General features: G+C 34.2%; 1 long non-coding RNA gene across 1 annotated transcript; it reads right to left on the bottom strand.

Annotated features, from left to right (window-relative positions):
- Nucleotides 1–23,589: 23,589 nt before the first annotated feature.
- Nucleotides 23,590–51,179, bottom strand: LOC128126439 (uncharacterized). Its single transcript, XR_008224401.1, has 2 exons — nucleotides 50,827–51,179; nucleotides 23,590–23,830 (listed from the first exon to the last, which is right to left on the bottom strand). It is a non-coding gene; the product is annotated as an uncharacterized LOC128126439 (long non-coding RNA).
- Nucleotides 51,180–72,089: the final 20,910 nt, after the last annotated feature.

Below are 72,089 nucleotides of genomic sequence, written 5' to 3'. Positions count from 1 at the left end.
CATAGAACAGACTTCTAGGCCGTAAACTCCTAAAAATGTGTTAAATGGTGACCTAAATTCATAACAAGGCTTCGAAAATTAACTAGAATCACATGTGATTGTTCTTTGTACCTCAAATGATTTATTCTTGCCCATAGTAGAGTTTACGGCCGTAAACTCCATGTTTAAGGCCATAAACTCCCTTTTTAATGTTATAAATCCAAACAAATTAAACCAAGGCATTTTAGTAAGTCATTCCAACAATCCCCATGTCCATTCAAGCCATTAAACCCTCAAAATCACACCAACATGAGTTAATGGCTGTAAAATCATGTGTGTGTGTGTGTGTTTTATGGCTGTAAACTCCCTAATATGTTTACTTTTGGAGAGTAAACTCAAGTCCCAAGTCCCTAGTTCCATATTATGTCCGAAGATGTCACCCGGGTCGCTCCAAACACTCGTTTTGAGGTGTTTAACCTCGTTGGAGTGTAATGTTCCATATAATTAGTGAGTATAAATCTAATTAGTTATATATGGACATTATTACATTTTACGTAGGGACATCGCGAGTAAACAATCCCCGAACCAACGTCTAGTATCCAAAACCGACGCATTTCCGAGTCCGGTGAGTTCATACCCCTACCCTTTTTCACTGTTTTCAGGGGGAACACAAGCAAAGTACAAGGGTTTTCTTGTACTCAAAACTTATTTTCGTGTGTGTGTTTCACATTTCATATGCTTTTAATACTGATATACACAACTGATAACCAGTAGAACATGCAGATCACGTAAACATTTATTTGTGAAATGGGTTTTATAAACTGTCATGTTTTATATATTTCACAAATGGTTTTCCACATTTTATCAGTTAAAAGCATGACATTAGAACATATGAACAATATAATTTTTACACTATCTTGTCCTCGATAATATTCCACATAGATACGCGAAAGGAGGATTATCATATTATTACTAGTAAATTTGTTATTCATGTATGATTAGAGACACGTCCTCGGCGAACACTCCATAGAGATACGCGAGTGGAGGACTACACCCGTAACCAGAATCTCTGGGATTTAGAGAGCGTGACTTGAGTGTATAGATCTATACGGGGCTGACTACCCCACACCTGGCTGCTAGCTACAGCCGAACCGAAATGGTTCAAGGGTGACGAAAGTCATAAGGTTGTGGACTACTTATTGCCACAGGTTCAGTCTTTAGTATGGTTATGGAACTCGCAACTAGGATAACAGAGCTTTACTTATAGTAATAATGAATAACTTTATACATCTTTTACATTGATAACCAACATTCTGGAAGGTATGGATCTTCCTGGGAAACCTTGTACATAACCAGGTCTAACAGAATACATCTTTACAATGAAAACCAACATTCAGGAAAGCATGGGGCCTTCTTGGGGAACATATACATAACTAGAAAAGTGTAACAAACTGGATAATCAAACTATACATTTTTCACATGAGTAAATGTGTTTTTAGTGTACAAACTTATTATACTTTACATATTGTGAAACAACAACCAACTTTTAAGAAAATGTGGGATTTTCTTGGCGTGTGTCACATTTTCAGAATCAGAAAGGAAACATGTACATTTTCACAAAACAAAACTACTTATAAACTCACCAGTGTTATGCTGATTTTCAAAACCGCTTGTGTTCTCAGGTCGACGTTAGAACAGGTACCGAAGATCCTTTTTGCTTGAAGTTGGAATGCTCAGAAGACCCGTTTCATTTTGTTCATATATATATACTATGTATCACAATTGTACAACTTTACTTTTGAAAACATTTGTAAAACTTTTATATGTAATGTAATGGTTGTTCTACTTACTTACTATGTACATTGGATTTGATACTCAACATGGAGTCAACCCCGGAAATGTTTCCGCCTTCGGTTTTCGGGGTGTGACATATATATATATATATATATATATATATATATATATATATATATAGGATCCGACATGTAATAGGATGTGTGCTCTCCGCTTTATTTAATGTTCCTTGTTTGGTTGTGGGCTTAGAGCAGATTCACCCAACATATTATTTATTTGATCTTAGTTATATATATGTTTCGTATACATTAAGTCATCATAAGGGGTACCAGGTATGGGTCAAGTCATAGGACACTAATTCAATGCACAATTTTCAAGTACAAAGCATACTTTTCAAACAGAACTTTTGGTACTCAAAGCTAGAAACTCAACAGTAAAGGGTTTAATCCATTTTATTAAACCAATGTAAACTTAAAGGACTATAGGTGATTGACTCTATAATACCTTAGTTTATACATCATGGTTATTTATCATTAATACCCAACACGTAGTTGGATGTTTGCTTTCCGCCTTATTTCTTGTTCCTTGTTTGGTTGTGGGCTTAGGGCAGATTCATCCAATCAACTATTTATTCGATATTAGATTATATACAGCCAGTATAAACTAAGTGATTATAGAAGTAATCACTGTGGTCACTATTTTATTATAAGAAATAAGGGTTTTCTTAAGGGATATTTTCATTAAATATTAAGGAAATATTACAATTAACTCCATTAGTAACGAGTGAATACACCAGGGATATTTTCATTAAATATTAAGGAAATATTACATCCGCCTTATCTCCTGTTCCTTGTTTGGTTGTGGACTTAGGGCAAATGTGCACAATCATTTGTCTGTTTACTCTGAGTTTTATACAACTTGTATCCATTTAGTACTCATAGAAAGGACTGTAGAATCATTCTTATGTATCTTTCATCAAATTAGGAAATATAGGATTTTCTAGAGGAACAGGCGAAATTTTCTAAAAACATAACTTATAACTTACTACTATTCAACTACATTTTTCAACAACTTTCTACAACTTACATACATCACTAAAATCTTATGAACTCGCCAGCTTAATTGTTGATCAACTCTTTCAAATAACTTGTATTCTCAGGAAACTAGCAGACAGGTACACGCTATGGGAATTCAGAAGATGGAACCGTATAGATTTGAGTCTTGTTTTGTTATTTTCTTATGAATTCTATGTTTTGTGAACACACACATTGTAAACACTTTCTTTATACATGAAATGATTTTTCATTACTTGCTTACTGTATACATATCTTGTGATACTAAACATGACGTCCTCCACCCGAACGATTCCGCCGTTCCGGTTTTAAGGTGTGACAGATTGGTATCAGAGCATTGTTTATAGCGAACTAAGTATATCAACCGGTAAAAGATATACAACTATAAATGCAACGGGGCTTAAGTGCTCTGGATAATGATATATTTTAAGAGTATAATGAAAAGCTATAAAAATATACCTACTTGCTTATACATGTAGATACTAGAACGAGTATCATGAGCAGTACAGAACTAAAGTATTTAAAGGTTGAACACTGTCATCAAACCTGAACCGTTATGTAATCATAGCTAGGATCAATATAGCCTGATCAACTGTATTCATTCGAGGTATGACCGACATGTGCTTTGGAGTGATGTGGTGTTGCAATGGTGTTAAAACTTACCTAACCCTATACAAAGGATCTCTAGATCAGAACATCAAAATTAGAATACTATAGGAGTATTTTAGGCTCTATATAAGTAACTTATGTGATAACTTAAAAGATCCTTACGGATAGGTCTATAATTTTGCAATGTATACTCCCAAGGTTATATATAATTGGGGTTTTATAGACTTAGAAATTGTGATCTACGCTTCATTACCTGTTCCTTGTTTGGTTGTGGTTTTGGAGTAGGATCATTTATTCGAAGGTCTATTTAATCTTGAGTTATATATAACTTGTATACATTGTGCAATTATAGAATGACTCCGTAAGGATCACCCCATAAAGTTACCTTAAATCTCAGAAAATTCTTTTGTCACTTCCATTCTCGCACGACAAGCCCAGATAGTAACCACTTCCTCTTATGGGACCACAGAAGAGTCAAGAAGGAACAAGGGCATGGTCATGAGAAGTATTCAAAGAAGGATCAACCGGAGTAACCAAAACATCATATACGTCACACTAATAAATAATAATCTTGGTTAACTTAATGAGCTAGTGGAAACACTATTGGATTAATGTCTAAGTCCATAACTATAATTGGTAAGACTTGACCCGACCCAACATGGTCCATTTGGGTTGCATGACATCATGCACTTGGATAGACTATAATGAGAGAAATAAGACACTTATGGTTATTAATATATTATAAGTTCTAGTATATTAATAATAAGAATAATAAGATTATTTAATTAGTATTGATCAAGAATTAATCTAGGATTAATTAAGTGATCAAAAGAAGACTAATTAAATATATGGGTTGATTGTGTAAATCATCCATACTTGTATAGTGGGCTAATGCTCCAAGGATAATTAAGTTGGACTAAAACCTATTGGATGGTCCATGGATGCTCCATGGTGTATTTGAACCCATGGATCCAAGGAAATGGAAAGTCATGACAATTAGGGTTTACCATAATTGTAACACTATATAAAGATCTTATTCTTGACACAATTGGCCACTAGTATCATTCTAGAGAGGGCTTGCCGATTTTCATGAAGTGTAGAATTCTCTCAAGTTATTCCAATTGTATTTGGTGTTGTGTGAACCATTTGAGGTGTCACACTTGGGGCACTAAGCACTCAAGCTTCATGAAGACCTTCTATATCAAAGACATATGTATTCTATCTTGTTATATTTATTGTTTTGTATGCTAGATTAGGATAATACCTTGGAAAGTTCTTATTTGCATGTATAATAGAGAAAACATAGATCCAACGTATTTAGGGTTGCATGTACACTTAGGAGTGTTAGAATGCTCATAACCCAACAGTGGTATCAGAGCCTAGGCTTGTTTTCTTTTTATACTTGCAAAAGAAGCTGGAAAAATCGAGTTTTGATGATGTCTGCCCAGCAGACTCGCCGAGTCCATGAATGGACTCGTCGAGTCCAAGGCAAAAAGCATCCAACTCGCCGAGTTGGTTCGTGCACTCGACGAGTTGGACCCCCAGACAGCATAAATTCGACCTTTTTGGCTGGAATTGGACTAGGAACATTACCCTAAGATGTTTTTGGACTTATAAACTTGTTTTTGATGTGGTAATGTTCATGCTAATCCAATTTCAAAGATAATTGTCAATAGATTCATGTTTTGTATTAGTTTAAGGTTTAGACTAATTACATGAAAAAGTTTGATTTGAATTATCTTGTTCTTATGAGTTGCTTAGATTAATAGAAAAGTTGAGTGAAATAGTTGTTTTCAGTCCAAATTAATCTAAGAGTTGATTCTAAAATGTGTTTTTGTAACTTGTCCTCAAGTTATATGAAAAGTCACATTTAAGCTTCATAAAACTCATAAAATTGGCAAAGGTTACAAAATGAAGAGTCTAGTTCTAATTAAATGGTGTTATGACTCCATAATTTGTCCTCAAGTTATGGAGGACCAAGAGTCTCTTCATTAAATAATAATAATAAAAAAAGAGTGTAACCTTAATTAATTCCATAAGTTAGAAAATAAAGAAAAGTTAATTCTTTTATTAGTTTAAAGTCTTCCATAACTTGTCCTCAAGTTATGGAACTTGAAGAGTTTTTGGATTAAAACTACTTTAAACACATAAGTTATGGAATTAATTAGTTTTGAATAGTTTCAAAACATGCCCTCATGTTTTGGAATTTGAAAAAGTTTTCACTTATGAATACTTTAATTCCAAGTTAGCCCTTAGAATTTTAAAGAGTTAAAATTCAACCCTTATACTTTATAATATTATAAGTTAATAATATATATATGTATAAGAGTAAATTCAGTCTTACCGCTAGTACGCCTCATTCACGAAGCCGGTCTATAAGGTGGGTATAAGGTTGTTGCCTATAAAATGGCAACTTAATGGGTGTCCACTCTCACCCACCGCTTGCTTGACTGGTGGAGGGTCGTTAGGTGAATGGGTTTGACAGGACTATAATTCTCCCTTCATTAAAAGTATTAATGATAAATACTAAGTAACTAAACTCTTAATAATACCCAATCTTAGTTACTTAGGAAAATGTGAATAAGGTGCTAATCCATGAAATTACACTTTGCACTTTGTTTAAGTCGGTTAGTGGAGCGTGTGTGGTTAACCGGCACACTAACTCGTATTTAACAAGGTAGGAAAAGGGTAACTTAATGTTTATCATAGTATCGATGGAGCGTGTGTGGTTAATCGGCACATCGACTGAGGGGTAAACACTTAAGGGTACCAAGAAATTTTCATGGTTACTTAACACCTTGTTTTGTGATCCTCGGCATCCCAGTCACAAAACCTGAAGGGCATACTCGAGATTGAAACATGCCATTGAACAGTTCAATGAATCTCAAAGATCTAGGAGTTTCAAAAACCAATTAAAACCTAATAATACATTTCGTTTATCTTGGTGGAAATTGTTGAATCGTCATTCACCTACCTTCAAATATTTTATAGCTTGGATTACAGCATACCTCTTCTAAGTTATAAAATAGTTTGTTGGGTCCTAGCCTTAATATTTCATATTGGGTGTCATATTAAGGACTTAAGATCAACTATCTTGAATATCTCCCAAAAGATGTATGGTTTAGATATTTATGATCTTCCCAAATCTCTTGAAACAAGCTTTCCTAAATGAAGATGATGTCCCTTGCAAATCATACTTCATTCACCTCCTCCAATTATTCTCCCTAAACCACAAGTTCAAGGTCACTCAAGCCCTATTAGCAAGGCAAGGTCTAGGTGTGATCACATCTTAGAGATGTAGTCAAATATTGACAAGCTGGGAGAGTTGGGTGTCAAAGTCTTGAGAAAGTTGGTGGTTCAACTACTTTCTAAGTCACATAGTAAGTTCTTTTGGAACACCTATGAAACATTCTATGACAAGACCCTTAATGATCTTATCTATTTGATAAGATCAACTTCCTAAAACTTTATGGACATTGACAATGATGACATTGGATATTTAGTAAAGCTCTCTCTTCCCAATGGAAAGGGATCAGCCATAATCAACTCGGTTGACCAAATGGTAAAGAGAAAAGCTGAGTCTGTGATAGTACCGTGTACCATTATCAAAGTGTCCATATGTTTATATTGCCATAGGAAGGGACATTGGTCACGAATCTGCCAAATTTACCTAAGGATGTTGAAGTCAATAAGTTTGACTCTACTTCAGGTAAAGTCCACTATCTAACTCTGCTAAGTTTCTAATATGAGATTCTTGATACATGATGTGACTGGGTCACATGTTGATGTTTTAAGAATCAAAGAAAAGTAAAGAAACTTAAAGAAAGAATATGTTGAATCTGATCGCGTAGATGGATTTCTATCGCGTAGCTTGAAGATCGGATTCTTGAGCTACTTCTTAGGAGTTATGAGATATTGCTTACGAATAGATAACAACAAGTTTTCATATGGATTGTAACGATAAGTTTTTCCGCAAAGTTTTAAAATAAAAGAAAATTTTATATTTTATTTATTTTAAAATATCCTTAGAATGGCATTTGAGGTAAAATTGTTGCTTATATGATTCCATTAATAGCAAGAGTGGAAATATGAAATTGATTCTTTCATTTGTGGTAATGTCTAAATTTACCAAATAAGGAAAGATTCTCATCACCCAAGTTGCAATTGGACCAGAACTTGGAATCATGCAAGTTGTATAGCATGATGAGTGAGAACTTTCAAGTATTGGAAAAATTAAGACTAATTACTCGGTCACATAGATGTCTGAGTCAAGTAAAGGACTACGGGATCGAGTACACATTCTTGTGCACTGATTATGTCCACCACAAAAGATCGATAAGACTATTCGTCATGGTTTACTAAAGCTCAGTAATATGGTTATACTTACAAGTTTAAGTATAATTCTGAAACATTGGAAGATGTTCAATGTAAAGCAGAACGAATTAGAAGATTCAAATTAGGCAGAAGGATAAAAGTTTCTCAAATCTAAAAAGATGGGAGAGTGCTTTAGTATTAGTTTTTATGATCATCTTAATGATTAAGAAACCATTTCAAAATGAGTTTTCTAAGGAAATCAACTAAGAAGAGGAACTTGAATTGTTGAAATGGTTAAATCAAGAAGATGAGTCATACTTCGTTCCAATATAAGTCTTGGAGTCATACTCCAAGACTGTAACTTGAGTGACATGTCTTCAAGAAGGTTTAAAACACTTATCAAATGTAAGAGTAAAAGATTTCTACTCTTGTACATTTGAAATTGGTATGTGGTGATGTTTTGGATAAAACAAAGATCAGTTAAGGCCAATTGTGTGAAGTGTTTGTCTTGATTAGAACCCACACTATCTCTTGAATATTTGACAAGAAAGTCCTATATGTCAAGAGGCTAGTGGGAGTCTTAAAAGTCTTGAAAGTCTCAAGAACTAATCAAGAATAGAACCTGGAGTTCTTCACTAGCACACGACTTGAGGTTTATAACCTATCGTGTTGACATATTCTGTGCCCATTCTAGTTAAAGTTGGCTTTGCATATGAGTTCTTAGAGTTCTCAATGTGTTGCACAACAACTTGGAAGCAATGGCAGGCCCTTGAGCTGCCAGGTGGCAAGAAGTTAAGATTGAGTTTAATCCATATGACTTTGGATTTGTCATTCTCCTTGTCTTGTGACAATGGTTTTGACAATTCACATGGATAAGAACAGATACACCATTAAATCTAAGTGTCATAAGGTTTCTCTCTGATTCATGAAAATGATTGTGAGGAAACACTTTCACTAAGTAGATTTTAGCTAGATAGCAATTTTGATATTTGCATTCTCAAAGTCGTTAGTGGAGCGTGTGTGGGTTACCGGCACACTAACCTGGACTTGTGAGAAGTGGCAAAAAGGTCTAACCATTATGATTACGGCATCCCTCTTCATAATTGTTTAGACACACGAGTGTGCTATCTAAGGGAAGGTGTATGATTTTGATAAAGTTTTATCAAAACAATCTAGTGTCGGAAATCTGAACTTTGGTAAGAAAGTCAGCTGATTTCTGAGTACATGTCAACGCTAGTGGGAGCATAAGTGTTATGCTAATAATCATCATGTTAGTGGGAGCATGATAATTATGATAAGTATTGCAAGTTAGCAATGTTAATTATAGAAAACAATAGGTTTCAATTGGGAAAAGTTGTTTTGCTATAATTAAGGGAGAGGAAATTATACTTCATCTCAAATCTATAAGCTTAAATCGTGAGGTTTTAATCATTTAGTCAAGGATATATATATATATGAATTTCATGTTGGAATGGTTCAACATAAGGAAATTCTGTATATGGGTCCATTATTTGCGTTCTAAAATTCTATTATGATTACGACATCCCTTTTCATAATCTGAATTATGAGAACTTGGCAAATTGAAATGGAAATGTTATAGCAAAAGACTGGTTTAGTCTTTATGTGAGACATCAGGAATCATGTCCCATGTGCTTCGGATATAGGATCGATTACATGTGCTATATTCATTCGTTCTAAGTTTTTCAAAATGCCTGGGCATTAAGAAGGGAAAAGCTCTAGAATTGGATGTGACTAAAAAGGATTAAAAAGTTGTTGAGGACAATCTAAGGTTTAACAACGATTTGGTGCTCAATGACAGTTGGAAGTATAGTGATAATTCTAGAAGGACCATATTGACATAGTCTGTAAGGAGGCAACTCTTGCTTAGAATTGATAGTCAAAATGGAATCTGGAAATGTTTCAAAGTTAGAATTTTCAATATGTTTAAGATTAGGAAACTTAATGCAAGAAGGATGTTTCCAAGGAGCTGATCTCCTTTGGAATACTCTGTTATGATTGTTGTCAAGTCTTTCTGACTTTGTGCATAATCATTACAAGAGGATCAATGCATATAAGTTTAGAATCTAACAGATTTCAGTAAATTACTTGAATTTGGAATTCTAGTATTTGCAGTAAGGATTTTGGAGTGTGAAAAGAGAATCATTGAAGTTATGTTCAATGGATCTAGTCCACAAAGTAAGTATCATAGACAAACATAGTATGCATACTTGGTGTATGGCATGACTAGTGTTTAGAAAACATAGTGTACATGCTTGGAGCATGGGACAACTATTGTTTTAAATTCAAGAATAAAGTTGATAGCTGAAACAGTATATAATGAATAATGTGTAATCATATGGTGATAAATAAAAGGTGTTTTATTTACGTTCATAGGTTTTGATACCATATTGGATTCAATTATTATTGTTTTTCACTTTGCATGTTTTGACTTCCCGAATAAACTAGGTTATTCTTCCGGAATGACTAAGTTATTCAAACCATCCACAGTCGGTCATATGTTGGAAGTAGATATGAATTAAGACTGTCATGGGTTGGCTTGTAGAGGTCTAAGGTGTTCCACAAAGGGCTACAACACTCATGAGTGCTCATAAGTTCTGAGTATAGGATTCAACCCGCGCTCATTGGAATCACTTCATGGATTTTATCACGAGTGATCATGAGACGATAATATCTTATATTCTTCAAACCTAGAAATATGAGTTGTTACTATGAGTTGATAGTACATTGATTGCACAAAAACGGATTTGGTAACTCACTACTCTAAAACGTGTCTTTGTGTATGATTCCACATGTAGTAGAACAAGCCATATGACTTGAAGTTTATCCATTCCTTTTACCTTCGGGTTAAAAGCGATATCTGTGGGCCCCTCGATGATTTAATGATGACAAATGGAAGTGCTCGGCCGGGCCAGGACTAATTTGATTTGTTCAATTAGTCAGTCGTCATAAATCGGAAATCAGCAAACAAAAAATGGACAGAGAGAGCTATTATAATCCATGTCTCAGTCCATATGATATCTAGAATGGAGGAATATATGATCCCTTATCTAATGGACAAGTCACTGACAATGGTCAGAGTTCATCTACCAGGTCAGAGTTCGACAGAAGCTTTTGAGAGCTACGATTGCCAGTCGGTTCCTAAAGTCATACGCAATATTAGTTTTAGACTTATCCAAGTGGGAGACTGTTGGATTAATGTCTAAGTCCACAACTATAATTGGTAACACTTGACCCGACCCGGCATGGTCCATTTGGGTTGCATGACATCATGCACTTGGATAGACTATAATGAGAGAAATAAGACACTTATGGTTATTAATATATTATAAGTTCTAATATATTAATAATAAGAATAATAATATTATTTAATTAGTATTGATCAAGAATTAATCTAGGATTAATTATGTGATCAAAAGAAGACTAATTAAATATATGGGTTGATTGTGTAAATCATCTATACTTGTATAGTGGGCTAATGCTCCATGGATAATCAAGTTGGGCTAAAACCCATAGGATGGTACATGGATGCTCCATGGTGTATTTGAACCCATGGATCCAAGGAAATGGAAAGTCATGACAATTAGGGTTTACCCTAATTGTAACACTATATAAAGATCTAATTCTTGACAAAATCGGCCACTAGTATCATTCTAGAGAGGGCTAGCCGATTTTCATGAAGTGTAGAATTCTCTCAAGTTATTCCAAGTGTATTTGGTGTTGTGTGAACTATTTGAGGTGTTACACTTGGGGCACTAGGCACTAAAGCTTCATGAAGACTTACTATATCAAAGAGATATGTATTCTATCTTGTTATATTTATTGTTTTGTATGCTAGATTAGGATAATACCTTGGAAAGTTCTTATTTGCATGTATAATAGAGAAAACATAGATCCAACGTATTTAGGGTTGCATGTACACTTAGGAGTGTTAGAATGCTCATAACCCAACAAACACAACTCACCCTATGTGTTAGGATTATTTCCTTTACATGCAGCTGGTAACAATTATTCAGGTAACAGATATTCATTCGAGGGTAGCCATTTCTAATTCATAAAGTTCATTTGGTATAGACTTTTTAAGAATTGTTTCTAGAACCCTGTGGAAGTCAGGACCAGATACACTCAGAACTAGGATAACCTTGTCTTTTAACATTTGGCTTGTGTCCATTGCTCTAGATTTATTCCGTATCATCTTTGTATTCTTTTAGCAAAGATGCCTCCTCGCAAATCAAACAGACGCACTACTTCGTTAACTCCAACGCCTTCCCCACAAATCGACACGGGAACTTTAAATTTTGCAGTAGCTGCGGCTGTGGCATCAGCCATGGTTCAATATCATCCTACCAGTTCCAGCGAAGGTGGAACACCTGTTTATGCTACTCAAAGTGAGGTCCCTGTGTGCTCGAGAGAGTGCTCCTACAAGGACTTCATCAACTGCAAACCCCTTTCCTTTAACAAAAATGGTGGAGTCATCACTATGATGCGATGGTTCGAGCGATGGTTCGAGAAAACATATTTGGTCTTCAAATTTTGTTCGTCCCCAGAAGGGAGCAAATTGAAGTTTGCTGCCTGCACCTTCTCCAACAGAGCCCTGACATGGTGGAACAGCCATGTTAAGTCACTGACCCTATCAGTGGCTAACTCAATTGGTTGGGAAAACCTGTAAGAGTTAATGTTGGAAGAGTACTGCCCAAGGAGCAAAGTACAAAAGCTGGAACAAGAACTATTGGAACTTCAGATGGTCGGCTCAGACATAGCGACCTACACTGACAGGTTTTGGGACTTGGCATTAAGATAGAAAGATACATCTGGGATCTTGCTGCCCCGATCCAAGGAGATGTATTGTCTTCTAACCCAGCCACATTTAGTAGTGCCAAACGTCTGGCCCAGTGACTCATAGACCATGGAGTCCGCCATGGTGTAGAAGTCCTCATTCCTAAAGCATCAAAGGGAAACGACTATAATCAGAAGTCGGGGAACAATAAGAAAAAGAAGCGAACAACCCAAGAAACCCCGCAAGAGCAACACTCGAGTATATGTATGGTGCTACCATGCCTGCTACTCCAGCACCTACCAGTCGACATGCTGGAACCCTACCGAAGTGTGGAAAGTGCAACTACCACCACACCGGAGTATGTTAGGAAATGCAGTGTCTGAACTGCCACTAAAATGGGCACACGGTCCGTTTTTCTAGGGCATCGGCTCAATCGATCTCCCAATTCCTTGGTGCTGAACAAAACCAAGCCTGATATGGCTGTGGTAAGGCTGGGCACAACCAGAGGGACTGTCCGATAACAAAGAACTCAGGTGCAAACGGACGAATCCTGATGATCATCGCTGGAGAATCAACCCCAAAGTCGTCAACGAGCAGCAGTATGTCTTCGATCTAGTAATTACTTTAAAAATTAATTTACATTTATATAAGATTAAAACTAAGGGGAATACACTTAAAAGTAATCTTAATCACTCACATATTGAAATAGGTCACGGTATTCAAGAGAACTAAAAGATCCGTTTAGAGAAGCTACGATGGTTTAGCATATACATCATGATTGTGCATAACTAAGATGTTGCAGACTTAGAGTGAGTGATTCTGCCTTAATTCCTATTCCTTGTTTGGTTGTGGATTTGAGGCAGAGTTACTCAGTCGAATGTCCTATTCATCTTAAATATTCGTAACTTGTATATGACAGGCGATCGTAGGGGTACCAAGGAGGATCATGATATTAAGTATCATCACCAGTTATCAAAGCACTTACATTTGTATGTATGCGCACATAGCGGTACGATACATAGGAGTGTTAATATCAAAGGGAAAATAGAAAGTCCAAGAACATTTACAAAGAGTACATTGTTGAACACACTAGGAGTACATTATCGAACACACTAAGGATACATCATCGTATAATAGACGATTCTTTCAATTGGCCAAAACTTTGTTCAATAAAGATTTTGTTACTATCATTCGTCATGAGTTGGCGTGGTCCTCAACATACTGACTTCATATGTTTCTATCACCTCGATCAGCAAGTTCTCAAAACCTTCGTCATTCGTATCAACATTCCAACCTAAACCACAGTTTTATCTATCGTATTCTAAATCCCGAAGTACTTGTGCGAAGAGTACTTTGTCCTCCAAAGCCTTATCATCAGATGTCCGCAGACCGTCATGAAATGCCACTCGTCCAGCAGACCAAGTTCGAGCACAGAGGCTACGAATGAATACAACCCACCTATCACTATACTGTGTATACGCGAGACAGTACATGATTATGAATACACAGATCTAGTATGTTTGTTTCCGCCCTATCTCCTGTTCCTTGTTTGGTTGTGGACCTGGGGCAGGGTCGCACATCCGACCGTGTTACAAATCCTAGTTATATACGACTTGTATACACGAGCTAATGATAGATGGATCAAGTACGAATCCTATCATGAATAGAAGGGCAAAGTTTCCGAGTCTTAGACTGGGTATTCTGCCAATCAGAGGAGCGCAACCCCAGTAGTACAGCTAAGAAAGCTAATTTCGAGAAGAAATTCCATCTAACGGGGGGATGATGTGACAACCGAGAAAATTTTTGCTTTTAGAGCTCAGTCAATCAACTCAAATGAGTGTCAAACTCACTTGTAATAAGTTTTACCCTGGGTAAACGTCATTCTAAGGAGTTTTAAGCCTAATACACTTAAGGAATAAGTGTTAGAAAGTACCTGCTAGAACCACAGTGTATCAAATCAAACCATAACCTCATCAAAATGAGTTCACGGTCACAAGGCAATGAGTTTACGGCCGTAAACTCATGTGGTTGTCACCTCAATAGTATATATATATATATATATATATATATATATATACATATATATATATATATATATATATATATATGTATGTATGTATATATATATATATATATATGGTCCTTAGCCATTTTTCTCATTCATTCCTTTCCTTGGCCGATTTTCTTCAAATCCTCTCAACTATCATCAACATTTCCTTCCAAGATCTTCATATAAGTTAGTATTCTTCCTAGATTTGTTAATACGTCTCTTAATCTAATATCCTTCCATGATTTCATCCATAGAAATCATTCTTTTCTTAGATCCTCAAGTTTCACCAAGTACACCAAGAACACATACTAGTGTTCTTGGCCAAAACCGACCGTTTCAAGCTTTTATATCGTAAGTACTCTTCCCTATACTTCATATCTAGTTAGGACTCATGCTTAGAGACTTGAAAACATCAAGAACACAAGGACAAAAGGAGTTTACGGCCAAGCCATCTCCCATGGTCGTAAACCCCTTAAAGGGTGCCATTTTGGCCATCAACCCTCCTAGATGCAAGGCTTGTCACCCAGCACCCTTCCTTGATGACTGTAGGATCTTAATCTACTCTCATAAACATATATGGTCATGATTTTATGACTGCAAACTCCTTTGGGTCGTAAGCTCATCAAAAGCCTCATTAGAAGTGGTACCTCTCATACTAGTGTAGAGCAAAAGTCCCTAAAGCTTCGCTAGCCTTCAAGCTTACACTTATACATAAGTAACCATGATTTTACAGCTGTAAACTCCCTTTGGCCATAAACAAATGGCCATAAACTCAATTTGGTGTCATTCTACTCTCCTTTTATGAATCACATGTGATTCCAACACTTGGTCAAAGTGTTTCCTTGTCCCAGAAGGTGTTTTCTTTCATATAGTTGCTTATAAGCACTATATTCATGCCAATATGTGTAATTATATGTCATTTAGGACTTGTTGTTTCTCGGGACTTCATTCGTGGAACTTCTCATCCTTACACGCATTCCTGTTTGAATCACCCATATCAGGTGAGTTCATACCCCCAAAATGAATCTTTTAACCGTTTTAAATGTTTTTAAAGGGGGGGATACAAGTTGAACACAATGATAATTGTGTAATTATTTGTTATAAACATCTTTCAAAATGTTATTTTTGTCTTTTATAAGTGGTCAAAACATTTCAAAAACTATTTTACAGTTATGTTGCTTCCGGAGTTATTCGCGGCATGAGTTTACGAGGGCGAAGTCTGGTTCTAGTAGGGGAGAATTGTAACAGTCTGAAATTCAGGTGCATCTCCTAAACCTTTCTTGTTTATCAAGTTTTTAAGTTTAGCCCCTAAAGGAAAATGTATGGCAATTTAGTACGTTGGCCGTACTGAAGAGTACGTTGCGTGTACTCAGGCACTTATTTTGGACGTGGACTCGCCTAGGTATGCTGGGCATACCCAGGGTTACGCTGGGCATAGCTGGCGAAGATGCAAAACCCTAATTGTGGCTTGAGGGCTATAAAAGTAATGATATGATCTTGTCCTCAACCACCATCCCATAGAGAGAAACCCTAGGAGAGCAATATCATCGTTTTAAAGCTTGTGTGTGAGTGTTCTAGAGCTAGAAAGTGCCTTTGTGTGATAGTGAAGAAGAAGAGGAGGTTCTTGTGGAGGCTAGAAGTTGGAGGACAAGCTTGGATCTGAGTTCTACAGAGGGTGGCGCTTCCCTTGGAGTTAAAAAGCTCAAAGCTTTCTGTATCATTTTTGATTTGTGCTTCACGGACAAATTTGGTATGTACTTTTCCAAGTGGGAGACTGTTGGATTAGTGTCGAAGTCCATAACTACTTTGGTAGGTACTTGACCAGATTGTGAGCATGGTCCTTTTGGGTTGCCTTCACCATAGAAATATGTAGGATGAATTATGGAGAGAAAGGATTAATTATGATTTGTTAATATACTATGAGAATAATATATTAAAGGGGAAGTCATATTGTTTAATTAATATTAGTCAATATTAATTAAAAATTAATTTTTTTGGCTAAAAGAGATTAATTAAACTTGGTGGACTGGAATTGTAATTATAAGATAATTGAAATTGGGCTATGGATCACCTTGGAATAATAGGGTGGACGACTTCTATGGGGAAGCCCATTAGAAATCGTCCAAGGCAAGTTCCAAAAGGGGTCCATGGGCTGCTTAGGGCTTAAGCAGTCAAATTAGGGTTTCCTTGTTTGATAACCCTAATAGCTTAAGTATATAAAGAACCCTTGGGCACCAAAAATGAGGCTAACACTTGGATTAGAGTTGCAGCCATTTTTTGTGCCTCCCCTCTCTTCTCTCCTTCATCCAATTGCTTAGTGGTGTTTGTGACTCCATTAGAGGTGCAACACTTAAGGCACTAAGCTTTCTGAAGCCAAGGATTGATTGTTATTGCTTTATAACAATCAAAGGTAAGATCTAAACCCTAATTTCAGTTATAGTTTGTTAGATCTAGGGTCTATGGCTTTGGATTATCAATTGCATGTTTATTAGACAAACTAGATCCAAAGCTATTAGGGTTTGCATGTACACCATAGGAACGATGTATTGCTTGAAACCCATCAGTGGTATAAGAGCCAAGGGTTGTTTGTTAGTGAATTTGACGCTTATTCGATCGAATTTTGGCTAAAAATCGATTTTTAGAGGTTTTTTTCTCTTGACTCACCGAGTCAACTGGGTGACTCGCCGAGTCCATTGTCACACCCCCGAACCAGACGGCAGAAACGTCCGGGGGCTGTCATGACTTCATTCAATAGCATAACATTGAATATATATGAAACATAACATCATTCGTCACCATGCATTAATATAGTACAACTGATAAAGTTTACACTGAGTACATTGTCTTAGCATTACATTCCCAAAAAAAATAAATTGTTCGGTTCATAGATAAACTAATTGCAAGCCATCACTGAGTACATTTTTCCTTCGGTTTACTTGTTACCTGAGAATACATGTATTTTGAAAAACTTCAACATATGAAATGTTGGTGAGTTCATAAGCGGTATTTGAAAAACAACGTTTTGTATTGCTTTGAAAAACTACCAGAAAATCTGATATTTTCTGAAAAGAGTTTATGAAAAGTTTGTGAAGATCCATAAGTATGCTTGTTTGTTTCTATAGTTGTAAAAAAAATTGTTTATTAAACTTGTATACATTTCGAAACCGCATGTATTGAAAAACCCTAGGAAAACCCGATGTTTTCCTAACACTTTGAATTCCATGTAGTTGTTGTACCATCGCGGCGTGTGAAGTCATTGATTCCAGGCGACGTCGAATTATTACGCATGGTGAATTGCTATAAACACGCGTTACGCAAACGACCAGTTTACAACTATACTAACGATCCCGTAGGCGTCGTCCGTACTATTCACGTAATCCAACCGCCCTGACTTCTTGAGGGCACGAAGACCTCGATAACTCCGTTAGTCGGTTGGGGATAAAAAAAGAGTGCGAAGGGCCCTTGACCCGACTCGCATTAGAATAACCGACTTTACTAGCAGTACCAGAGGACCCTTGGGGACCAATAGTATAAAAGCCATTGAAAGTCCTTTTACGCTGTGTTGGATCATGTAAGACCCAACAACTCGTAAGGTTGAAGTCTTCGGGCCTAAAGATCAGGTCATTGGGCTAGCTAGGTCCAACAAACAAGATTTTACACTTTGGGGCCCAAAGATTGTGCGTCGACGTCTGTGCACTCTCACGTGTGTATTGAATTCCTAAATGTTACTTGTATGAATCGAGTTATCGTCGTGTTAGTAGTTTCGGATTGTTATTGATTCGAGACCGAATCAATTCGTTTAACAACGATTTTTGGTATTGTTATGTATTGTATTTCGGCGGTAGTCGCGGTGCCAATATTTGATCACGATGGGTGTATTGAATTAGCCTTGAAAATTTTCTGTTTTCAGCCCCTCTTTATTTTGTAAATTTACTTTTTCAACCCTTTGCATAAATAAATTTCCGGTTTAGTCCTTAAACTATTTTTCTTGGCATTTTAACATCAAAACTTATTGGAATTGATATTTTTCAGCACATTTTTAGTTGAAAACAGTTTTAGTCCCTGAAAATACAGTTTTCTCGGTTGTAACCCCTCTTTTTCGCAGTTTTTACAATTTTGGCCCAAATTGGAAAATTTTTGCAACTTTGGTCCTTTTTAATTTTGAAAAGCATTTTAAACCTTAGAAAAGGACTTGGAACACTAGTAGTCCACTGTTTTACAGAAAAACACAGTTTTGGCCCTTCAAAACAGAAAATTTCGCATATTGGGCCCTATTGGGCCAAAAATGCCATTTTTTAGCCCATTAAGCTTCAAATTTATATTTTTAATCCTCCAAAAGAATGTATTTCCAGAAAACACTTTATTGAAACTGTTTTGACTCATCTCACCCATCAGAATTCATAATATGTCATTTTGGGACCTTTAACTTTATATTTTTAAAATTTTGTGTCCAAAAATTGAGTTTTTAGCCCAAGGAAGATGTTATTAAGCCACTTAGCTATTTTTCTTGAAATACTTTGTATGTAGAAATATAATTGATGCTAGTATCATTTAACATAAAGTATATCTCGATTTTTATGGGCTTATGACTAGATCCAACATCATAATCACACAAAACACACATATAAGCATAGAAATCATACAAGGCATACAAAATACATATAGATCTACACTTTCACTTGTATTCCCCCCCCCCCCCATAGAACTTATAAAACAGAAAAATAGGGAGTATGAAGCTCACCTTAGGGTGTAGTTTCGGTTTTTGAAGAAAAGATGGAAGAAAACTTGGTGATTTTTGGCCCTAGCTCCCCTTGATGAAGATCTCGAGTTTATGGAGTTTTCTAGGATGTAAGATCACGATTTTTGCATGGATTAGGAAGAGATTTTTGATAAAACAAAGAATCTAAGTCATGGATCCAAGCATAACCTTACCTTAGATGAAGAGTTTGTGGAAATATCCTCTTGAAAACCTCCTAATTTTTGAGATTTTTGAATGGAGAGGAAGGATGGTTTCTTGAGTAATCTAGAGAGAGTTTGTGAGGTGTGTGTGTGTGGGTTATTCTCGGCCGAAACAAGAAGGGAGAGGGAGAGAGAGAAGAATAGACCTTGAGGTGATGTTTGCATGGAAGAATGAGAATACATGGATGTTTGAAAGGTAATACTTAGATATACACCATGCAAAGATGATGTGTCATGCAAGAAGTCAACTCATCCCTTTTGTTTGGGCTTGGGCCGAGAATGGTGGGGGGAAAGAGAATGTTTGGGCCTTAAATGCTTAAGCCAAATTGTCATGGTTATGTTGAGTGATTTTTGGTCCAAATAAATATAAAGGTGATTTTTATGACTTGTTAGGGATAAATTAGGTTAATTATGGTTCATAGTTATTAATTTATTTCATTCTAGGCCCAATGTGGCCCAAAATATTGAAATAAATGGATTTGGGTCCAATTAGAGCCCATTTAAGGGTTCTATGCCCATGATAGTCAAATTGGAAGCTTATTGGGCGATTGAGTCCAATAAGGAAGTCCTAGCCCAAAATGGACCTAAACAAGAATTTCTAGGGTTTCCAATTGCTTAATGACTATTTGTAGTATTTGTATGATGTATTGATTGAAGTTTTTGATGCCATAATAATAGGTATCACACATGTTCTTAAGTTTTTGATTCAACATTTTACTTAAGTATTGTGATTACAAGACACAAAATTTCTAGTTGTGACATCCATAGTGGACTCGACGAGTCGAAGCCTGACTCGGCGAGTCAAAGAGTCAGATGGAGCTGATTTCCGGATTTTGACCTGTTTTGGCTGTGGATAATTGCCTAAAACGAATTTTATTCTAAAAAACGATTTTTTTATCAATATTTGGAGATTATCTTTGCCAAAATTGAAGATAATTATCAAAATTTAGATAATCTTTTGTTTTATTAAATAAAGATTGATTATTTATAATTTTAGATTTGAATTATCTTGTGAAAAATTTCAATTTCCCCCTTTCGGTTTTATAATTTAAATTTGAACTTAGAAGTTTTGTTTTTGAAATTTAAATAGTAAAACCCTAATGTTTTGAAAAGTTTCAAAAGTTGTCCTCAAGTTTTGGAATTTAAATTTTTTTGATTAAAAGTTTAATTTTGAAATATTTAAATTCTAAACCCTGATGTTTTGAAATGTTTCAAAACTTACCCTCAAGTTTTTAAATTGAAAATTTTGGTTAATAGTTTAATTATGTAATATTTAAATTATAAAACTTTAGTATTTTGAAAAGTTCAAATTACACCCTCATGGTTTTGTTAAATTAGTTAGAATTTAATTAAATGAGAAAGTTAATAGAATCACCTAGTATTTTAAAAGCGTAAAATACACGCTATACTAGATATATGGAAAATTAAAAGTCTAATATTATATATATATATATATATATATATATATATATATATATATATATATATATATAAGTAAAGAGTCAGTCTTACGATTAGTGGGCCTCATTCACGAAGCTTGTCTATAAAGGGTGTTTAAGGAAATTGCCTATAAAATGACGATTAAATGGGTATCCACTCTTACCTACTGCACCATTGACTAGTGGATGGTCGTTATCCGAACGGGTAAGATAGGACATAAGCCTTCCATTATAAGTATAATGAAGTATAAAGTAACTAAATGTTTTTTCAAATTCCCAAATCATAGTTACTTTAGGTAAAATGTGAAATTGTATACTAATCGATGGACTGCCACTTTGCACCCATGCCGAGACGTTAATGGTGCGTGTGTGGTTAACCGGCACACTAATTTTGGTTTTGCATTGGTAGTGAAGGGTGACTTGATGTTTATCATAGATCAATGGAACATGTGTGGCTAACTGGCACATTGATTAGGTGTAGTAGCATTGAGTGCACCACGTGATTCACAAGGTTATTTACACCTTGTTTCTGATCCTCGACACCCCAGTCGCAAACTTGAAGGGCATAATCGAGATTAAACATGCCATTGAAAAGTTCAATGAATATCAAAAGATCTAGGAGTTTCAGTTCATTTACAACTTAAATTTCTATTTCGACATCCCTACCTTCAAATATTCTGCAACTAGATTACGACATCCCTCTTCTAGGTTGTAGAGTATTGTGTTGGATCCTAGCCTTGATGTTTCACTTGGGTGTTACATCAAGGACTCTTATCAACTACATTTTCCAGTTTTCATTAGTTTTCAGGGGGGAATACAAGTTAAATCATCAAAACATATACAAAACTTAACTTGACAGCTTACAACAAAAACATTGTGAACTGTTCACGAACTGTTTTACCCAACTTAAACTTAATATTTTTCAAAACTGTACAATATAAAAGTAGTTCAGGTTTGTACCTTTATAAGGACTACCCACACGCATTTATATGATTTGTTTACAATTTATAGTGATTTTTACAAAACTGTCGGTCACTGCAGCAACGAATTCGGACCAGTCTATGAAAATGAACGTTTTCACACTGGTTTGCGACCACCAAAAATTCTAAGAAAATTTATGAACATAGTAGACTCTTTTTCCAAACTCTCAGAGTTTACGGATTTAGTTTGCGACTTACGATGATTTTTCTATAAATATTCTAAAACAGGGCTAGTAGAGAGTAGAACTATCAAAAACAAGCTTAAGAGTTATTGACACTTTGTAACATGTCGAGCAAAGTATGTAATACTAGGTCAAGTATAATTAGTATTTTTATGTCATTTTATTTCTCCCAGGAATAAAAATCATATTTATAAAGGTTTTACATCATTACAAAACATTCATGTTACGAAAATAGTGTCTTTGTAAATATGTAGTGGATCCGTTCGATCTAAAAACTTTACTAACATGTACACACCAAGAAATTACACCAGGAACATATTTTGTTCACTAGTCTTTTGAATTTTGAAACATTCTTTAAAAACATGAGAAACACAAATATATTTTGGTCTTAAGACTCAAAGGCTACATTCCATTTTTCCAAAGAATAAAAGGACGTACCCATTTTACAACAAAAATGCTTATGAACTCAGCGACTTTAATGTTGATACTCTTTCAAACTACTTGTATTCTCAAGAAATTAGTAAGTCAAGTATGCATACAGGTTTCAAGAAAACGGAAAATCATAGTACCAAGTCTTAGTTTTGTTGTTTACTTATGGATGTTAAACCTATGTATATCAATTACAATGTAAACTATATGTTATCAATGAAATGGTTGTTTTTGCTTTGATTACTATTGTAAAATTGTTGTGATACTGTGCATGACGTCCTCCGCCCCCGAACGTTTCCGTCGTTCCGGTTTGGGGGTGTGACAGTTTGTGTTAAGATCATTCCATTTACACACTCATTTCGTGTGTATGAAACTTAGAACACTTGAAATTTTCGAGAATCTCTCCAAGCTGAAGGCTAGGCTCAACAACTTCTTTATTCTTCTTACTATCACACGAAATCAAGGTGAGCTTCATACCCCCATCTTTTCATGTTTTTCATAATTTTCGGGGGGGGGGGGGGGGGGGGGGATACAAGTTGAGTCTCGTTTACCCTCTGGATATTTGCATGCACCATCATGTTTATGTAACAATTTATGCTTAAGATATTGAATACCTCAAAATAACACACCATAAACTAGTGATATACAAGCTTCAAGTATGATAGATTGATTTTATCCTTTGGATAATTGCATGCATCGTTTATGTGTTGAAAATGGAACAAATATCTTACCAATTCTGACGCCTGAAGAACGCCGCACAGGCATAACAGTCACATCATGCATGGTTATAATAACTCACTTAGGGATTAACAATACTATCTTAATTTACGGGAAGCTTACACTTCACCGGTTTTATAAAATATAAAATTACATTTATCCTCCCGGTACACTACTGGTTTTCACTACTGGTCTAGGGCTTTATGACCACAGTTTTTCATACAACATAAAATATAGGATTTTCTGGGAACATACAATTACAAACTAAAGAAAACAAAGGACATGCATGGATATATTCACAGTTTTGAAACGAGACTTACAAACCATTTTCATAGAAAATATCGGATTTTGTGGAATCATACAAATCATTTCAAACAAAGATGTTACAAATCTTTTCATACAAATATGCTTATGAACTCACCAACATTCTATGTTGACGCTATTCAAAATGACTTGTATTCTCAGGAACACAATAAGTAGGTACTTGAGCTATGGATGTTGGATATTTTGCTGCATTTTGAAAATTACTTTTCAGTCACTTTTGTGTAATTTGTGAACAAATACAATTTCTAAACAATGTAAGTTTGTTATCTAAATGTATGCCGTTTGTTTGCTATGTTTCATTCATATTCAATTGTTATGATACTATACAATGACGTTATCCGCCCCCGCACGTTTCCGCCGTCCTGGTTCAGGGGTATGACAAATTGGTATCAGAGCATTGTTTATAGTGAAGTGGTATATCTAACCATACAAGATATACAACTATAAATACAATGGGACTATAACACTCCTAATAAAAATTATACCTTAAATATATAAGTATTTTATAAAATTATACATACATGTGTGCATAATATGGACAGTACCATAACAAAGAAACTAGTAAAAAGTATTTAGAGGAGTTGTACATCGCGACTAAACTTAGACAGTTATGTAATCATATCTAGGGTAATTATAGCTCGATCAACTATATTTATTCGAGATATGACCAACATGTGTTTATGAGTGGTCGAGGTGGATGATAAATCTAAAACTTACAGACTTTGAACCAGAAGGGTCTAAGAACAAAACTAAAAGAAATAAAATACTATAGGGGTATTTTGACATTCTATCTATTTTCTCATACTTATATACTTTCATACAGACGTCATGGCATATTTTCACCACCCATGAGATCCATATCCCCCCAACCAGGGGAACGCGGGGTGGATAGTGGAGGATCTCGAAGAGATTCTGGAGGATGAACCAGAGGAGGAAGTATATGAAGAGATAGACGAGGAGGGGGAGGACGATGATTCGGACGCAGAGTACGAAGTCATCGACCCTCCCTACATGGCTAGGCTACCAGCACACCGATGGGGCTATAATGGCCCTACGCTCCCTTGGGCCTATGACCTTGAGAGGTGGAGCTGACATCAAGGGAAACACCCACCTTTCGGGATGGAGCGAGGATTTTACGGCCTTCGCCATGGAGGGCCCGCGGACCAAGCCCTCCCTGTCGTGGTCCGGAGGATTTCAGACATCAGAGACCAGGCCCAGACGAAAGTCCACCGAGTCATGGAGATGAGGGTTGCTATGGAGGTCACGGCTGTACGCACTCGTGATCTCGATAGGGACTTTTACCCTATGGATCGGCTCGTCGAGGACCTTAATACCGCGCGAGCGGAAGTGAGGGAATATAAGGAGAGGCATGTTGCCCTGGAGGAGAGGGTGCGGGTAGCCGAGCACTGTTTGGCCGACTTGTATGGCGCCTCTACATCATCCCAAGCATCTCAGGGGACGACTCGACGTGAGTAGGATCTATCCTACTCACCATATGATAGACTAGATGTTTGCGTATGCTTTAGTGCTACCCCTTTTCTTTTCTTCTATGTATGTAGGACCGACCCTACGTCTGAATGATTACACTACTCGTAGGGTCGTTATACTGTTAGATTCTATCCTTGATGTACTGTTGACCTTTTCATTTTTCTGACATCATGTACTAAAATCTTATAATTAATGAAACAATTATGTGCTTTATTTTTAGATGTTGTTATCTGCTATGTTTTCTATATTCATTTTTATTTTGTAAAACAATGTTTCAATTGTATGCACAAAATAACGTTCGATAATTACTATACCTGACATATCTAAACACGATGTTTCATTACAATAGTATCCGCATCATAACCCTTATCAAAAACTTATCAGATTCCACTTGTGGCAGTATAATGTCGCCTCAGAGACACATTCGACGCAAGAACAACGAGGCAGCACCACCGCTACCGCCGCCTCCACCACAAATGGATTCGGCCGCATTCCAGGAGGCAGTTTCATCTGTAGGCACTGCGGCTATGGCACATATCAACAACAATGGTGCCAATAGAGGTGGAAGTGGGAATGGAACAGGCAGTTCTAACTATGGGGTTAATCAAGGGCCTCAACGAGTATGCTCATATAAAGACTTCACAAACAGAAAGCCAAGACCATTCAACGGAAGCAGGGGTGTCATAGCCCTAGCTCGATGGTTTGAGAAGACGGAATGAATCTTCGAGATTTGCGAATGTCTGGAAGAAAGCAAGGTGAAATTCGCAACATGTAAATTTGCTGGTAGAGCCCTTTCGTGGTGGAATGGCCACATCAAGGCTTTAACAATCGATGGCTTGGGAGGACCTTAAGACCATGATGCTTGAAGAGTATTTTCCTAGTGGGGAGGTACAGAAGTGATGAGATTAAAACTTAATCTTGAAGATCGATTAGATCTTAAACAGGTAAATAAAGATTAAACAGCAAGAACGCAAAAATAAAGAACAACTCAAGAATGAATCAAACGTGTCGAATGATTATAAAATAACCCTCAGAAGAGCTCGATCAAGAACATCAACTGTAGAGGGTTAGAAGGTTTACACGAACGATGAAGAAAATCAAAGCTATCGTAATTCTCTCTATTGTATTCTAGATCGTTCACATAATATGCATGCAAGCATATACTTATATAGTAAACCTAACAGGCTCACGGTTGGACAGGCCCAAACCGGAGTACAAAATAATTGGACAAATAACCGAGCCCAATGACGCAATACTTAAACGAATCTTCAACCCAACAATCTCCCCCTTTGCGTCAATTGGAGCGAGATCTTCACTTGTTACTTGGGCCAGCAGCAGCGGCAGGTACTTTCTTCTTCACAGTCTGAAACAGACGAGAGATAAGAGCAAGTATCGTCTGTCTGAATCTGATGTACCATTGGATCATATCGTTGAAGTATTTAACATCGTCCGCTGCATTCTCTTTACACCGATGGATGATCGACAGCACATGCTCAAGACAAGTAGTGGTATAAAGATGTTTATCCGCTAAAGCAAAGAGACATTTCTATCCTTCTGCACTAGTGAACATGACCGAATTACGCTTCGGGTCAATCTTGCCCATCTTCATTTGATTGAGATCACTAGCCGATCCAACAGGAGATATCTTCGGTTTCTTCTTGAAGATAGTGGCTACCCCCTGATCCATCAAGGCGACCTCCATGATGTAACAGACTAACATCCTTTTGAGATGGTCTATAATTGGACCATATTCAGCTTCATTTGTCAAAAGGATGTTATGCAAAACGATCCAATCATGAGGGTTGAGGTTCGGTAGATCTGCTAAGGATATAAGATGTTTGGTTCTTGCAGACCCTCTGATCACCCTGAACCGAACGTTGATGAATCTCCCTTCGGTATACGGCTTTAAAACTCGAACATTAACGATCTTCTGAGCGCTCCATGTTTGGTACTGCGGTTGAGCGGCCTTCAGATAAAATTCGATTAGCTCCCTATCGACCTCAGGATTAGGATGAGGGACTTCAAAAATGTTGGAGAAGGCGTGGAAGATAAACGCCTTTCGAGTCAAGGGCATATCGAACTGCGAATCGACAGAATTGTAGCAGTCGAAGGAGATCACCGGTTCGAGCCATAGGATGCTAGGAGTATCTATGGCCTCCTTTATCATTCCCTCCCGAGTCCAAGCAGGGAAAAGAGTCTTCCTGCTCTCAAGGAGATCGTGGGCTTCTTTCTTCTTGCGTTCGACTTCTTCAGCTTCTCGCGCCACACGAACATTAACATTTTCAACATTGCGACTGTTTTTGCGTTTAAGCAAGCCAGCAATGGTTTCTTTATCATCTTCATCTTCTTCCTCAGCTATATTCTTTCCTTTATCCTTCACACCCGAACCCGAAGTTTGACCAGTCGGAGGTGGTTCGGTTGTGTGAGCAGCTTTTTAGGAAGGAGGTGGTTTCGATCCGGACTTCACTTCTCCCCCTTGTTTCGGATTGGACACGAAACTAGGTAGCCCTTCAATTTTGCTGAGGAGGTCCATGGCAGGAGCAAGTTTTTCAGCAAGGGTTCGCCTCACCAAATGATTGAGAATCGGATTGTGTGCTTCCAGGATGTTGGATAGGGCAAAGTGTACATCCGAAACACATGTTTTCATAACCTCCCGTTCGGATCGAAGAGCTTCTATCTGTTGCTGAGAGTTTGAAAGTTGAGTGCTCTTGACCTTGAGGGCGGTGGTTTTACTTGCCAGAACGTCCATTAACGAGTTTTCGGCAGCGAGATCCTCTTGAAGTTTAGCGAGGCGCTCGTCAATGGAGGCACGAAGGGCCGAGTTGTCATCGCCGATGGATTGGCGAAGGGAAGCGAACGACTGTAACTCCGTTGCGACGAACGTGGCCAATTGTTGAACGATTGTTTCCAACGTTGTCTTTGTAGCATCAGCGCTCTCCTGTAAGGACTTCAACAGGGAAGAGGCTTCAGAGAATAGTTTATCGACTTTTGCGGTCGCTGCCTCACAAGCTTTTGTAGAGGTGTCAATTGCTGCAGTAGCTGAAGCGAGGGAATCATGCTGAGCCCTGGAGAAGGCATCAACAATCTTCTGAAGAGCTGCTTCAGAGAGAGAGGACTGAGTGTTGGAGGATGAAGCAAGAAGCAAGTCAACCTTCTCGTTTAGCTCCTTAAGATGCTTCTTTGTTACTGGAGCATCGTCCTCGTCGTCGCTTTGAACCTGAAACAGACTAAAGTAGACCGAATCGTAGGCATGATCTGGAGATGTTGGGGGTGGGGAAGCTGGGGGTGTGGTGGTTTGTGTAGGTTGAGGTTGAGTGTTGGTGGGGGTAGTTTCGGGTGGTGGTTGAGTGTTGATAGGTTCGGTTGTATGCTGGGTTTCGGTTGTATGAGATGGTTCGGTTACAGGTGGTGTTTCGGTTGCATCGGTATGAACCCCCGTATCAGATACGTTGGTTGTAACCTTTGCAGTTGTTGTAGTGGTATCTGTGAAAATGGGTGGTGGTATAGGGAAAGAGGTTTTAGGAATGGTGGTAGTGGGGTTTATGGTGGGAATGGAAGTAGGGATTGTTTGAGTAGGAGAGGGAATGGGTGAGACATGAATTTCCATGTCTGGGGTAGGTGATCGGGGTGGGGTGTTGCCTCTTGGAGGGGTTTCGCCTCTTTGAGAGCCGTCCGAAGCCGAACTCTCGCCTTCTGAGTCACTCGAAGAGGAAGCGATGATAAGCTTTCGCTTCGGTTGAGTCTTCCGTCTCTTCAGCTGCGGGGATTGTGCAGGTTTGGTTGGTTTCCTCTTCCTGGGAGAAGGACCTTTAGTAGCTTTGGTCACTTGTTTCCCTTTATCCGCCTTTTTGCCCCTGTTAACAGGTTTGTCAGCATCATGGATGGACTTGAGCATTTCCTGTGTGAGTTCCCTAGGTCCAGTCGCCTTGAACTCCTTAATTGTCCGGATGAGCCTGCTGTCAGATGGAACATCGTCGTACATTGTCTCCGGAATTGAGCCAATGAAAGAAAATTTGGATGCATCTGAGACGATAATCTTCGTGGTATGAAAAGAACCGATCGAAGACATCGATGCACCGGCAGCAGTGGGAACATCAAATTTATCCATCGCCCATTTGGTGATGAGAGTCCAGAACCAGGCATACGACACCTCAGAATGTCGTGATGAGGAAGAGAGGCTCTGGATGAGTTGCTGCCAGAGAACAGACCCGTAGTCAAGATTGACACCGTTGTAGACACCATACATAATCAACAAGAACAGTCGACTAGAACCATCGGATCCTGAGCTCCGTTCAGATAAGCCCTTGAAGAGGACTGTAAACATGTCGTTCCAATGTGGCGGCAAGCAGGATTTTTTAAACTTCGCGACGGAGGTGAGCGCCTCCGTGTACCCCATATTATAAAACATGTTGTAAGGATGCCCAATCGGAATCGTCTCCGGATTAATTCTTGAAGGGTAAGCAGCAAACCCTAGCAATGTGCCAAATCGTTGTCTAGAAATGGAGGTCTTGTGATCAGAAACCTCGAAAAACACCCTATCGACTGCTTTATCGTAATGTGCAGTCGCATACACCTGCGATAGGAGCTCCATGGGCACAGACTCAACCCTAGAAAGTGCAGGAGTGATTTGTGAGTACTTCAGGCACTCGATGATCGGAGACATATAAGAATCGTACGCCAGAGGGTTTAGGTCAATCACCAAACACTGATGAGGGCGAATGGGAAGGATGTGGGAGGTGGCATGGACTGAGGATGATTCTGCCATTGTTGAAGGTACGAAGAAGAAGATGAACAGGAAAGCTTTTGGTAATTTTTGCTCTCTTGGAAATCCGGATGCAGTAAAGAGGTAAATGGGAGTGGAGACTGCCTTTTATAGTGAGTGAAAGGAGAGAGAAAAATCGGTTCAAATCTTCTATGGAAATACGAAAAGGTTTTCCAGAATGACAGATGCGTGACAGTTAAGGCATGCGATGATCACGTAGGAGAGAGAGTGTCAGATTCCTAGGAACATGCCGCCCAACAAGCGCCGTTTCAGAACAAACCGTTTCAAATCCACACGCGCCTTTAAGTGCCAGAGAGGAACCGCTTGAAATTCGCACACGCGTCCATTATGTCAGTAAAAGAATGGGCGTTTCAAATTCGCACGCGTCGCTTTTTAACCGCCGTTTGAAATTTAATCCTTTGATCTCCCGCCTGAGTCAGCAACCCTTAATCTTATCTTTTAAATGGCATCTTTTGAATTAATTTCCCACGTGGATGATTTTTGACCATAACCCGATAATGAACCACCAAAGCAATAATACAGTCTGTAATTATTAGTACCAGAATTTTGGAAAATCAAAGATTTTCGTGCTAAGAGTGTAAAAAAGAAAAGAAATAAAGCAACTCTTTTTAGGAATAAATGTGATGTCAATAATGACACGAAATGACAAGTGTCAAAACTAATGAGAGATTGAAAAGTGGCAAAAAAAACCTTCATTTATTAGAGGAGATTAATATATTAACTTTACATACCTCCATAGCATTTTTGGTCCATGTGCTTTCCCCATATCTGAATTTTAGTCCCTAAGTATCAAAAATTTCAAAGATGGTCCATGTATTTTCAAAAATTTTGATGTTTGGTCCTTTTTGCTAACTCCGTTAGCTTTTAGCCGTTAACTATTATTTGATTATAATATCCGGAGGGCATTTCCGTCATTTCACGACCACAGGGACCATTTATGATGTTTTACCTTATTTAAAAAAAATAAGGAAAAAGAAATATATTGTTTAACTCTCTCTCTCGCTCTCTCTCTCTCTCTCTCTCTCTCTCTCTCTCTCCCTGCTGATTACACATAATCGTTTGTCTTGTTCTTGACAATATAATCAAGTTCTTCAACACATACACACAAAGTTTTGAAAGTACAGAGACAGGGACAATCTGTTAAATATTTAATACTTAGGGACTGGGAAAAATACATGGACCAAAAATGATGTTTTTTCATTAAGTAATTTAGTTATTAAATGAATATATTATATAAAGAGAATTAGTTATGACAAAGTACACAAAACATCATATATATTAATCATTATATTTTGATCAAATTATAAATTAATACATATGACTTAAAACGTATTGATTATAAATATATATACTATATTAGTTATTTCAGTTTACACGGACTATCATATATTTTAGAAATTGTATATTGATTAAATTATAAATTATTACAAAAAATTTAATATTTATCTATTATAAATGATATTATAAATGATAATATGTATATATAATCGATGATTATCTGACCACTTTACCTAATAAAACATATATATATATATATATATATATATATATATATATATATATATATATATATATATATTAGAGTTTTCTTTATCTATAGAGAGTTCATACTTATATAATTAAAATATTTAAAACAATTTTTTAAAATATTATTTTTAGAAAACAAATAGTTTTGTTTTTAGATAACGCATCTGTTTGTAACGAATTTTAATACTAGCTCTTATGAGCCATCTAGCATCATCAATATGATTATTGTTTAAAATCGTACTTAGATTAGTAGGTTTATAAGAATCTTTAAGATTTTGCTCAGAGTTATTTATAGATTCTTGGATTTGGTGTATTCTTAAAAGAATATTTCTATTAGGAATACAATTCATCAATATTTTTTTAGACATAATTAAATAATTTAAGCATGAATTTGATTAACTTGATTATTAAAAACGAGTACTATTTCATCAAAAATTTCAAATCTTGTAGAAATAATAGTTAGAATAACTCGAAATGAAACTATCATGGAGAAATAAATTTAATAACAACAATAAAATATTTAGATAGTACCTTCTTGAATTAAGCTTGAATTACAATCAATACATATATCTGGAGAAAGAATTATTTTAAAATCTAGAGACTTTGAACATCTACTAGTAGAAAGAGAGACTCTTGGAGATTTTTTAGAAATGGGATGAACATTTTTTAGAGAATGAATATTTTCTTGCTTGCCTCTACTCAAATATGATGTCTATTTATATTCTCTTGATGTCTTCAAAGCCTTGAATTCTTGTAGTGAAATTTGCCGTATGATCAAATGGCCAATCAATTACTTGTAAGTGGTTGTCACTCATATTTTGAAGAAATTGTCGTTTGTAATCAATGAATATATTCTTTTGATAATGCATGTCATTATAGAGCATCTTCTAAAGTTTCTTGTCTTCATATTATCATTGATGATAAGAATAAATAATTTTGATAATAAATTTGATAATATTTGTTTATACACCATAAATACATGTATTGTGTATACTCACACAGTTTATACACACTCGTATTTGAAATAATAATTTTGATAATAGAAGAAACGAAATACCTTACATAGAAGGTATTACACCAAATTTAATGATAAGAATTTCTTATTCTTCATAAGGATCATCAAAAGGGTCTTGAGAGTCTTGAAATAAATCATTTTTTATAGATTTTGGAGAATCGTCTTAAACTAATGGAGTTTGGCGAATTTCTTGAAGTAGCTTTTGAAGTTCTTCATGAGAAGAGGTAGCAGCATCTTTAATTCTTGCAATTAGATCCACATCACTTTGAGGATGACTATTGATAAAAGTGGCTTCAACCTTTGATTTTTGAATATATATTTCTTGATAATGTTTAATTACTGCTTGTTCACTGGCTTGAGAAATCTTCATTTTATCCCACCATTTTGAGCGGAATTGGCGAGTAAGCCAAGGAGAAGAGGAATCCTTTGCTTCTTGATAATGAAAATTCCAAGACATTATCCATGGAACTTTAAATATCATGGTGAATTGTAACATATATTCAAATTCTGGGATTTGTTGAATAAACAATTCCTTGAATTTGAGATATCCAGCGTAGATTTCTTTTGGTAAACAATTTGGAAGAATTCTCATATATTTGTACCAATTGATAAACCATAATGATATTCACAATTGAAGTTCAAATCAAAGAAGATAAACCATGAGTGTGAATAATTCCGAACAAAGAATACCTTAGTCCAGGCATCTTGAGATTCATAGTAAGAAAATATGGGATAAGCAGGATCACTTATAAGAGGTTTTTCAGAGTGAAGGTTTGGAACCCAACTTTCTGGAGAGATGATTTTAATAATATGAGCTTTGCTAAAATTAATGTTTCCCTCTTTTGAATTATAACGATGAAAAAAATTGACTGAACCAGATTCTTGAGGAATAGCTTGACAATATTCTCGAGTTTTGTATGACTCAACATAAAAGGTTTTCCCTTGACCAAAGAGATGATTTGTGAGAATATGAAAACCTTGATGTAACTTATGGATTTGAAATCTTCAAGAATTTGAACTCTTAAGAAATTTGGATTAAGAACATAAGGAGTTTTTGTAGAAGGGCTACGAGTAACAAATTTTTGAGTTTAAGGAGTGATAGGTTTTGCAAAAGGGCTTATCGTGTTGGTTGAAGTAACTTTTGGAGTAACAAGTTTTGACTGAAGGATATTAGAATAAAGTTGTGAATTCTTAGAAGTAGGAGTTAAAGGAGAAAAACGATTTTGATTTTGAACTGGAACAAGCTTTTAAGAGACTGGCTTCTTGTCATCATGTTTGGAAGAGGACGACGAACTCATTTTCCCTCCAAAAATTCTCGAGAAAGAAAGTTAGGAAGCGAATTATTTTCTCCTTTTATAAATTCTATTTTGAAATCAAAGTCACCTAAGACGGCCTGCCAACGAGCAAAAATTTGCTTGGAAATAATATTTTTCACATCTTTTTCTAAAATAGTTTTTGCAGATTGACAATTTATTCTTAATAAAAAAAACTTTTCATAAATAAATCATCTTCAAATTTTTTAATACATAAAACAATGCTTAAAATTTCTTTTTTGACAGTTGAATAATTTTTTTGTGTATTATTCCATGCACCAGAGTAATATCGAACCAATTGTTCCTCAGTTGAGTTAACAAATTTTTGTTTTAGAATTCCTCCGAATCCAAAAACTAGCATCAGTGTCAACTATTGTATTGGCATTGGGATGAGGTAAATTTTTATCTTTTATAGAATCAAGAGAGTTTAAAAGATCTTTATCATCTTGTAAAGATAAAAATATCCAAGAATTATTAATAAAACAGATGCTTAATAAAACTAATAACATAACTCCTGCTTATAATGAAAATTTTAATTTAAAAAATATATATGAAAGATCTACTGAAGCAAAGCCAATTTTTATGCAAGAACTTCAAGAAGAATTAAAAATAGTAAAACAAGAAATAAAAGAATTAAAAAATAAAATTTTAATTTTAGAAAAGAATAACCGTCTACTTTTAAAAACAAAAATATAGAAATTAATAACGAATAGGAAAATAAAATTGAAAATGTAACTATTGGTAAAATTATAAATAATCAAGTTTCTCAAAAATGGAACACTCAAATTACTTTAGTCAAGGATAATTTTAAAATCAACCTAATGGCTTTAATTGATAGTGGTGCTGATATGAATTGTATTCAAGGAAGAATTTTTCGTACACAATTCTATGAAAAAACTACATCTAGACTTACTGGTGCCGGAGGTACAAAATTAATTGTAAATTATAAAGTTTCTGATGTTCATATTTGTAATGACCAAGATTACTGCTATAAAACTCACCTAATTTTAGTAAAAGATCTCTCTTCTCCTTTAATTCTAGGAACGCCTTTCATTACAAAACTATATCCTTTTATGGTTCATGATGATGGTATAAGAACCAATGTTTTTGGAAAAGAAATTATATTTAAATTTTGTGAACCTCCTCTATATTCAACGATTAATGTCCTTAATTATAAAACACAACAAGCGAAATATCTTATTAACGAAATAAATAATGTTCGAATAACTAATCAACTAAATGATAATAATATTCAAAATAAAATAACAGGTTTAAAATAAAAATTTGAAAAAAAAATGTTTGTTCTAATATTCCTAATGCCTTTAGGAATAGAAAACAACATATTGTAGAACTACCATATATAAAAATTTTTAATGAAAAGGATATTCCTTCAAAATCTAGAGCCATTCACATGAATAATGAATTAGAAAGTCATTGTAAAAATGAAATTCAAGATTTAATAAATAAAAAACTCATAAGACCTTCTAAATCACCCTGGTCTTGTTCAACATTTTATGTTATGAATGCCGCAGAATTAGAAAGAGGATCACCAAGAGTAGTTATCAATTATAAACCTTTAAACAAAGTTTTAGAATAGATTCGTTATCCTATTCCTAATAAACGCAATTTGCTTAAAAAGGCTTTATGATTCAAAAATATTTTCAAAGTTTGATATGAAATCAGGATTTTGGCAAATACAACTTCATGAGGAAGATAAATACGAAACTGGTTTTAATGTTCCCTTCGGGCATTTTGAATGGAAAGTAATGCCTTTTGGATTAAAAAAATGTTCCTTCTGAATTCCAAAATATTATGAATGATATCATAACTCCTATAAGTAGTTTTGCCATTGCTTATATTGACGATGTCCTAATTTTTTCAAAATCAATTTATCAACATTTTAAACATTTAAATCAATTTCGTGATTTAATATATCAAAATGGTTTAGCTGTCTCTGCACCAAAAATGCATTTATTTAAAAATGAAATTCGTTTTTTAGGACATGATATTGCCAAAAACACTATTAGACCTATTACAAGAAGCTTGCAATTTTCTACTAAATTTCCTGATGAAATTAAAGATAAAAAGCAACTTCAAAGGCTTTTAGGATGCTTAAATTATATTCATGATTTTTTTCAAAGATTTAGGGATTATATGTAAACCGCTTTATAATAGATTAAAAGACAATCCTGAACCATGGACTCAAAAAAATACAAATATAATTAAATATATATAAAACAAAAGGTCCCTACTTTGCCATGTTTAAATTTATCTCATCCCAATGTCAATATCATAGTTGACACTAATGCTAGTTTTTGGATTCGGAGGAATTCTAAAACAAAAATTTGTTAACTCAACTGAGGAACAATTGGTTCGATATTACTCTGGTGCATGGAATAATACACAAAAAAAATTATTCAACTGTCAAAAAAGAAATTTTAAGCATTGTTTTATGTATTTAAAAATTTGAAGATGATTTATTTATGAAAAGTTTTTTTTATTAAGAATAAATTGTCAATCTGCAAAAACTATTCTAGAAAAAGATGTGAAAAATATTATTTCCAAACAAATTTTTGCTCGTTGGCAAGCCATCTTAGGTAACTTTGATTTCAAAATAGAATTTATAAAAGGAGAAAATAATTCGCTTCCTGACTTTCTTTCTCGAGAATTTTTGGAGGGAAAATGAGTTCGTCGTCCTCTTCCAAACATGATGACAAGAAGCCAGTCTCTCAAAAGCTTATTCCATTTCAAAATCAAAATCGTTTTTCTCCTTTAGCTCCTACTTCTAAGACTTCACAACTTTATTCTAATATACTTCAGTCAAAACTTGTTACTCCAAAAGTTACTTCAACCAACACGATAAGCCCTTTTGCAAAACCTATCACTCCTCAAACTAAAAAATCTGTTACTCCTAGCCCTTCTACAAAAACTCCTTATGTTCTTAATCCAAATTTCTTAAGAGTTCAAATTCTTGAAGATTTGAAATCCATAAGTTACATCAAGGTTTTCATATTCTCACAAATCATCTGTTTGGTCAAGGGAAAACCTTTTATGTTGAGTCATACAAAACTCGAGAATATTGTCAAGCTATTCCGCAAGAATCTGGTTCAGTCAATTTTTTTCATCGTTCTAATTCAAAAGAGGGAAACATTGATTTTAGCAAAACTCATATTATTAAAATCATCTCTGCAGAAAGTTGGGTTCCAAACCTTCACTCTGAAAAACCTCTTATAAGTGATCCTGCTTATCCCATATTTTCTTACCATGAATCTCAAGATGCCTAGACTAAGGCATTCTTTGCTCGGAATTATTCACACTCATGGTTTATCTTCTTTGATTTGAACTTCAATTGTGAATATCATTATGGTTTATCAATTGGTACAAATATATGGGAATTCTTCCAAATTGTTTACCAAAAGAAATTTACGTTGGATATCTCAAATTTAAGGAATTGTTTATTCAACAAATCCCAAAATTTGAATATATGTTACAATTCACCATGATATTTAAAGTTCCATGGGTAATGTCTTGGACTTTTCATTATCAAGAAGCAAAGGATTCCTCTCCTGCTTGACTTAATCGCCAATTTCGCTCAAAATGGTGGGATAAAATGAAGATTTCTCAAACCAGTGAACAAGTAGTAATTAAACATTATCAAGAAATATATATTCAAAAACCAGAGGTTGAAGCCACTTTTATCAACAGTCTTCCTCAAAGTGATGTGGATCTAATTGCAAGAATTAAAGATGCTGCTACCTCTTCTCCTGAAGAACTTCAAAAGCTACTTCATGAAATTCGCCAAACTCCTTAGTTTCAGACAATGCTCCAAAATATATAAAAAATGATTTGTTTCAAGACTCTCAAGACCCTTTTGATGATCCTTATGAAGAATAAGAAATTCTTATCATTAAATTTGGTGTAATACCTTCAATGTAAAGTATTTCGTTTCTTCTATTATCAAAATTATTATTTCAAATACGATTGTGTATAAACTGTTTGAGTATACACAATATATGTATTTATAGTGTATAAACAAATATTATCAAAATTATTTATTCTTATCATCAATGATAATATGAAGACAAGAAACTTTAGATGATGCTCTATAATGACATGCTTTATCAAAAGAAGATATTCATTGATTACAAACAACAATTTCTTCAAAAGATGAGTGACAACCACTTACAAGTAATTGATTGGCCATTTGATCATACAGCAAATTTCACTACAAGATTTCAAGGCTTTGAAGATTTCAAGATGAATATAAATAGACATCATACTTGAGTAGAGGCAAGCAAGAAAATATTCATTCCTTAAAAAATGTTCATCCCATGTCTAAAAAATCTCCAAGAGTCTCTCTTTTTACTAGTAGATGTTCAAAGTCTCTAGATTTTCAAATAATTCTTTCTCCAGATGTATGTATTGATTGTAATTCAAGCTTAATTCAAGAAGGTACTGTCTAAATATTTTATCATTGTATTGTTGTTATTAAATTTATTTCTCCATGATAGTTTATTTCGAGTTATTCTAACTATTAATTCTACAAGATTTGAAATTTTTGTTAAAATAGTACTCGTTTTTAATAATCAAGTTAATCAAATTCATGCTTAAATTATTTAATTGTGTCTAACAAAATCTTGATGAATTGTATTCCTAATAGAAATATTCTCTTAAGAATACAGCAAATCCAAGAAGCTATAAATAACTCTGAGCAAAATCTTAAAGATTCTTATAAACCTACTAATCTAAGTACGATTTTAAACAATAATCATATTCATGATGCTAGATGGCTCATAAGAGTTAGTATTAAAATTCAATACAAACAAGTAAGTTATCTAAAAACAAAACTATTTGTTTTCTAAAAACAATATTTTAATAAATTGTTTTAAATATTTTAATTATATAAGTATGAACTCTCTATAGATAAAGAAAACTCTATTAAATGCAAACATTAAAAAATGGTATGTTTTCTCTATAAATAAAACTCTATTAAATACAAACACTCTATTAAATACAAACATTAAAAAATTCTCTTGCATTTGAAACCCCTTTTTTAACTTCCTCAAACCACATGAATTTGAAACCCCCTTTTTTAACAAATGCAACTTAAAAGTTTTCTTAATTATGACTTAACACTCAAAAATTTTATAACTTACATTATGTTTAATTAGCATTTAGTGAAAAATTTACTATAAATATCAATCTTTTGGGAAGACATGCATTCAGATCAAATACAAATTTCAGAAAGAAAACAAATTTAAAGGTTTTTATGTTGGGTTCAGGTCTTATGAAATATGCTATTATATTAGAGCTTTTAATTTAATTTGTAAGTTTGTTATACTAATTTGTTTTTATATTTTCTTCGTTTTTGGATTATTGTAATACAGTCTTTGTATGTTGTGGTTTAATCATTAAGATATTGATCAGATGTTATATAGGGTGATGTCGAAATATTTAATTAAATATTTTCAATATGTTTTTTTTTTGTTTTGTAATTGTACCGTTTCAAAAAGATAATTAATTAAAACTCATACATATGTTATACTTTCCATCTCTCTCTCTCTCTCTCTCTATATATATATATATATATATATATATATATATATATATATATATATATATATAATAGAGGTCAAAACACTTCAACCAAAATTCATTTAAAATCTAATATTTCAAATGCTTTATAATAATGATTGTAAAAATTTCAACATGTGTTACTTAAATGATTGATTAATAAAAATATTAATGTTTTGAAACTCCTAACTCTTAAACTTATATTATTTAATTTGTTAGTTAACTAAAATATTTTTCCTATATAAAGATAACATTTTTATGTTTGGTTACCCATATTTGTTTATGTTATTAGAAAACAAGGTGTACATAGAATGGCTACTTCAATTTCACATAGGAATCGATAACACTAGACAGGTATGTTGTCTTTAACCAGTGTTAGGAGATCCATATACCATTTTTAATAATGTATATTAATGCTTAGTAATATCTATTTTATATATTCTTATTCACCTTAATTTTTTAGGTACGAATTAAGGAAGAGGATTACCGGCGCACCAATATAAAATCAAACATACGCCTTGCAAAATATGGAATTAAAATTAAATATCATATTTACTAATCGACTTATTTTAAAACGCTTGATGACATTTATGTATAATGATATATTTTGTATGACTTCATTCTTAATTTCAATGTTTAATATTTGAAAGTTCATATATGAAACATTGGATGTTTTGGTGTAATATAAATAGTGTAATACAAAATCTATTAGTTCAATATTGTTTATTAATAGCTCATTCAAAACTACTTATTTCTTATTTTATCCAAAGAATATTATCGGACATAAGAAAAGTAGACTATATTAATGTTATACAAAAGCTTATAATATATATCGGATATTATAAAAGTAAAAATAAAGTTTATAAGGTATGAACTATATTAGATAGTATCAAAATATAAATTGATGGATTTTTATGTTTTTTTATAATTCGGTTAATACACAAAACATGACTAAAAACGTAAATTTCAACATATTTCTATTTTTTCCCATAATTATTTCAACCACTTAATGTATTTTTGCGCAACACGCGAGGTTATGCCTAGTATATTTATAAAGCTAGCATTTTTCTTTTTCACCACATTCATTTGAAACTCCTATTTATTTTTCCTTTCACCACATTCATTTGAAACTCTCATGACTTTTAAATTTCTTTCTAATCATAACTATAATTTAGTTACTTAGGTTAAATAAATATCAAACATAAAGTGTAATCATATATAAACTAAATTTCAATATTAAAATAATATATTCACTTCTACTTATAAAATTATATATATATGTTTGTATGTTTTGTTGCTTCAAAGCAATAATTAATTAAAAATAATGGGTATGTCATATTATCCATATTATCCATATTATCCATATAAGTCTCTTTAAAAATTCAAATTGTCTATCTTATCACTTTATATTTTAGTATATGTTTAATATTTTAATTATAATAATTAGTGTTTTTTAAAAGTTTTCTTTCACTTATTAATAATAAATGGTCTTAAAATTAACGAACATTAATTATAAATAATAAAAACAAATTATAAAAATCATGGATATGTTATATTATCCATGCAAGACTCACTTTGAAATGCAAATTGTCAATCCTATCACTTTATTATTTAGTATATGCTTCATATTTGAGTCTTTTTTAACTTATTAATAACAATAATTTGTTTAAAATTAATAAAAAAAAAATTTTAAATGATAATAACATCAAATTATAAATTACATAACGTTAGTTACAAATAAATTGTATTTAAATGAACATCATTAATGAAATTAGAAAATAATTGCATAAGTAAAAAAAATTAAAATTAATCAATCGTAAAAATTGTTAAAAATAATACTAGATAGATAATTATATTTAATTCTATTAATTAACGTCAATAACACAACCATTATAAAAATATATTTTTCAATATTCTAACAATATATTTTTTACCTGCGTCGCACAACGCACGAGAATTCGTCTAGTATATATATATATATATATATATATATATATATATATATATATATATATATATATAAAGTGGGTGAATAGTCATTAAGATAATCATCTATTGATTAGGGATAATTTAACGTAAACCTCCCGAAACCGTCACCAAGATGACTACATAATTCAGATGATTCAGAAGGCTATCAGGGATGTAAACCAAACAACAGATGATTCAAAAGGCTAATGTAATCCAAACAACGGATGATTCAAAAGGCTAATGTAATCCAAACAACGGACGATTCAAAAGGCTAAGGCTATCAGGGATGTAAACCAAACAACATCACAGTCATGTACAATAAAAGCAATAACAATGACTAGAATTAGTTGGTGACATGAAACCAAAAATGAACTGTGCCAACGCCAATATGACTGGTCAAAGACATAAAAAAAAATTGAAACCCTACAAAGATATCGAACAACGACATAATTTGAAACCAAATGTGTATTAGCCTAGCGGTATCAATATTTGACCGATAACATATTAGACAGCAACATAGTTTGATACCGACCGAGTATTAGCCTAGTGGTATCAACATAATTTCAAGTCTCAGGTTGGGATGAAATGTGTAGATTTAATAGTAGAACAACGAGTGCATGTGTAAACCGTTAAAATAATTAATTTTCGTTATTATCCTTATTTATGTCAATTAATTATTTTAACATTATGTATTTTACTAACACTTATTTTCATTCCTTTTTGGTCCTTACGTCCATGAGTCCATTGTTAGTTTTTTACATCGACTTTAGACATCGAATATTACCGAATGTCAAATATACCCTTAAGTTTCATATATAATTTTTTTAGACTAACAGAGTGTTAATGCTCTGTTTTATCATTCGATGTGATAAATATTTTCATTATTTAATAGTTAGATTTTATTATTATTTGAGTTATTTCTATATTGACATATTTCCACGATACATTTCAATTTTGCCAGTGATGCTGCAATGCACTTTAGACCTCAAGACTATCTTGTATACCAAATCTCCACGGTATTTTATATGACATTATGTAACCCCCCCCCCCCCCCCCCCCTTTCCCCTTCTATAAGTTTAACAAGATAAAATAGAACAGGTTGACAATGTTTGATTTGACAAGGATTAGGACCTATGTCATTGTGACAAAAATAGTCCTGGAAAACTTGTCCATTCTTGTGTAACAAATGCAGCCTAATTGATTTATATTTACATGAATCTTGATTTAGTTGTTAGAACACAATACAGTAGAGTTTGGATGTGGTGCATGGGAATTCAGATTAGTTAGGAGAATGGAGTTAGTATTTTATGAGTTATGAATTATAATCATGGAACTTGAAAGCCTTATAAATTGACATTTTTTTTTTTGCTTTTCTTGATTTTTATTTTTATTCAGTGATTTAAACCGTGTTCTTAAAGACAAGACTATCATTTATAATATGGACAGTCAACAAATCGGATGGGCAGATGGTAATTGTAAGTTTATATATATATATATATATATATATATATATATATATATATATATATATAAAATGAATAAGTTCTAGTTAATATAGAATAAAATATTAAATTATGTTGTTCAATATTTTTGTAGGTTTTCAAATTTTTAATGTCTTCGGCAAAAAGAACTAAGTAAACATGTTAAACAATTAGTTGGTGTTTACTTCATTTCTACAATCAAAACATTAAAAATTTAAAAACCTACAAACAATGAACATAATTTAATATTTTATTTTATTTTATATTAACTAAAAATTAGTCATTTTTGTATATAAAGTTAGAGCTACCATCTGCCCATCCGATCTGTTGAACAGCCAGATCATAAACAATAGTCTTGCCTTTAAGAACAAGGTCTAAATCAGAATAAAAAATAAAAATCATCAAAAGCGGAAAAAAAATGTTAATTTAAAGGGTTTTCATATTCCATGATTATAATTCGTACCTCCTAAAATAGTAACTCTTTCCCAACTAATCTGAATTCCCATGCACCGCACCCCAAGCCCACTATATTGTATTCCAACAACCAAATCAAGATTCATGTAAATATAATTCAATTAGGAATTGAAACTTTTCTAAAGGAAAATGCCCTATGGGACATTGGAGAAAAGATGAAACATTTATTCCTTTATAATACTTTTTGCTACTTGTTTACTAATTAGATCAAAAAGTTTGGGCTAAATGGGAATGGGTTGGATTCAGTAGGGCTGGCAATATGTACCATGGAAAACCAACCAACACGTTACCAACCATACCAAATATGTTTGTAACGAATATGTTTGGTAACCAAAATGTTTGATTGGTAGTACCAATACCAATTGAGTAATCATGGTACAGTATTGGTACAATGTTTTCAATACAAATGTAATATCATACCAACCAATTCCATTATATATATATATATATATATATATATATATATATATATATATATATATATATATATATATATATAATCTTATTATTAAGTTTGATGTTTAAGATTTTAATATTTTTGATATTAACATTTACCATGTTAATAAAGCTTTGATATTATCATTTACCGTATTAATGAAGTTTAAAGTTTTAAACTCATGTTAGCATGTCTACTTTTCCTCCATTGATTTAACTTAAAAACTCATCGTTGAAATTACTAAAATTCTTTTAGATCGAATTTTCAATCTAAGCCATTACAAAACTCACTCACAAAACCCTAATTCATGGTCACAATGCTCAAAGAACACAAAAACCATCATTTATAAAGCCCCAATACATATTTGTATATACCATTACCAACATTTACTAACCAAACTTATTAGTAGTCAAATAAGATGGTATCAACTATACCTGGTACGGTAGTGATAGCAAAAATTTTGTACCAATTATAATTGGTACGATACAAAGTTTAAGGAAAAAATGATTGATATCGTACCAATTCCACCCTTAAGACTTGGTGATTGGACTAGTCAAATTGGTCTTAAAAAATTATATATATATATATATATATATATATATATATATATATATATATATATATAATGGTAAAAAGATTAGCCATGGGCCTATGGCTCTTGTGGTATCATTGATAATTAATACTCCCTCCGTCCCAAATTAATAGTCCAGTTTTGATTTTTCAAGTATTTTTTCTTCAACTTTGACCATAAATATTTTTATTTGTGTTATATATTACTTGATAAAACTTATAACATTGAAAAAAAAACATTTAAAATACAATCCATTCATATATTTTTCATCAAGTATTATTTATCAAAAACAAAAATATTTAAGGTTAACATTGAAGAAAAAAGACTTCAAAAGTCAAAAGTGGACTATCAAATTGGGACGGAGTTAGTATTATTTATGAGACATTCAAAATTTGAAAACCTACAAAGAATGAACATAATTAAATATTTTATTTTATTTTATATTAACTAAAAATTATTCATTTATATATATAAAGTTAGAGCTACCATCTGCCCATCCGATTTGTTGAACAGCCAGATCATAAACAATAGTCTTGCCTTTAAGAACAAGGTCTAAATCAGAATAAAAAATAAAAATCATCAAAAGCGGAAAAAAAAATGTTAATTTAAAGGGTTTTCATATTCCATGATTATAATTCGTACCTCCTAAAATAGTAACTTTTTCCCAACTAATCTGAATTCCCATGCACCGCACCCCGAGCCCACTATATTGTATTCCAACAACCAAATCAAGATTCATGAATATAAGTCAATTAGGAATTGAAACTTTTCTAAAGGAAAATGCCCTATGGGACATTGGAGAAAAGAAGAATCATTTATTCCTTTATAATACTTTTTGCTACTTGTTTACTAATTAGATCAAAAGTTTGGGCTAAAAGGGAATGGGTTGGATTCAGTAGGGCTGACAATATGTACCATGGAAAACCAACCAACACGTTACCAACCATACCAAATATCTTTGTAACCAATATGTTTGGTAACCAAAATGTATGATTGGTAATACCAATACCAATTGAGTAATCATGGTATAGTATTGGTACAATGTTTTCAATACAAATGTAATATCATACCAACCAATTCCATTATATATATATATATATATATATATATATATATATAATCTTTTTATTAAGTTTCATGTTTAAGATTTTAATATTTTTGATATTAACATTTACCATGTTAATAAAGCTTTGATGTTATCATTTACCGTATTAATGAAGTTTAAAGTTTTGAACTCATGTTAGCGTGTCTACTTTTCCTCCATTGATTTAACTTACAAACTCATGGTTGAAATTACTAAAATTCTTTTAGATCGAATTTTCAATCTAAGCCATTACAAAACTCTCACTCACAAAACCCTAATTCATGGTCACAATGCTCAAAGAACACAAAAACCATCATTCAGAAAGCCCCAATACATATTTGTATATACCATTACCAACATTTACTAACCAAACTTATTAGTAGTCAAATAAGATGGTATCAACTATACCCGGTACGGTAGTGATAGCAAAAATTTTGTACCAATTATAATTGGTACGGTACAAAGTTTAAGGAAAAAATGATTGATATCGTACCAATTCCACCCTTAAGACTTGGTGATTAGACTAATCAAATTGGTCTTGAAAGACTTTTATATATATATATATATATATATATATATATATATATATATATATATATATATATATTAAAAAGATTAGCCATGGGCGTATGGTTGTTGTGGTATCATTGATTATTAATATTATTATGTATTAATTCCGAATTTTATTTAATTATTAAATATGTTAATTGTTAAGTAATTATTAGATAGTTAATTAGCAGTTAATTTTGGTTTTGAACGGGTGTGTTGGTTGGAATTGATTAACTGCCAATATGAAACCTATAAATACATCATCAAATATCACATTTAAGGATTAGACAAACACTCACATATTCTTCCTATATTTTCGGATTCTACATTAATGAAGGGAAGTTACTGAATTTCATCAAAATCAAGATCCTATATTGATTAGATTGTTGTATCCTCTAGATAGATCCCTGTTAGAAGAATTCATGTCTTAGGACACTGCAACTTCGCATGCTTCACTCTCTACACAAATTCGAGTTTGTAATATGTTGTAATCTACACTCAAGTACGTTTTTCTTATGAATTGATTCTTGTATATTACATCTAATTCAATTTCGTTTGTATTACATCTATTCTTTTTGTTTATTGTACTTCTAGCATAACATTAGGTTATAATTATTACACGAGAATGGACAAGTTTTCTTGGCTTTTTATGTCACAATGGCATAGGTCCCAATCCTCGTCAAATCATACATATAGTCGACCTATTATATTTTATCTTGTCTAACTTACAAAATGGGGACTTAACATATATCATATAACATACCGTTGAGATTTGGTATACAAGATAGTATTTAGTATTGAGATCTAAATTTCATGGAAGCACCACCGGCAAAGTTGAAACGTACCGTGGGAAATATACCAATATAGTAATAACGAAAAAAGATTATGATTAAATAATAAAAATATTTATTATATCGAATAATAAAAAAGAGCATTAACACTCTGTTAGTGTCAAAAATGATATATGAAAGTTAAAAGTAGATATGACATTTTGTAGTATTTGAAGTCTAAAGTTGTTGTAAAGAATTGGCGATGGACTCATGGACATTAAACTAGTAAGGACCAAAAACAAAGGAAGATAAATGTCAATAAAATACATAACGTTAAATAATTAATTGACATAAATTGAGATTAAAATGAAAATTAATTATTTTAACGGTTTACACATGCACTCGCTGTTCTACTCTTATATCAACACATATCATCCCAACTCGAGGCTTGAACCCTCACTTTTTTTTTACCGATACCGATAAACACCTATCAGTCAATTCTTGATACCGCTAGCCTAATACTTATTTGGTTTAAAATGATAATTAACTAATATAATTGGTAGATGTCGGGGGAGATAGAAGGAGCACACATAATGCTAGGGAAATCAAATATTTAGATAAATGAGTTTTACATTTCAACATTATGTTCACACACACACGCACATATGTTAAGGATAAGTATAACTTTCGTCCTTTTTCTCTGTCCATATCTATATATGTGGCGAAGCACGACAAGTATATCTTGGTTTAAACTAATTGGAAGTACATCTCATTTGGATCTACTAATGGCGACAATAAGCTTTAGCGGCGACATTTTGATCAATAACAAGGGACAGTAGCAACGACTTGTCTCCGTTATTACTTTTGTCGGTGACTAAGCAAACTCTTTGCGATGATTTTTTGTCGCCGCTAATAATCGTTTTTTCTTGTAGCGGATAAAGTCCTAAAATCAACAAAACTATCCTAAAAATAAAATACATTTTAAATTAATAAAACTATCTCAAAATTAATATATAGATTTTTAATAAGGAATATGGGAAAAGTGTAACAACAAATAACGACAAAGCTTTATTTGCACTAAAGCTATGATGAAATAAAACCAAGTGAAGATAATGATGTTGGGTATGGGCAACGCCCTGTGGGCGTTATAACACACAAAAACCGCCCCCTTTACCGTTTTTGGACGTTATACATCTGTTGTTGCTTCCCGTTGCCACCACCACCTTCATTTAACTCTGTTTCTTTGTTTTTATCTAAAAACGCCGATGTGGGCGTTTACCACACCGACCAGCTTAAGGAATTAAGGAAAGGATTTTGGAGAATTGATTCTACAAGCTTACAAAAATATTTGGTCAAGAAAAGGAACGGTCTTCAAGGTATGGTTTAATGGATATTGATTTCAATAAATAAAGAGTGATATACGAACCAACAATAACTCAAAAGAAGACAAATTGTTTGAAAAGGGGAAGAGAAGGTTGATCACGTGGGTACTTACAAAAGTGAAGGAAAGAAACGTCATGATATCAAACGATAGTAAATGAATCAGATTTCTATTCTGAAAGGGATGTATGAGTTCTAAGAAGGATTAAAGTCAATGCATGAAAAAAGTTTTATTTTATTTTATTTTATCTTTATCCAGTTTTCAAGAAGGGTTATAGGGTGTCAATGGAATGGTCACATGTGGCTACTTTCGTTCTTTCGTTAATGTTAAACAGGTGGATAAGGATGATGGTTGAAATTAAACACTAAAAGAAGGAAGAGAAGATATTTGTGAAAAAGAAAAATATAGAATCAAAGAAGATAAACAAAAGAACAAATGGAACGGTGTATATGATAGGTTTTTCACCTTGTGTTGCAAAGGAGTACACATGAAGAAATCACAAAACAAACGTACAATCATTAAAAGTATTAAACATCCAAGATTTGAGGACAAAGGAAGAAGTAACTCAAGCCTAGATTAAGGGGTATGTTAAAATGTAATCTACATTTTGGATTAATATATGGTAATTTCATAGCCGTGTTATCGAAGTTAACTTCTGTGTAAAGAAAGCTTCATGCACACACTCTACTTGTAAGTTCTTATTTTGAGGATTAACTCCAAGAAACTTCACAAGTGATTCAATTTTCAAAATTTATATTTTATCAAATGCCAATAAGAGTAAAAGCTAGAGAGAAAAAGAGAGAAAGTTACAAGATGAGATAGAAGATTAGGAAATTAGGAGATGCCATTGATTCTCTTCTAATTTGTTTTGGATATGGTGTCTAGTTCTTGATGATAGTGAATATATAGAGGAATAGACTTTATATAAAGTATAAAGGATGACCATGAAGTTTCGTGTAGACCTGACAATTTGCTACATGACACGATTAACACGATACGAGTTTTTCGTGTATGTGTTTTAGAAATTCATGTTTCGTGTTTATTCGTATCTGACACATTTTAAATTCATGTTTCGTGTCTTACACGTGTCAAACACAAATTTACACGTTTAGACACGATACAAATTCATGTTGACATGTGATACACACACACACACACACACATATATATATATATATATATATATATATATATATATATATATATATATATATATATTAGGGTTAAATTTTATATTTATAATATATTAGGGAACAATTTCATAAAACTCAATAATTAGTTTATATCCCTAACTTTAAAAAAAAGCCATTAAAAACGTGTCTATTCGTGTGGTGTCACGTGTCACACGAATTTTTTACATGTCGTGTTCGTGTTTGATACCCCAAACACGTTTTATAATTCGTGTTGTGTTCGTGTTTAACAAATTCATGTCGTGTAAATTCATGTGTGACACGAATACACGACACGCAGACATAGATTGCCAAGTCTAGTTTTGTGGAACCTTCCTTACAACTTCCTTCGTCACTTCAACAATGTGAAAGTGTTTAATGGAAAAAGTAACAAAAAATATATTTATTACAAGAAATTAAGTGAACTATTATTTCCTTTTCATGCAATAACATCATTTATTTTTATAAACAACAAATAGACAAAAAAAAATGTTCACCTTTCCTTCCTTTTATGTAACATACATTCAAAATCATGGAAACGATAATAATTATTTATTATTATTATTATTATTATTATTATTATTATTATTATTATTATTATTATTATGTTGAAATTTGGAGATTGATTATATAAAACTACTTATCAAATTATTCAAAAATAAATTTTTTATTTTTCTATTATAGTGAATTTTTGGACAACATATTTCATGTACCACAATATATCATGATCATATGTCCATATGTTAACACTAATTGTGGGATATCAAAAGAATAATAATAAGTTTAAGATGATGATTAGGCTGCAACAATCGAAATAATGCAACTTAAGAAGATGAAAACTCTGAAGATTAAAACCAATCGAGATTTAGTAATTAAAAAGTAAGATGTTTTCTTTTTAGGAACAAAGTCAATCATGTGGTCTTTGGTAAAAAAATAAAATGAGTTTCTCTACAACAAAAGATAAAAAGGAGTACAAGGTTTTATTAAAAGAAGGGTAGTATGGTCTTTTGACAAAAAAACATGGATGATGATGACGTTTTATCTTGAAAACAAAAGCTTAAAGTGGTATTTCCAAATACGAAAAGCTTTTTATCTCTCTGTTAAATTATTATGAAAACCTTTGTATATTGTATTATTTAGTAGATATTTGATATATAATCTATAGAATACAAATAAAACCTAATCGTTAGTGATCAATAAGTAATTATTCCTCTCTTCGATTATTGTAAAAAATGTGTACATCAAAATTTATAATATAGTTAGTGATCAATTAGTAATTAGTAGACATACATACAACAAAAAGTAAATATAATCGATATAAGAGCAATTAAGAGAAAAGTTTTTACTTGATTTTTTCCAAAAGAGTCAACAAGAAATGCAAATTTAAAGATCTACTACTAATATATAAAACCATGACTAAATTATAATACTCTTTTCCTAATTGTTGATCAACAGGTCATGGACAGATAAATTAACAAAAAAATACAGGTTCAACCATGATCATCGAACGGCCTAACCATGAGTTGACGCAAGAAAGAAAATTGATTAGAAATATAAACAAGACCGGTCGGTTTCCGGCCAAATATTAATCGATCTTACTTGTGAGTGGTGACCGGAGAGCGGAGACCCGGATCTCCTTTTTTTCCCCATGTGTTCTTCCTGCAACCTTGTCCACCACGCGTTTGATCAATTGCAATCTGGACACAGTTATCGACAACACTGATTCTTCATATAAAATGCTTCCACAGAGGCTGCTGATGAGGACGTTTGGTGCATCGGTGGCGAAGTTAAGTTGGTGGGCTTTCAGAAGAGAGATTGTTCGCCGGCAAAGGAAGTGTAGATGAAGAGGGAGAAAGGAAAGCAGATGAAGATGAAGTGCAGTGTATCTCAGATGAGTGGGGATTAAATTCCCTTTGTAGAACCAAACACGTGAATAGATTCTACTTTTTAGCGTTTCTTTTTATGTCGAAAATGTTTTTTAAAAATATATATATTTATTTATACATAATGTATGGTTTTTTCAGATAGAGAAGGGTATTTATACATAATAATTTATTTAATTTTGAAAATATCTAACACTTCTAATGAAAAATTAAGGTTATGTTGTCCAGAAAATGTTTCTCATTGTTTCACTTTCGATGTCTATAGTGTAGTGGCATTATATAATTTGTAATATATTGACTAGCTATTAAAATAATTTTAAAAAAAATACAATGCAATGCAATTTCATATCATATTTTATACTTGTTATTATAATCTTTTTCATAAAAGCTTTTCCTTTTCCTAGTAAGAATAAACGTACACAAAATCAAAGACTTTAATGGCATTAACATAGTGTACATTAACTCATAAATAATTATATTATGAGGTGCTTTTACATACTTACAAGTTAGATTTACAACTTGTGACAATGAGAAAGCATGTCGATTTGCTCTATGTATTTTCAACGTTGGAAAGGTGGCGGGGGCACATATACTTATTATTACTGATTCTCTTCTATAAAACACACAGTTTCTAACTTGTTTTTGAGTAGTGAATATGTGAGGTAATTTATAAAGAGTGAAAAATTAAAAGAAAGACAGGGAAATTGGGTGGGAACTTACTTTTAATAAAGTAAGATTCTATGATTACTTAACTTTCAATTACTACAATTTTATAACAAAAAGGAAGATACATAAAAAGAAATATGATAATGCTTTTCATGTCAAACCATTGGACCACACCCAAATCTTTCCAAAAGAAAGGAATCTCATATAAGGTTGTTCATGATTTGGTGGAACCTCACATTTAGGTTGTGTTTGGCGCGCTACAGCTAGCTGATAAGCTAGCTTATTTTTTGAGCTTTTTTATGTTGTCGTGTTTGGTAAGCCAAAAAGTAGCTTATAAGCTAGCTTTTTGAAAAGCTACTTAGACTAGCTTTTTAGGAGCTTTTTTAAAAATTTCCAAATATACCCCTTAATTAATTATAGAAACACATACTCTCACATGTCCTTTTATGTAATTTTATATATTTCAGCTAGCTTTTCAGCTAGTTTTACCAAACGTCATTTTTTATCAGTTAGCTTTTCAGCTATCAGCTAGCTTTTTATTTAACAGCTAGTTTTTCAGCTATCAGCCAGCTTTTTAGCTAGTACGCCAAGCAAAGCCTAAGTGATGTATTATTTCTTTCATTTTGCAATTTCCATCAAGATAACTCTCTTTCAAGAAAAGGTGTTTAATTTTAAGAAAAATATTAAATGTGATTTTAAGGGGAAAAAACATAGTAATTGTTTTGAACTATTTTCATCATCATTTTACATCATATAATCTTTCTAATTGTTACTGTTACTTGTCATTGATAGAATAAAACTACCATGTACAAAATACACACAATAAGCTAACTTTTTTATATATAGTTTGATATAAGAAGAGTTAGACACTTCTAAAAATTAAAATATTGAAATAGATAAAAATAAATTTTAATTCTTAATACACCAAAACGGTAATATTAATTTGGTTTGTTTTAATTTTATTAATAATTATCATCTTACAAAACTACTCCTAAAGCAAAAAATGTTTCTGAATCGACATTCCGAGGGAAGTTGTACGGCCAGTGGCAACATTCGTTGACATGTAGCGGTCGACGACGGTGATGATGACGGTATTAGATCTAAGGAAATCGCATCAAAAACAACATATATGATCATATTATATAGTGACAACGGAAAATCATAGATCTAGATAGGGATGAAAGTGGGTCCAAACCCGGACCGAATGGACCCGGCCCCGGAAAACCTAGAACCGGTTAACGGGATTTTGTAGAACCGGAAACCGGACCGGTATATAGGAACCGGTTCCGGTTCAGTTCCGGGTAAAGTGGGTCTTGAACCGGAAGACCCGGACATCAAAGTGGATAGGGTGGAACCGGATAAAGTGAGCTTAGAACCGGAAAACCAGAAAAAACCGGAATTTTTTGGCAATTACTTACTACTTAGTGGGTTGAACTTTGAAAATTTTCATATTGATATTCCGACTTTAGGGGACTGTAACTCATTGAATATGAAACCAAGATTTACAAAATTATAGTCTAAAATCATGTACAAACTTTAAACTACACACTGGAAAAAATTGCATGTCAATCCGACTTTAAACGAATGAGATATGCATCTGTTAACATTTTCACATAATACAAACTACAAAAACAAATAGCTGAAAAGTTGAAAATTTTCAGTTTTGATATCCCGACTTCGGGGGACTATAAATCATTGAATATTAAACCAGAAATGACAAAATTATAGTCCAAAAATCATGTACAAACTCTAAAATACAATTTGGAAAAATCCACATATCAATTCGACTTCAAATGAATTAGATATGCATGTTTTAAAACTTTCACAGAATACAAAAAAAAAAAAACTGAAAAACCATAAACTTTCAGCTTTAATATCTCAACTTTGGGGGACTGTAAGTCAATGAATATAAAACTAAAAATGAAAAATTTATTGTTTAAAATCATGTACAAACTCTAAGCTACACATTAGAAAAAACCACATGTCAATCGGAGTTTAAACGAATGAGATATGCATCTTTTAAACGTTTCACAAAAATCGGTTCCGACCCTAAAAGTGGTTCTGGTTCCTAACAACGGTTCCGGTTTTTAGACCTGGTTTACCTGGAACCGATGGACGCAAACCCAGATTACCCGGAACCCGGATAAACCCAATTTTTAAACCCGGAACCGGAAATGGTTCAATATATTATGGTTCTAGCGGTTCCGGTTCCGGTCCGATTCCGATTCCAGTTCGGTTTTCTGGTTCTAAATCTCATCCCTAGATCTAGAAGTGTTGGTTGCAGATCTGAAGGCGATGGTTCCAAATCTGAAGCTGATGGTTCTAGATCTAAAGATGTTGGTTCCATATCTGAAAGCAGCGGTACCAGATTCGAAAGTTGTGGTTTGCTATCGGCAAAAAATATTTATGCTCAATCAAACAAACTAACACCAAAGGAGATAAATCCTCAATCAACAATCCAAATCCTCTAACTTTGGCCCCAAGTCAAACAGGTCAGGAATCAACGATCAATCAGGTCAACTGTCACCACGACATGATAACCTCTTGGCCACGTCGTGGGAATGTCCATACAAAACAGTCGTGAGACTGAACCTATTCCACAACATGGAGACCTCTTCTCCATGTTGTGGCTATTGCCAGAAGCCATTTTGTCATTAAGAGCTTAATTCTTACATACCAAAGCTCAAACTTCCATATTTAGTTCTTCTTAGTGACTTAATGGATAAAGTTTCCAACTTTATCCATTAGGACCTCACCACAAGACAAAATATAAAATCCTAAGTCCATAAAACCCTTAATAAGACCTCAACTTGATCATAGAGCAAAGGGGACAAAGACTTAATACTTTTTCCATCACATATGACCAAAAAAATGGTCACCAAACAAGCCTAAGGTTCAGGAGTTGACCAAAACTCAAAGAACACTCCATCAAGGGACTTCATGGCATGAAATAATGGAAAAGGATGATACATGTGGAGGCTTTATACCTTCCCAAGCTCCACGAGATTCAGGAGATGCAAGATCTGAAGTAGATACACTCTTCTAACTAGCAAGCACGCCTTCTTCTTCTTCTTCACAAAGTACAAACCAAGGCTTCAAACTTCAAGAATTCAAAGAGCTCATCAAGAACACTCAAATGGGGCTAAGGTTTCAAAATAGGAGAATGGAGGCCGAGGGAAATGAGCTAACCTTAGAGTTAAGGCCTTTAAAAATATGGGTGAAACCCTAAAAATCATAAGCTTGGGCTCCAGCACTCGTCATGTCATGGCAACATTCTTGTCATGTTGTGGTGCTCTCCTAAAATGTGTATTCCATAAAACCCATTCCATGTCGTGTTCATCTTTGCACTACGTTGCGGCTTAGGGTTTTCTACAAAAACACCATCTTTGATCTTGTTAACTCTTTGGCTAAACCATTCTAGAAAAAGGGTATTACAAATCTCCCCTGCATAAATTAGACTTTTTCCTCGAAATTTGTCCTTACAAATTACTCTTAAAACACACTCCGAACCCCTTATGGTTTTTTCAATCGACCCCACCCTGAATGCTTGAAACTTCCGCCACAGTCATAAGGATTTCTAAAACCAAGCAAATAAGACAAACCCTAGCGGAATTCCCAAATGTCGAATTCATGACCATCACAACACTGGGAAATTGATCAAAACAGACACTTCCCTTCAATCCCAAAAGCCAACTTAATCCTTGGTTGGAAACGTGAGACCCGACAAAGAGGCAACACTAACACTTTACAACTAAACCAGATCGAGAAGACCTAACTTCCTTATCCATAATCTGAAGACTCTGTAACTATGCCTAACTTCCAGACACTCGAACCTCAACCATGTTGACCAATACTCATAAATCTGATCCAACGATGAAACGACAGCCTGAACATTTCCTGTTAACATCCTTGAGAGAAACTAACTCTTTGTTGGGTTTTGAGCACTATAACACTAAGTGCTTTGGATGTATGTTTTCTCTAATTATACATGCATTTTCAATTTTTCCAAAGCATTCTCCCTAACTAGCATACAATTGAACAATGAACAATACAACTAGTTAGATGACTTACCTCTTAGAAGGACTTGTAGTTCTTGACCTTTGAAAGCTTGAGCACCCCAAGTGTGATGCCTCTAATGGTTCACAAAAACCAATATGCAAGAGGAGGCTTGAGAGAATAAGTTACTTAGCTCAAAATCAATATCAAACTTCTTAGAATGATGGTGTAACCAATTTTGGTTCTAGGGATGTGCTTTTATAGTGTTGCTAAGATAGTGTTACATTCATGCAAACCTTAATGCTCCATGACCTTTCACATTCTTATGCTCCATGGTTTTAACCACCATGGACTATCCATGGATTATCTCATTGGTTTAGCCCATCTAAATTATCATGGATCATTAGCCCACACTATAAGAATCATTGATTTACATAATCAATCTCAATATATTTAATTAGTCTCTTTTGACCACAAAATTAATTCCAAATTAATTCTTGATCAATACTAATTAAATAATATAATTTCATATTAATATAATTGACTTATAATATATTAATAAATCATAAATAACCTTATTCTCAAGAGTCCATCCTATCAAATTGCCCTGGTGAAGGCAACCCAAAAGGACCATGCTACAATCGGGTCAAGTACATCCCGGTTATAGTTATGGGCTTAGACACCAAATCCAACAGTCTCCCACTTGAATAAGTCTAATAACTATAACCGCCAATGCAACTTCTGTTGGATTAATGTCTAAGTCCATAACTATAATTGGTAAGACTTGACCCGACCCGACATGGTCCATTTGGGTTGCATGGCATCATGCACTTGGATAGACTATAATGAGAGAAATAAGACACTTATGGTTATTAATATATTATAAGTTCTAGTATATTAATAATAAGAATAATAATATTATTTAATTAGTATTGATCAAGAATTAATCTAGGATTAATTAAGTGATCAAAAGAAGACTAATTAAATATATGGGTTGATTGTGTAAATCATCCATACTTGTATAGTGGGCTAATGCTCCATGGATAATCAAGTTGAGCTAAAACCCATAGGATGGTCCATGGATGCTCCATGGTGTATTTGAACCCATGGATCCAAGGAAATGGAAAGTCATGACAATTAGGGTTTACCCTAATTGTAACACTATATAAAGATCTTATTCTTGACCAAAATCAGCCACTAGAGTATGATCTAGAGAGGGCTAGCCGATTTTCATGAAGTGTAGAATTCTCTCAAGTTATTCCAAGTGTATTTGGTGTTGTGTGAACCATTTGAGGTGTCACACTTGGGGCACTTGGCACTCAAGCTTCATGAAGACTTTCTACATGAGAGAGGTATGTATTCTATCTTGTTATATTCATTATTTTATATGCTAGATTAGGATAATACCTTGGATGTTCATATTTGTATGTATAATAGAGAAAACATAGATCCAAGGTATTTAGGGTTTCATGTATACTTAGGAGTGTTATAATGCTCAAAACCCAACAACTTCAGGATCCGACTTAACAATCGTAAGCTTTCAAAAGCCTTTGTCGAACTCTGACCTAGTTAGTGACACGTCCTTCAGATAAGGGAACATATACTCCTCTGTTCTCAAGATATCTATGCGGACAAATACATGGAACATAGTTATACTTATTTTCCTGCAATTTGTTTCCCGATTTCTGATTCGTCTGACATAGAACATAACTAAACACATCAATTTAGTTCTGATCGGGCCCGACACATAGCCATTACAGAATCATCGAGGGGCCCAAGATATCGCTTTTAATCCTCATAGGATAAAAGGAACATATAAACTTCGACATTATATGCTTGTACTAACTACTCATCAAATCATGCACAACGACACGTTTTATAACATCAATTTACTGATGCGTTTTCATGCCATCAATACACAACCAACTCGTAGTCAATAACTCATATATCTTGGTTTGAAGATTATATGATATTATCGTCTCACAATTACTCAAGATAAATTCCATGAAGTAATTCAGGTGAGCGCGGGTTGAATCCAATACTCAAATCTTATTTTAGGGGCACTCATGAATGGTGTAGCAAACTTTTGCTATGTCTAACACCTTAGACAATCTACAAGCCAACTCATGACAGTCTAGCCTCATTACCTACTTCCAAAGTATGATCGACTGTGGATGGTTTGAATAATATTATTATTCTGGAAGTCAAAACACGCAAAGTGAAACAATAGTATATAATTGACACAAGACAGTAACTTTACTTATAAATAAAACTTCTTTTATTTAATCATCAAATATTAATTACTATTTAGCTATTATAAGTTTCTATTTATCTAACCACTAAAACTAATATCGTCCATTAGCCCAATGCCCCTTGCATGCTGCAGGTGCTTAACCCTACTATGCATGGATCTACCATGATCTTTCGGTTCCTTGGTTAAGGCAACCGCGCCTTCATTATCGCAGAAAATCTCTATAGGATCCTGTATGGATGGTATGACTCCAAGGTCTTCGATGAAGTTTTTCAACCATATCGCCTGCTTCGATGCTTCGCTTGCTGCTATGTAATCTGACTCGCACGTTGAATCAGCTACAGTCTCCTACTTGGAACTTTTCCATGTCACTGCTCCTCCATTCAGGGTAAATACCCAGCTCAACTGAGAGCGGAAATTATCTCTATCGGTTTGAAAACTGACATCACTATACCCCGTCACTCTCAAGTCATCACTCCCACCGAGGGTAAGGACCCAGTCCTTAGTCCTCCGCAAGTACTTAAGAATGTTCTTAACTGCAATCCAATGACCTTTACCTAGATTCCCTTGATATTTGATGACCATGATCAAAGCAAAGGCCACATTAGGGCGAGTACAAGTCATAGCATACATGATCGAGCCAACTGCAGAAGCATATGGCATTCGACTCATCTCTGCTATCTGTGACATCCCGTTTTCATGGACAGAAAAGACCGATTTGTTTATGCTTTACTTTGAAAATCAGAGTAACCTTTTAAAGAAAATAGTTGCGGAATTTGTTCCCAGAAAAACATGATAAATACATTATCAAAGCATTTACGAAGAAATGTATTTTATTCATTTTAAAACATTGGGATGTCATCGTCAATAAAGAAACATAAGCATAATTCGTTATCACTAGTGATTTATATCTCCTTAATCTCTCAGTGTAATGTGACTTCATATCAACACCTGTGATATAAATAAACTGAGTGGGTCAGGTTGTGAAACCTGGTGAGTGCATAGGGTTTTCAACCCATAATAATATAATTATTATGTTTAATCATCAAACAGTTAACCCAATTACCCATCCCCATTATCTTCATTACTCTTAACGATCTACCCTAAGAATCAGCTATTTCTCATTCATTCATTCCCAAGGATTATCCTAAAGAATGGGTACGAAGTCCATCGTTGTCAATGACACAATTGTCAAGCATAACTGCTAGTTTTATCACTTAGGCGCAGCTGCCAGAATTGTGACATTCTCAATGAGGCGCAACTGTTGGTATTGTCCTTTGGGAACAGTTGCTAGGGTTATCTCGTTTATTGATAGTATCGTTTTTGATAGTCCACTCGTAATACATGTCAATGGGTTTTTAGAGTACACCGCTGAACACATCATTCACAACACCTACAGGTTGCGAGCCTTCTAGTATTCCACCGGACTGTCTAGAATTGTCCGTGATTGTCATCCATACTCTGCTAGATGACGGAGCCAACATTTGGGAACAAGGCTTCTCACATTGTCCACCTCTCACCCTTACCACATGGTCTATATCACCTCTCAACTCATCATCCAACTCATATTTCATCTACCCATGTTTTACCCAACATATTATGTAGATATAAATACATATACAGTTTAAATCATATAAAACTTGTATAACATCATTCATCCAGCATAGATAGCAATTATACAGATAATATGCACACACAGCACATAGTTTATATAAAATACTTCATATCTATGTGTAAGATGAAAAGGGACCATGCACTCACTTGAAAAGGTGGTGACTCAGCACTCGGACAACACTTCTTTACTCTTAACATAATTTTCCTTTGACAAAACCTGGTATCATTACCAATAGAGTTTAGTCTAATATTCACCGTGACTAATTAATAGTCTTTCTATTATTACTATTATATATGCATGAAACAATATTTGTCAATCACTATGTACAGACAGGGGCCAGACATGAAACACCGGAGGGCAGGATCATTTCGGCATATAGCACTTCTGAATCCAGCAACCCAAGCGGCCCTTTAAACCATATTCCCCGTACTGCGAGTGGTTAAAAAGAAATTATTACGACACTTATATAACTCATAATAATAGCCTAAATACTCATTATAAGGTTCTAATAACATTACTATATTGAAACATAAGCTACATAAAAGATAGGGTTGGCATAACTCACTTACAACGGGTTTTTCTCGAAAACCAGGCTCCGCCGGAGCAGAGTTTCTGAGCTGAAAGGCTCTTTTCTTGGGGCTTCGGGAGCCTCGGGGCTTCCTTTGGGTGCTAGAAGGTTCACCTAGACTTTAGGAGGGGTTTGGGGGCTAGAGTGAGAGTTTAGAGAGAGAGAGAGAGAGAGAAGAAGTTGGAATGGTGTGAAGAATGAGGGAACCCGACACCTCTATTTATAGGCTGGAATCCTGCTCTACTCGTCGAGTAGGGGGTCCTACTCGTCGAGTCCATGGCCAGGTGTTACCACCAGGTAGCTTGCCTTGGGGAGAAAGCATTGGCCCATATTCAGCCACGTCACTCGATTTCGCACAACACCCTGTCGACTTTTAAACCCCGTAGCTTTCGCATACGAGCTCCGTTTTCGACGTTCTTTATATCCACACGTAGGTAAAAACAAGATCTACAACTTTCATTTAGACTTTGTCGGCTAATTCTCGACTGATCTTAAATTTAACAGTAGGAGGAGATTATACTGCTAAATGTCCGTGTAAAATTCATAACTTCTACATACAGACTCCGTTTTCTTGTGTATTTTTTTCGTTGAGTTCCTATTAATGAGATCTTTAACTCTCATTTAGGTCGCATAGGCCAAAAACTGCTCCAACTAAAATTTGAGTTTCGGGTCGTGCACTACTATGCCAAATCTTAGAAAATTCATAACTTCCTCATACAAAGTCTTTTATCATAAATTCACTATTTACGTTTCCCGGTGTCGTGCCGGTTTTGCCGAAAAACTTCGACGTGCCATAAATTCTTCGTTATAACTTGGATTTCAGCGTTCTTTATATGTATGGAACCCCCGAGACATATTCTACAACTTGGTTTAGATTATTTATTCTAAATAATCATTTGTCGAAAAGTTGTTTTCGACCCTATTAACTCTAAATTGACTAGCTCGGATCTACGGGCGTTACACTAGCTCTGCCTCTGTACTCAGACTCTGAGTCTTACTTAGTTTAGTATTGCTTTGGATAGGTAGCTCACCTTTATTGGACCCCTATTAGTCTTTTACTCCTGTTTCTCAATATCCTTATCCCTGGGATGTAAGCAGTTGCGCCAAGGTCCTTCATAGCAAAACACTTCCCAAGCCAAGACTTAACCTCCTACAATACCAGAAAGCTCACTATACACCCACTAGCTTTGACATATACACAGGACTCATCCTCGCTTCTCGAAAATCCAAACTCTTTGACTTTCTCATAAAAGCAAAGATTCCATCTGCGAGATGCGTGTTTCAATCCATAAATGGATTTCTCAAGCTTACACACTCTATTAGGGTACTTTGCATTGACAAAAACCTTTCGGTGGACTCATGTAAACATCTTCTGCCAACTTTCCATTAAGGAAAGTGGTTTTGACATCCATTTGACATATTTCATAATCATGAAATGCAGCTATGTCCAACATAACCCTTATATATTTAATCTTCGCTACTGGTGAGAAGGTCTCATCATAGTCAACTCCCGGAGTTTGAGTAAAGCCCTTCGCAACCAGTCGTGCTTTATATGTGTGTACTTTCCTATCCATGTCAGTCATCTTCTTGAAGATCCATTTGCACTCGACTGTCTTACGGCCTGGTACATTGTCAACCAAGTTCCAAACTTGATTGTCATACGAATTCGTCAATTGGCTCAACCGTAGTTTCCTCCTCAGGTTGATTGTTAGTGTTTGAGGTTCCTTCACCGCTTGACTCTTGAAGCTCTTCAAGGTCAATTTGCCTCCCACTGTCCCATTGGCATATGAGTTCTCACTCACAAAAGACTTCTCTCCTTGCGATGAAGACAACATTGTCACTCGGTCTATAAAAGAGATATCCAACGGACTTTTGTGGGTAGCCGATGAAAACACATCGCTCACTCTGAGGTTCGAGTGTGTCGTGAGTCTCGCGTCTCACGAAAGCCTCGCAACCCCAAACTTTGATGTGGTCTAACAAGGGAACCTTCCCTATCCACATCTTGTGAGGTGTTTTGGAAACCTTTTTGGTAGGGATTAGATTAAGGATATGGGCGGCAGTCTCTAAGGCATAGCCCAAAATGAGATAGGTAATGAAGCTCGACTCATCATGGAACGAAACATGTCAAGCAAGGTTCTATTACACCTCTCAGCCACACCATTAAGCTATGGTTTCCTTGGTGGCTTCAATTGTGAAACAATTCCACATTCCTTAAGATAGTCATGGAACTCGATATTAAGATACTCTCCTACTCGATCGGATCACAACGTCTTTATCTTCCTGCCCAATTGATCCCCACTTCTTGTTTAAACTGAAGGGTTTTGAGCATTCTAACACTCCTATGGTGTACATGTAACCCTAGAAACCTTGGATCTATGTTTTACTAAGATACATGCAAATTTGCTTTTCCAAGGTTCTTAACCTAACTAGCATGGCATGGGGAACTTTGAAACTTAATAAGCTAGTAGAGTTACATACCTTTTAGTAGTGGTTGATTGCTTGGAGTTTGAGAGCTTAGCACTAATAATGTGGATGCCTCAAATGGAAGTTACAAATCACCACAACCCTTGGAAACTTGAGAGAATGGTAGAACACTTCTAGAAATCACCACCCTTAGTTCGCACAGAAAAACTAGTGCAATTTCAAGTGCCAAGGATTCCTTTATATAGTGTGGTGGATTAGGGTTACATCCATGTAAACCCTAATACCCATGACCTTTCATTTCCATGAGATCCATGGGTTAAAGCTCCATGGACTTACCATGCAAGCCTAGCCCATTCTAAATAAGCATTAGCCCACACTATATAAATACAAGAGTCCATATTTAATTAGTCACACTTTTGATCACTAAATTAATTCTAAATTAATTTTATATCAATATTAATTAAATAATATGATTTCATATTAATATATTAGAACTTATAATATATTAATAAATCATAACTTATACTATTCTCAAAAGATTATCCATATAAATTGTTCGGGTGAAGGGCAACCCAAATGGACCATGTCGGGTCGGGTGAAGTACATCTCAAATATAGTTATGGACTTAGACACCTTAGCCAACAGTCTCCCACTTGGATAAGTCTAATAACTATAGTTTCAATTATGAATTCAGGAACCGACCGACAATCGTAGCTCTTAAAACTCTGTTGAACTATGAAGCACATTTTAGACAAGGAATCATATAATCCTCTGTTCTAGATATCAGCCAGAAAAATACATGGAACAGTGTCTTACTTATTGTCCAGCAGTTTGTTTCTCGATTTCCGATTTGTTTGACATAGGACTTAATTGAACACATCAATTTAGTTCTGACCGGGCCCGGTACATAGGTCACAACAAAATCATCGAGGGGCCTAGATATCGCTTCTAAACCAAGAAGGAACATATAAACTTCGACTCATATGCTTGTTCTACTACTTGTTAAATCATACACAAAGGCACGTTTTATAACATCGAGTTGCCAATGAGTTTTTTTGTACAATCAATGTATAACCAACTCATAGGCAATAACTCATATCTCTAGGTTTGAAGACTTATATGATATTACTTTCTCACGATCACTCGAGATAAATTCCATGAATTGATACAAGTGAGCGTGGGTTGAATCCAATACTCAGAACTTATGAGCACCCATGAGTGTTGTAGCAACTCTTGCTATGTCCAACATCTTAGACATCTACAAGCTAACTCATGACAGTCTTGATTCATATCTACTTCCAACATATGACCGACTATGGAGAATTTGAATAATATGAAATACCATAACATAATTATTCTGGAAGTCAAAAAATGCAAAGTGAAACACAAGAATAATCGAATCCAATATGGTCTCAGAACTTATGAATATAAATAAAACACCTTTTATTTATCACCATATTGATTACACATTATTCATTGAATACTGTTTCAAATTATCAACTTTAAACTTGAATTAAAACAATAGTTGTCCCATGCTCCAAGCATATACACTACGTTTTCTAAACACTAGTCATGCCATACACCAAGTATGCACACTATGTTTTTCGAAACATTAGTTATGCCATACACCAAGTATGCACACTAAGTTTGTCTATGATCTTTACTTTGTGAAATAAATCGATTGAACATAATTCCAATGATTCTCATTTCACAATCCCAAATCCTTACTGCAAATACAATAATTCCAAATTCTTGCCATTTACTGAAATTTGTTAGATTTTAAACTTATATGCACTAATCCTCTGTAATGATTATGCACAAAGTCACAAAGACTTGTCAACAGACATTACAGAGTATACCAATGGAGATAAACTCCATGGAAACGAAGTCTCATATTCAAAGTACATTGCTTTGAACATCCTTCTTGCATTAAGTTTTTTAATCTTACACAGACTGAATAACTTCCACCTATGGAGTCATTTCCATATTCCCATTTTGACTATCACTTCTGAACAAAAGTTGCCTCCTTTCAGAGTATGTCAATATGGTCCTTCCAAAATTAACACCATACTTCTAACTGTCCTTAAGCAACCAATCTTTGGTAAACCTTAAATTGTCCTCGACAATTGCTTAATCATTTTAGTTATAGCCAATTCTAGACCTTTTTTCCCCTCTTAATGCCACTAGGCATTTTGGAAAAAATTTAGAAAGGATAAATATTATAGCACATGCAATCGATCCTATATCCGAAACATATGGGACACGATTCATGATGTCTCACATAAAGACATGATAATAGACCAGTCTTTTTGCTATAATATTTCTATATCTATTTGCCAAGTTCCTATAATTCAGATTATGAAAAGGGATGCCGTAATCATAATCGAATTTTAGAATGCAAATAATGGACCCATATATAGAATTTCCTTATGTTGAGCTATTCCAACATAAAATTCATATATATATATATATATATATATATATATATATATATATATATAGATATATATCCTTGACTAAAGATGATTAAAACCTCAATCTAAGCTCTTAGAATTGAAATGAAGTACAATTTCCTCTCCCTTAATTATAGCAAAACAACTTTTCCAAATTGAAACTTTTTATTTTCTATAACTAACATTGCTAATTTGCAACACTTATCATAATTATCATGCTCCCACTAATATGAGAATTATCAGCATAACCCTTATGCTCCCACTAGCTTTGACATGTACTCAGCAATCAGTTGGACTTCTAGAAATCAATACTTTATTGACTTTCTTACCAAAGTTCAGACTTCTGATAGGAGATGCTTTGATAAAAACTTTATCAAAATCATACACCTTTCCATAGATAGCACACATGTGTGTCTAAACAATTTCAAAACTATGAAAAGGGATGTCATAATCATAGTCTCAATTGTTTAGACCTTTTCCATTCCTCACAAGTCCATGTTAGTGTTCCGGTTAACCACACACGCTCCACTAACGACTTTGAGAATGCAAATATCACAATTGCTATCTACCTAAAATCACTTAGTGAAAACACTTCCTCACCATCATTTTCATGAATCGGAGAAAAACCTTTTGACACTTAGATTTTATGGTGTATGTGTTCCTATCAATGTGAATTTTTCAAAAGCATAATCGCAAGACAAGGTTAGTGACAAATCCAAACTCATAGCACGTAATTTATATTAAATACTTCATATCAAGAACACATATAATATGCACACATAGCACGTAATTTATATTAAATGCTTCATATATATGTGTAAGATGAAATGATGATTCCAAACTCGAATAAAACACGTAATTTATATTAAATACTTCAGATAATATGCACACATAACACATAACTATGCACTCACTTGTTAAAAAGATGATTCCAAACTCGGACAGTGCTTCACTTCTAACAATTTTTTTTCCTTCATCGAAACCTAGTATCATTATTACTAGAATTTAGTTTAATATTTATTGCGACTATTATTATTCTAGATTCATCATTAACTCAGAGTCTACGTCATGATCTATCATGTAAGGATCAGCCAGGCAGGACAGTTGGGAGGCAGGGCCATTTCGGCGTTTAGCTTTTCTGAAATACAACAACCAAACCCAACGTGACCATTCTAGACATCTCTCCCATAAGTAGTTCAATCAATATAATGACTTTGAATTACTGATAAATCTTGTTTATAGGTTCGTAATAACAATAATGAACTTAAACATAAGTTATACTTAAATTAGGGTAAGCATAACTCACTTACAAGGGGGTTTCTCTAGGAGTCGGGCTCTACAGCGGCAAAACTTTTGAGTTGGAAAGCTCTTTTTCTTTGAGCCTTCGGGTGCTCCGGGCTTTCCTCTAGCACTTAGAAGTTACTAGGGCTTGGGGAGGGTTTTCGGAGGCTTAGAGAGAAGTTAGAGAGAGAGAGAGAGAGAGAGAGAGAAGTAGGTTTTTGTGTGAAAATTATGGAGACCTTCGCATGCTATTTATAGGCTGAAATACAAATCAACTCATCGAGTTAGGGCCTCCAACACATCGAGTTGGATGCTACATGTCACCATCTGGTGGCAAGGGTTGGGGAGAAAGCAATGGCTCAGATCGCGTCATGTCACCTCCTTCGCAACACCACCTTTATGAATTCTAAATTCCGTAACTTTCACATATGAGATCCATTTTTGACGTTCTTTTTATCCACGCATAGGTATTAACAAGATCTACAACTTTACTTTTGACTCCATCGGCTAATTCATGATCGATTTTAAATTTAACAATATGAGAAGATTAAACTGTTAACGACCGTGTAAAATTCATAATTTTTACATACGGACTCTGTTTTTGACTGTATTTTTATCGGTGTACTCCTATTAATTAGATCCTCAATTCTCATTTAGGTTTTTTTGGCTAAAAATCGATCGATCTAATATTCAAATTCCGGGTTGTTCACTGCTATACTAAATCTTAGAAAAATCATAACTTCCTTATATGCAGTTAGATTCTGACGTTCTTTTTATGCACGCTGTTAGTTTAACATATAATACAACCATTATTTAGATCTCTAATGCTAAAAATTAATTTATCAAAAATTCATATTTTACGTTACGCGGTGTCGTGCCGGTTTAGCCGTAAAACTTCGACGGGTCATAACTTCTTCGTTATAACTCGGATTCCTACGTTCCTTATCTCTACGAAACCTTTTTGACATATACTATAAATTTGTTAATATTATTAATTCTAAATAATATTCGATCAAAAACTCATTTTTTGACGCTTATTGTCTCTAAATTGACTAGCCAGAATCTGCGGGCGTTACAATATCGATTTTGAGGGTTATTTGTTTTTGGATCGATATAAATTGTCACCTGTTGGATTTTGGGTTTAATGTTGATGACTATTTATTGAGTTCGAAGACTTGGAATCAAGCTTAGGAGCCGATTTCAAATGGTTAGAAAGTCTTAATCTAATTACGAAGGGTTGATTCCAGCTTAGATTTTATGTCGATTGATAACTTTGGACGATGATATCGAATGTTGGTAAGCTAATAACGAAGAATTGAATGTTGATTTTGAAGGGGGAAGGCTAATTGATTTTGATGTTGATGATTAAAAAATCAATTTCGAAGGGTCGAATTTGGTTTGGCGTCAATGGTTTGATGTTTTGAGTTGTACAATCGAAGGGTTGTTGCCTGTAGAATGAAGATGGTTAAAAGCAAATTCAACATAAGAAAGTCAAAGTTGACTTGAATTTGAGAATTGAAATTTGTATGTTGAGTATCGATGTCGATGGGAAGACAAAAAGAATTGATGTTTTGATGTTTTGGGTTGCATGAAAAGGGAAGGACGAAGGATGGTGGTCGAATGTGTTTTACTCAATGTCTATAGATATAAGTTGGACTTTAGGATTGATATTGATGGTTGAAGGCATGTAAAATGAAGGCAGGGGATTCACACTTCGTTTTCAAGAATCATCCATGGTTCGTTTACAAGGTCCCTGTAATGAACGCGAAGGACGATGGGTAACCAGTCGAATAGTTATAGGTCGAGGGTCTCTCACTTATAAAAGGGAAGACAGAAGGATATCGATGGATGGAAATTCGATTTTGTAGTCGATTGGTTCATTGACGAGGTATTATAGATGAAAAACGAAGACGAAGGTTATAACAAATTTGATTTTGAAGACTTCACTTTTGTGATAACGAACAGGTTGTATAGGTAGTTCATTAACGAGAGGTCAATGGTCGGTGGTTCGTTATCGAGGAACATGATATGCTTTGTTATTGATGACCAAACCCTGTTCATTAACAAAGGGATAAGTGAAAAGCGAAGGGTTGAAAAACAAGCACTTAATGATGTCGATTAGCAAAGGTTTAGAGATGTGTGTTCAATTTTGACTTTTCTTGGTCCAATTCACCATTCGTTATCTGTGAATTGAAGTGAAGAAGAAAAGAATTATTTTCGAATCTCAGCCCTGAAGTTTCTAAGAAATGGCAATTCATACCCAGATTTGACATTGGTGTAGAAAGTTTGTGAAAAAGGATGAAGTTTCTAATATGTCCTTGCTGTTTTGAAGACTTGGTAGAAATTACCCAACTTCGAAATTTGTCACAACTAGCATTTTAGGGCTAGGAAATTCTATCTATGTGTAATTAACTTCTGATGTATCTTGTAACCCTAAGGATGATGTTATCCAAGTTATTCATTTACAAACGACAATTCAAGTCAAAGCTTCCTCGTGAAAGCTGTAAACCTAATTCAATACGATACATTCACTCAACTTTCTGCTAGTAACCTCTCAACTTGGTTCTTTTGGGAAAAGAATCTTTATTTGGGCCTTAATTGGGCCGAAATTCATTAAACAATAATGTTTGATCCATACGACCCTTATTGGACCTTATACGGTCGTGAACACCTCTCTTGGGGGCATAATGGGCCCAACACTCCATTTAGCATTTTTTAAGGGCAAGACACTCTTAATGGGCATTATTAGGCCAATACCCTCCATAGATCATCTAATAGGCCGAGACATAAATATTATGGGCCTTTAACACCGAAAACCTCTTTGGGCTTAGGGGTTCTCAGTCCTATATATGTTAAAAAAAGGTTGTATTAAATCTAATGGTGACACCTAATTTTTTCATGGAGGATATCCATGCAATATGTCCATCAAATATCTAGACCAATAAGTAACTAATCATTAAGCAAGGACCTTAACCTATCTTCTCTCTTTCCTCCTTAAACTCTCGGCCAAAGAACATCATCACCACCCTTAATTTCTTCTTCACTCTTAAAGGAAAACTCTCTCTTCTTTTCCTCCTCTAAAACCGTGTGTGTGTGTGTTAGCTCAAGGAGGTCTTCAAGCTTGCAAACTTGGTAAGTTACTTCACATTCAAGATGTTAAACTTCATCTTATACTAAGATTTTTCCTCAAAATCACACTATTTTCGTGTTTATGATCCTAGAACTCTCTTAGTTTTGAAAAATCCCCTCAAAGGAGCATTCAAGACCAAAAATCTTATTCTTCCCTTTAAAAGCCAACTAACACCAAGGTGAGCTTCATACCCCTCCTTTTTTCGTGATTACTATCTTTTGGGGGAGAATACAAGCTAGTTTTGTGTTTAATCTTGGTATTTAGGCATGCTTGTGTGTATTTTCATGATAGGTGTGTGAATAAGTTATGAAACCATGTTAAACTTTTATGAAACTCGAACAAACTTCCAAGTTATGAAGTGATAAGGAAATAAATTACTTAATGCATCTCATTGTGATGTTTGAAAAGAGAAAACATGTTAAAAGCTACTAAAAAACTAAAGAAAACCTAAAGAGGGTCCATATTTGACAAATGAGCAAAAGTGAGTCCTTTATGATACTCACGGCCTTAAAGGGGCTAAAAGGGACATTTTTTTTATAAAATGGGTTTCTATGACATTCACGGTTTTATGGGGGTCAAAAGTGTCATTTTTGACAAAATGGGCTTCTTTTTTGGGCCTTCTCAGTTTTAATGGACCAAAATGATCCATTTTTCACCAAAATGGGCCTTATTAGGAAATTCACGGTTTCATGGGCTAATGGTCATTTTTCATAAAAATGGGCCTTATTTGCAAATTCATGGTTTCATTGGCTAAAAATGGTCATTTTTCATAAAATTGGGCTTTATTGACAAAACATACTTTTATTGGGCCAAAAAAGTCATTTTTCATGAAAATGGGCCTTTATTGTAAATTTTCGGCTTTAATGGGCCAAAAATGTCATTTTTAACAAAATTGGGCCTTATATGGCATTTGATACTATTTGAGCTAAAATGATCATTTTGATAACAAACGGACTATTTACGACATTTTTACACGCATGTTGGGCCTTACATACCCAATTACATGCATATTGGGCCATGTTTGGCAATTCTATCCTAATTGGGCCTTAAATGCCCATTTGTTATCTTATTGGGCATATACGACGCTTTCTATAAAAATTGGGTCGATATCAATAAATATTTGACATTTTGACATGAACAACTATATTCTTATCACCGACGATTTGTAAAAAAATATACATACTTGAAACATTTTTTTAGTGTTAAGCAATGAGATACACTATTCACGTAGATTATTTAAGGCTCTTGTGAGACACTCCTTCATTTGTACCTACCTAGCACACATCGTAATCCTTATAGTTATAACTAGAGTCTCCTAGAGGGATATCGAGAATTTGTGTATAGATCTATATGGGGATGACACCCTACACCTGAGCTGCTCGCTACAACTAGATAGGTCAGTCTAGGGTGACAAATGTCTTATCGGAAACGACGCCTGAAGAACGTCATGACAGGCATATCAGTTATATCAAGTATGGTTATAGCGACTCACATAGAGAATAACAAACAAATAAATTTACGGAATGCACATACTATACTCATGATACAAAGTACGAACTATACATTTATTATTCATGTTTAAAACTTTCACCACTCTGGTCTTAGGGTTAAGACCACACTTTTTCATTAGACAGAAAATATAGGATTTTTTGAAAAACGCTTTTTATACATTATTAGACAAAATCACACACTATAATACAAGATTTGAAAAAAAAAACTCTCAAGTTACTTTTACAGAAAATATCGGATTTTCTGGTGTTTACAAACTAATACAAAACTATTTATACAAACATACTTATGAACTCACCACCATTTTATATGTTGATACTTTTCAAAATGACATGTATTCTCAGGAACACGTTAAAACAGGTGGGTCGATAAGGAGTGAAGATTTATGCCGTATTTTTGTTTCTCACCATACAAGATGTTTTGGATGTAATATTATAAACAAATACAATGATGTAAAACTATGATGGTTGATATATTGTATGTATGGTGATGATGTTGTCTTTGATTCATTTATATATATTGTGATGATATTAATTGATGAAGTCACCCGCCCATGGACGTTTCTACCGTCTGGTTCGGGGGTGTGACAGATTGGTATCACAAGAATGTTTATAGTGAACCGGCATATCGAATAATACAAGATATGCAACTATAAATACATTGGGACTAAAATACTCTTAAGAAAAATAAAATACAAACCTATGTGTGTATAGTAGTGTATTGTCACAATAAGAAACAATAAAAGTCTTTAGGGGAGTTGAACATCGTGGTTAAACCCGGGTAGTTATGTAATCATATTGGGGGTAAATGTAATATCCCAAACTTCAGAAGTATATTTTAGGGGCTTATATGTAAATTAAGGAGTCTACTCGGCAAGTAGGTATGCCTACTCGTCGAGTCGGAGCGGGTGTTGGCCACGTGTTAAGTGACCAACTCGCCGAGTCGGCGACTGGACTCGACAAGTTGGTGTTGGGAAGAGAAAACCCTAATTTTAGGGTTTGCACCCTATTTAAAGGACCTTAAGTCCTTACCTCAACCCTTGATGTCTAGAAGCAGCCCTAATAGATCCAAACCCCCATTTTGAGT

Source organism: Lactuca sativa, chromosome 1, assembly GCF_002870075.4.
Source record: "Lactuca sativa cultivar Salinas chromosome 1, Lsat_Salinas_v11, whole genome shotgun sequence".
Classification (NCBI taxonomy): Eukaryota; Viridiplantae; Streptophyta; class Magnoliopsida; order Asterales; family Asteraceae; genus Lactuca; species Lactuca sativa.
The sequence above is the reverse complement of the archived record's forward strand: the minus strand, read 5'-3'. Positions and strand labels throughout refer to the sequence as shown.